Raw genomic sequence first — 70,486 nt, forward strand, 5'->3', positions numbered from 1 at the left:
CAGAGGGATAAAACCAGTGAGGGAGAGGAGATATTTAAGTTAAGACTGACACAAGAACAAATGGATATATTGGCCCTCAGCAAGTTTAGACTTCAAATTAGATGAAAGTTTCTAACCATCACAGGAGTGAAGTTCTGGAACAGCCTTCCAAAGGGAGGAGTGGGGGTAAAAAAATCTAACTGGTTTCAAGACTGAGCTTGTTAAGTTTATGGAGGAGATGGTATGATAAGGTTGCCTACAATGTCATCTGGCCCATCTGAGACTGCTAGCAGCAAATCTCTCTAATGGCCAGAGATGGGAAACTAGAGGGGGAGGGTTCTGAGTTAGTACAGAGAATTCTCTCTCAGGTGTCCGGCTGGTGGGCCTCATCTACATTCACAGGATCCAACTGATCTCCGTATCTGGGGTAGGGAAGGAATATTGGCAGAGTCCCTGGTGGTTTTTCACCTTCTTCTACAGCATGGGTCACTTGGGGTTATGAACTAGAGTAAATGGTGGCTTCCCTGTAACTTGAAGTCTTTGTCAAGATTTGAGGACTTCAGTAACTCAGCCAGAGATTAGGTGCCTATTACATGAGTGGTTGGGTGAGGTTCTGTGACGTGTGTTGGGCAGTAGGACAGACTAGCTGATAGTCTCTATTGGCCTTAGAGTCTATTCATCTAATTTGCCCCCCTTTAGTTTCATTCAGGGTCCCCGCGTTTATGTGTTATGAGACAAGGAGAATAGAGAATTTCCTGATCTATCTTCTTTATTCCTGTTATTTTATATGCTATTATCTTGCCTACTCTTATTCATCTCCTTGCTAAGGGAAACAACCCCCATCTTATCCATCTCTCTTCATAAGAGAGTTCTTCCAGGCCTTGATTATTCCCTTCATTATTCTCTGAACCTCCTCTAGTTATGCAATATCTTGTTTGCAACAGGGTGACCTAGTTCAGCACATAGGATCCAGATCAGGCTGCACCACTGATCCTCATGTTGCCCAGTGTCTCGATGCACATCTCAGTCTCCCCTCTAAGTGTCTGAGGTCTCCCCTCCCCCGTCGTCCCAATTTCTGCCTCTCTCCCATACTGTTCGACAAACTGAAACCCCCCAGGAGTCTGATAAACCATCATTATAGTGATTGGGAAGTCAGGACTGCAGATAACAAGAAACAAAAATGACAAAGGGCAAATGACACAGGATAGCTAATTAAGGGACATAATAATGCAGTTAGACCATGTCAGGTGACTAATAAGAATTAAGTATGTAGAGCAATAACCAATAATGAACACTATTCACTTAATTACAATGACTGTTCACACGATTCAACTAAAAAATACCAGCAATTCAGAAAAGCAGCAGACGAGGTAGGTCAGTCAATAAAAATAAAGGCCCTGATCTTGCTTGTGGAGAGCTCATTGCAGGATCAAGATTACATGCTCAAAATCTCAGAAGAAACAGCTAAAGCGATAGTTGTACTGATGGGCAGTTGAGCAGTCACACAGTATAGACACACACACACACAGCAGAGACAGAGCAGTAAATAAAGAGTTAACATGGCAATGAGCAGGGCAGGAGCAGCAAACTAATGAGGCAATGAACAAACACACACAATTAATTACATAGCAAACATAAATGCTTAGTTTGGGACAGGAAATAGCAGGAAGCTCCTCTCAGGAGATGGGATGATGCGGCAGACTTTGGGCATAGTTACAGAGTGACATTGGAGGGCTTGGAAAGTCTGGAGTGTGGAGAGGGTGGTTGTGCAGGCCACAGAGGCAGAGCTGGTTGACACAGATGTGGCACAGATCCCCCTGGATCCACAGTTCCCAGCAGTGCTGGGTCTGATGTCACCTCGTGAGTTTGACATAAGCAGCAGCCCTTGAGGAATTCTTTGGTTCTTTTTCCTCATAGAGCTGAGAGATCTTAGGCCTCCCAACCCCTGGGAGAAATCCCTTCCCTATCTCGAGTGACCTGCTCACAGCCTGGGCAAGTCCCTAGATTATAACAAACACACACACACACCACCCCACCCCAAAACAGTAGAAATACAGAGAGCCTGTAGTAGGCCTCAGACCAGCCCTTAGAGAAGCTACAGGGAAACCAGAGCAGATTAACTGATGTTCCTGTGGACACAAGAGACAGGCTGCTCAATTGCTAAGTAGAGTAGGTAAGGGAGCAGTCCCAGCTCAGGGGTTTCAGGAGTTGGGACTCCTCAGAGCATAAGGTGAAGCCACCCTCTGTTCTCATGGTTCTTAATCCACCTCATGCGGTCTGTGAGGGAGAGATGGAACTGGTACTGGGAGAAGGGGGCTGATTTCTCCCAGTTCCTGCACTAACTGTTTCCATTCCTCTACTTCACATTATTATACACACACAGCTGGAGTGGTGCTCTTGGCCAGCAGGTCTCACTTGTTTCTGGCTGCGGCTCTGGCGTGGATTCTCTGGTGACGAGCCAGAGAGGATTTGTTACTGAAGCTCTTCCCGCACTCAGGGCATGGGAAGGGCCGCTCACCCGTGTGGGAGCGCTCGTGCACGGTGAGATCAGCGAGGTACTTGAAGCTCTTCCCGCACTCGGTGCAGGGGTACGGTCTGTCCTCGGTGTGACTTCTTTGGTGCATTGTCAGATTTGATTGCTGGCTGAAGCGCTTCCCGCACTCGGCGCAGGGGTAGGGCCGCTCGCCCGTGTGGGAGCGCTGGTGCTTGTTGAGGTCCGAGGGGTTGGTGAAGGTTTTCCCGCACTCAGCACAGGAGTAGGGTCTCTCCCCTGTGTGCAGTCTCTGGTGCGTGGTCAGCGTGGAGAGGTGGCCGAAGCTTTTCCCACACTCCCCACAGGAGTAAGGTTTCACTCCCGTGTGGGTTCTCTGGTGGGTTCGGAGATGGGTCAGTCTGTTGAAGCTCTTCCCACATTCAGGACAGGGATAGGGTCTGTCCTTCTCATGGACTCTCCCATGGGCCATGAGGTCCTGCTTCTCCCAGAACCTTTCCCCACAGTCTCGACATCTGTGGGGTTTCTCCATCCTGTTAACGCTGCTCGCCTGGCTTTTAAGATCTCTTACGGCCCCGGGTGTCCCTTGAGCAGGGAGCTGTGGGAACACCCTTGGCGGAATTCGCTCGTTCCCAGCTGAGTTTCTCTTCTGCCTCTTGCAGGCTTCTTCCCGCTCAAGTCTGCGGGCGACACTCTCTCCTGATTCACCTTGCGATGTTCGGGCCAGATCTAAGTTTTCTTGCTCTCCCAAATTCTCCGCTCTGCTCAGGATCCTGGCACCTGCTGGGTGGAAAAGAGAATTTGTGTGAGATCCTGCTGTTGTCAGGAGGAATCACTTTTATCCTGGCAGCAGGTGTGACTGAGGCAGCTTCAGGTCCCACCCTAGAGGAGATACCCCCAGCAGAAGCCCCACAGTCAGCAATGCAGAAATAGGGGCCAGAGGCTCACTCGTGATTTCCATTTCTTTCTTTCCTGTCAGCTCCCCAATTTTCTTTCTGCAGCTCAATCCACACAGACAGCACTGGCCAAACTCTTTACTAGTCTGCTCCATTCTACAGAACCTTTCCCAGCTGTTAGGTGTCAGTAGGAGGCAATCAAGCTCCCTCTGCTTCCTACAAAAATCCGCATAAAGATACTAACCATACGCGAGCCCTTCTGCTGAACTATGCCAGGGAAACAAACTGGGTCTCCGTGTGTTACACTGCAGGCACCTGATACTGTGGGGAGGAATCAGAGAGGCTCCATGACCCAACATTACCGCTGCCTGGAGACAGTGTTCAGTCCAGGATGCCCCATCCCATCAGCCCAGTAATGCTTGTGCCATCCTGGATCACATGCTCTAGGCAATACTTCACTATTGTGTCGCTTACATCAGTGTCTCAGAGACATTTCCAATGTAGCACTAAGCCCAGAGAGGGGGTGAATTGCGGTTCCTGCACTCCCCCTGCCAAAACGTGGATAGCAAGGACTCAGCACTGGCCATGAGAAACAGCCATGCAGCCTGGACTCAGCCCTCTCTGCTAAGGCCCTGGAACCTAGCACTACCAGAGGTGATGGACTGATTGCCTCTGAGGACACCAGTACAGCAGCCATCTGTCCCAGGAAGCTGTGTCCGAAGGAAGCTACATGCAGGGGCTTGGGTCCCTGTTGACATCTCCTGGAGAGAGTCTGTGTGAGACAGATAGTAGACAGACGTGGCTGTAGAGATACTGAATGCAGCCAGGTGAATGGCACAAGGGAAAGGCTGGGGAGCCATCTGACTAGGACGATGGCTGCACATGCTGAGACCAGCAAAGGGCATCAGCCTCCCAGTGGACAAGAAGCAGTGAGGCTGGCAGAGAAGCATCAGATTGTTCCCCCAGCCCCTACGGGCCAGCCAGGGTGGGAATGGAAAAGCCTGGCACAGCAGGAATCACAGGGAGCACCCTTCTCTGTTATCCACCTGGCTGTTACCAGCCTTGCTGGATATGGCACTGCCCAAGGCATGATTAGACAGCTCTGCAGATCAACCCTTATAACAGTTAGTGCATCACAGGAGTTTACGCTGGGTGCATGAGAGCGAGCAGGACAGTCCTAGAGCTGCCTGAGAAGGGTCAGGGACAGCTGGGGGTGGGACCTCCCCTACTAATAGGGATCTCTTGGGTGGGACTTAGCACCTTTGCTAGATTGTGGAGGAACAGCTGAACACATCTGGTGAAGAAAACCTGGAAGGAGCCCAGAAAACTGCCCAATCATCATGCCCAGAAGGGGTAACTGCTCCCAGAGCAAACAGTGCTGTGATGGCTGCTTGATGAGACCAGTTGCCTGGTAGCACCTGCTAAGGGTCTATGGAAGAGAGGCCCAGTGATAACATAAAATAATGATGCCAGAGAGAACTAAACCCCAGCAATTTCTTCCCCTCCCTTCAGCAGGTTCCTCAAAGAAAGCGGCTCCTCAAAGGATGCCTTGAATAGGAGAGACACAGGTGGAGGGGAAGGTGAACAGAGAAGATGCCACCACCGGAGGAGGGAAACCTACCACCTGACTTGATGCACAGGAGGCAAGTCAGCAGTAGGGGCTATAAGAAAGGCTGGAAAAGGGTCCACAACTGTTATAAGCCAAGTCAGGGAGCACCCACCTGCTGGACAGAACATTTCTGTAAAGGTGAACAGTCCCACCCAACAGTGTCTGCACAGAGCCCCTGGGTCAGGTTAGACAGTGAGAAACATGCCTGAGCCCACAGGCGCCAACTTTTGTTGGTGCCGGTGGGGTTCGTGCCCCCCACCCCGGCCCCGCCCCAACTCCGGCCCCTCCCTGCCCCATTGGATCCCTCCCCAAATCCCCACCCTAGCTCCGCCTTTTCCCCCCAAGCATGACGCATTCCTCCTCCTCCTCCCCCCTCCCCCAGGCTTGCACGAAAGCTGTTTCGCGGCGCAAGCGCTGGGAAGGAGGGGGGAGAAGCAGGACGTGGCAACCCGCTCAGGGGAGGAGGCGGAGGCGGGGGGGAGCTGCTGGTGGGTACTCCGCACCCACCAATTTTTCCCTGTGGGTGCTCCAGCCCTGGAGCACCCACAGAGTCGGCACCTATGCCTGAGCCTTCTCTGTACTACGGCCCCACCCTTGCTACCCCCAGAGAGGCTGCTCCAGGGATGGACGCCAGGCTCCCTCTGGGATAACATCCCATGAGCTCACTATCTCAGGCCCTTCCTGCTGAGGATTCTCCTCATTCTCATTTATCTGCTGGAAGAGTAAGAAAATAACCATGGTGCCTCTGTTGAGGAGACCATCAGGGTCTGAATCCCCTCTACATTCTGGGGAGCAATTTAGGAGGTGCCAATTCTGCTCTCACTCCCCATATTAGCATCTAGAGGATGGGTGGGAGGAAGTGGCTCATTCCAGGAATGTGTCAGGATGCACAGGAAGGCCTGAGGGATGTGGGTCAGGAGGAGAAGGCACCTACTTGGTAGGATCCTGAACAGGAGACACAAGAGATGGCAGAAGAAGGCAGCCACGTGATTGGGGGCAGCCAGAGTGCAATCCACATTGTATCCATAACTCCATATGTTACACGAGACATCAGCCTCCATAGGCTCTTCCTCTGAAACACCGATCCCACCTGTGAGTGCCTCACATAGAGACCTTGGAAGGCGGGGAACTAAGGCTTGGTCTACACTACCCCCCCTAATTCGAACTAAGGTACGCAACTTCAGCTACGTGAATAACGTAGCTGAAGTTCGAAGTACCTTATTTCGAATTAGTTGAAACTTACCTTGGTCCACACTCGGCAGGCAGGCTCCCCCGTCGACTCCGCGGTACTCCTCTCGGCGAGCTGGAGTACCGCAGTCGACGGCGAGCACTTCCGGGTTCGACTTATCGCGTCCAGACTAGACGCGATAAGTCGAACCCAGAAGTTCGATTTCCAGCCGTCGAACTTGCCGGTAAGTGTAGCCAAGGCCTAAGGTTCCTGTTAGCTATGAAGCCCACAATCGCCACCAAGATTGACCTACCACGATTATGTGGCCTGTTCCGCAGGCACCAATCCTGCTGTGCATTAACCTACAGATTGATGGGTCCACACCTCACTATAAATCCTCTGAGCCATGCAGTTCCCCCAATTCTCCCCTCCAAGCTATCCCCTCCACACACCCTTTCCTCAGAAAGGCACCCCTAACCCCCTACATGGCTTATTACCAGTTTCCTGTAGAGCTTCCATCTCCTCTTCAGGGGCATGTGGCAACTTGTACTTGCTCCATCCTACCTCCTCCTGGGATCCCCACGTGGTATTGGGCTGTGGTGGCTCCAGCTGGGAGCTCGGAGATTCCCATAATGCTTCAGGGGTCTCCGACTCCTCTGGGGTCACTTCCTCGACCTTCACACGCACTGTGACCTGAGAAGGAACCACATGGGTCACCGTGGAACCAGGGCCTGAGAATTACGGGGGGGAAGAGTCATATCTAAAAGGCCCCATTAGCAAAGAGGTCCACCCCAGGGTGAAGGCTCCCCCAACCCCTACCAAGGTTAATAGGACTTGGAGGGTCTTCCACACCAAAGTACAGGCATACACGTGGGAAGGCTCACCCCCAAAGTGATGAGCCAATGAGGCTGACCAAGAGGAGTCCTGCCAGTCAGGGTCAGTACTGAACACTGCACAGTACTGTACATCCCTGCCACTGGGGACGTGACAGACACATGGCATTCCGCAGCCTGCGAGCCTAGTGGGCTTCCATATGGTTCTGATCTGCAGGGTGACAGACCCACAGCTGTCCTGAGGGACACCACGGTGTGCAGCAATTCTCAGCAGTGGAGAATTTCCCTCAGTGCTGGGCCCTGCGGACACCACCAGTGGCTTGGGGGAGGGCCCCAGAGGGAGGTACCACACCCCTTCCTCCAGGGGGTACAATGAGGGCAGAAGTTCTGGTGTCTGGTCCAAGTGGGAGCCCTGCACCCTCGCTCTCTCCATCAGAGTCTGTTTACAGCATGTTTGTATACCAATTGCAAATTGCCATGTACTAATGACAGCTAAATGCCAAGTGCATATGGTGCTGTATACTTAGTGGCCAAGTCCGCTCAGTCCTGAGCCCCCCATGCAACGTTCCTGGGCATTTGGTCAACTTGGGCACAGTCGACACCAACTTTGAAAATTCCCTGGGCACAAAATATCCATTGAACCTTTGCCTGGGCAAAGCTGAGTACCTGCCCTGGGGCTTCAGATGGGGTCCATTTATTGTGATTAGAAACTGCCCCTTCCCTGGCTCACATGCCAAGTGAGCAGCATCTAGCCCCAAGCAAGAAATGCTTCTCTAATAGCACATTTCAAACCAGTGACCAGTTCTGCTTGCAGTGTGCTACGGCGGCATCTCTACCAGGTCAAATGCTGAGGAGGTCGTCGTCCTGTCACAATCATCCCCAAGAAGGGCTGCTGAAGGGTACTGAGTGACCTTGCATACTAAAGAGGCAGTGCCACTTACAAACCAGAGAACACCAGGATCTGCAGAGCATTACAGAGCAGGGAGCTCTGGAAATCCCTGTAGCTGGGGACCCAGCTGAGCCCTAAGCCCCAGGCAGCCCAGACCCCAGTGCTGAGAGCAGGATTACACAGAACAAGCCCCACTCATGTCCTGCCTTGAGAATTCCTATGTTCACCCAGTGCTCAAACCTGCCCCGTCAAATTCCCTGCAGAGCCCAATGGACATTCCCCTGCACCTGCTCTCACCTGCTGCTCCCACACTCCAGCCTCTCGCTGTCCCAGCTGGAAATCCTCTGCCAGGGACACTGCCTGGGCGCAGGTTTCCGGGTGACGTACCCAGACCCAGCTCTGGATTTCCTCGGGCAGGATGGTCAGGAACTGCTCCAGGATCAGCAGCTCCATGATCTGCTCCTTGGTGCGGATCTCTGGCTTCAGCCATCGATGAGAGAGTTCCCGTAGGCGGCTGCAGACCTCTCGGGGCCCTTTGGCCTCCTGGTAGCGGAACTGCCTGAAGTGAAGGCGCTGCATCTCCGTGCTGATGTTGCAGCCTCGCAGGATGGCTGCCTTCACCTTCCCATAGTCTCGGGCGTCTCTGGCATCCAGGCTGCTAATGGCCTGTTGGGCTTTTCCAGTGAGGGATGGCAGGAGTCGGGTCACCCACTCTCTTCTGGGCCAATGGCAGGCTTCAGCCAGTCGCTCGAAGGAAGCCAGATACACCTCGATGTCATCCTCTGGCTCAAGCTGTGGCAGCTGAGGGTTTCCCAAGGCAGGGTCTGGAGCTGATACAATTTCAGGAGAGGTCTGTCGGGCCTGCAGCACCTGCCGTTGCTGGGACATCCCTTCTTGTGGCTCTGTCTTGACCTGGTGTAGTCTAATTCGGGACCATCTGGGAGTTACCGTTATGGGGGGTGCCACAACGGGATCTTTTGCAGCCCGCTCGGATTCCTTCCCCGGTCCTGGTTCCAGAGGATCTCGCTTTTCCATTTTCTCTTTAGTGGGCCCCACCTGCTGCAGCCGAGCCTAGACCTGGAGGTGCAGGGGAAGTTGGCCCGCCTGCTCTGCAACCGCTCTCTGTTTTGGGGTTCGGCCTTTTCCCGGCTAGGGTCTAGGCTCTAGTTCTCAAACCTGCTTCCCTCCTTCGGGCCCCTCTTGGAAACACTGGGTAACCTGCAACAAAACAGTTCATGTGGATTTTCCTGTGTGACGGGAGAGTGACCCACAATACACAAAAGGTAAAAGAGACCCTGCCTCAACTTCCCCAAACACCCACTGGGCTGTCCCCTCCGCTCCCACCCAGCTCCCACTCCCCTCCACTGACCCTCGCCTACCCCCGATTTCCGCAGGGGCTGGGAGTGTAGGGCTCCCGACACAAAGAAACGCAGCGGCTCCTTTCCCAGCAGGGACTGGGAGACAGGAACTCCCCCCGGCGAACGCAGGGTTAATCCCCCCTCTGCACGGCGAGGACTGGCCACCATCGCTGTCAGTCAGCTGGAGAGGCGGCTTAACCCTTCCCTGCGCTCCCTCCGCTGCTTCCCAGCCGGCCCCACGGCCGGAGCTGGCGTCTGCACCGCGCTGCGAGCAGGGAGGGCGGAGCCCGGCCGCGCAGCTCGGCCCGGGGGAATCCGGCCGGGAGAGCGGGGCGGTGCTTGGCTGGGGTCCGGCCCTCGGCGCCAGGTGCACAGGCGCTGCCAGCTGCTTCTGGATGGGATTTGCAATCCCCGTCCTGCTCTAGGGCTCATGTAAACGCTGCTGAAACAGGCTGCAGGGAGGAAACCAGGCGCTGGTTTGGGACCTGTCGCTAGAGCCTTGCTCGTTCTGCGCCCCTTGCAGCGGGCGTAACGGGAAAGAGGGAGTCATCACAGCCTAGAAACCTCAGGCTGCACGGGACCTCCAGAGGTCATCTAGTCCAACTCCCCTACCTCCGAGGCAGGACCCAGTGTCTCTCCATCTCCCGCTACAGGGCTTTGTCTAGTCGAGCTGCTGAGCACAAATGAATGAAGGACTAAGGCTTGGTCTACACTAAACCCCCAAATCGAACTAAGGTACGCAACTTCAGCTACGTGAATAACGTAGCTGAAGTCGACATACCTTAGTTCGAACTTACCGCCGTCCAGACGCGGCAGGCAGGCTCCCCCGTCGACTCCGCGTACTCCTCGCGGCGAGCAGGATTACCGGAGTCGACGGGGAGCACTTCTGAATTCGATTTATCGCGTCCAGACTAGACGCGATAAATCGAACCCAGAAGTTCGATTGCCTGCCGCCGAACCAGCGCGGTAAGTATAGACAAGCCCTCAGAGAAGAACGGCTTTCGTTGCCTAGCCACTAGTGCTAGGTGCCTGGGCAACACATAGGGGATTGGAATGGCTCATGTGTGAGCCTACGTTGTCTAGTTGATATTCCTGACACCTGGTGGGACGATTCCCGGGGCTGGAGTGCTGAATCCGTGGGTACAACCTATCTGGGAAGGATGGAGTGGACAGAGGGGGAGGGGTACTCTATGTCCAAAATGGGATTGCCTGTTTCTGAATCATTGGTAACACAGAAGAAAATGATCCGGAATGCTTATGGATCAATGTCCTAGCAGGTAATGCACACAATGTGTGTTAGCTGGTGTCTGCTACAGCCCCTCTAATCACACTAGGGTACTGGATGACTAACTCCTCGTGCTCTGTAACAGGACAGATTGCCCCTTTGAGGGCCTGGAGGTGGGGATGGAGGGAAGCTGATCCGGCAGGTGCTGGGAAACAACTAACCCAGCTGAACAGCACCTAGGGCTTGGGTCTGATTCCTAGCTTGAGGCTATAAATGAGGGTCCAGGTAGCTGAGGGAGGCAGGGCCCAGGAGAGAGCTGAGAGTACACTTTCTTGGGGCTGTATCCGAAGGCTCCGAGAGGGTGAACCCCCCTGAACTGAGGGAGGTCCTTCCCATTTAGCTACTGGAGGCTAGGTGGCCCCAGAGCCTCAGCCCAGAACACAACTATTTTTGCTTTTATTACTCCACGCTTGCTTTCTGTTTGTATGTTGGAGAATAAACAAAGCCCTGAGGAAAGGGCTACAAATGGAACTGAGTGGGGCTGAGTGCTACTCAAAGCCACCAGCTGCCATGCACCAATCTATAATGTGTAGTAGAGAGAAAAACTGTGTGATCATGGGGGACTTTAATCTGAGAAACGTACAGCTGGAAGTCTCATGCTGCCATTACTAAAACATTCCTGGAATTTCTGAACATTACAGCTAACAATTTCCTAAGTCAAAAAGTGTTGCATCCAACATGGCGGAATCATATATTGGACCTCATCTTGAGAGATAAAGAGGAACTGATCACAGAACTATTAGTTAATGGTAGCTTAGGTACAAGTGGTCATGGTATGATCACATTTATAATGTGCAAATAGAATACAGTCCAGACCAGTAATTATATATATAATGCTTTAAAAGAGCCAGTTTCACAAAGGTGCAAACAGTTACAAGCCAAATCAGCTGGGAGAAAGAATTTAATCGGAAAAACTTGAATGATAATTAGTATTTAAAAACACTTTACTAGATGCCTGGAAAGCCACAATCGAGGAAGAAGGCCATATTGTTTAAAAAAACGACATGGTTTACAGGGGAAGTGAAGGCAGCTATAAATAACAAAAAATGATAGATCACAAATGGAAGAAAGAGGAAGTTGATAATATAAATCAGAAGCTAGGAACTGTAGAAAACTGATAAGGGAGAAATCTGTCACTAGCAGAGTTAAGGAAAATAAGGAGGAGGTTTTTTTAAATTATAGTAGGAACAAAAAGAATCCTGACAGTGGTATCGGTCCCTTCCCAGATGGAAATGGTAGAAATATCAGTAACAATACAGAAAAGGCAAAAGTGTTCAATAAATATTTCTGTTCTGTATTTGGAAAAAACAGATGATATAGTCTCATCATAAGGTGATAACACTCTTTGGATTTGTACAAGATGGAACACCACCAACAGTGCTGCCTAGTGTGGCAGGTCACCTCTCAGTTGCAAATATCATCCTGTCCTTCAATGTACCTTCAAGGGTTTCCAGTCCTTCCCTTTAGCACGGGGACTTTGTGGGTCTGGGCCCTTGAACGGTCAGGGTCTTCCCCAGGTAGGTTCTTCCCCAAGGTGAAGCTCCTGTTGTTCTCATGTCTTCTTGGAATGGGTAGGGAAGCACTGCCCTCTCCACCGGGCTCCAGTCCAGGGCCCAATGGTGGGCAATTACGCGCTGCACCTTGGGGTGCTAATCAGCCCCCTCCCCCAACCACTTCCTACACAAGTCTCCTTTTCCCCACAGTAACAGAGAGTCCTGTGGCACCTTTAAGACTAACAGATGTATTGGAGCATAAGCTTTCGTGGGTGAATGCCCACTTCGTCAGATGCATGTGACATGGAAGTTTATGTTCCAATACATCTGTTAGTCTTAAAGGTGCCACAGGACTCTCTGTTGCTTTTTACAGATCCAGACTAACACGGCTACCCCTCTGATACTTTTCCCCACAGTGTAAATCAAAAAGTCTCAAGTAAAGTCTCTGACCTGCACAATCAGTCCTCTGCCTCTTTTTTGTAGGTTTGCTCAAGTCTCTGGCAATGAGCTCCTGGGCTGTATTTCTCCCAAGAATTTAGAGCAGCTATCTGCTCCCTTCCATTGCCTGCCTCCTTCTGAGCTCCTCTGCTTCTCCTTTCAAGCCCCTCCTCCAGCTTGTTCATGCTTTGCAGGTGTGGTTGTGGGGGGGCTGCCTGGGCCCGGAGCTTTTCCTTAACACCTTGCTCTTCAGTGTGCAGTTTGTACGCGTCATCATACCATTCCACTAGTATCTCACAAGGATGTTAAACAGCAGCTACTAAAGTTAGACATTTTAACATCAGCAGGTCCAGACAACTTCATCCAAAAGTTATAAAAGAGCTGGCTGAGGAGCTCACTGGACCATTAATATTGATTTTCAATAAGTCTTGGAACACTGGGGAAGTTCCAGAAGACACACAGAAAGCCAATATTGTGCCAATATCTAAAAAGGATAAATGGGATGACTCAGATGATTATAAGCCTGTCAGTCTGACATCGATCCCAGGCAAGATAATGGAACGGTTGATATGAGACTTGAGTAATAAACAGTTAACATAATTACAGTAATACCAATCAACATGGGTTTATAGAAAATAGATCCTGTCAAACTAATTTGATTTTTTTTATGAGATTACAAGTTTGGTTGATAAAGATAATAGTGTTGATGTAATATACTTAGACTCCTGGAAGCTATTTGACTTGGTACCACACAACATTTTGATTAAAATTCTAGAACAATATAAAATTTAGCCCACATTAAATTGATTAAAAGCTGTCTGATAGATCTCAAAATGTAATTATAGACATGGAATCATTATTGAATGTGTGACGTTGTGCAGTTTATATGGTTTTATAAAAACTTGATAATAAGTCAATATAATGTAACTGAGATAGTTTTAGAGAAAATACGGTAATAAGTGAATGTAAGTAACTGGGATATGCCTCACGCAAAAGGTCTCTTGTAAGGTATCATTACAAAGCTTATAATCTACTGAGTGTGATCATCTGATTTGTATAAATGTACCACTCTTGTATCTAAAACTAGAAATATAAAATGTAACTTTGAGGGCCTATTGTAATTGTGTAAAGTGTGGACCATTAATGATGGTTTGGAATCTTGATGACTCCCATTGTCTGCAGATGGCTGTATTTACCTGTGAGTCTTCCTGTATATGTGTGTGCTGGCAAGTGAGTAATGAAGTCTTGCAGTGACATGTGATCATGTCACCTGAACTGGAATCCATCTTTAACCTGGTGCTTTTCCAGTGAGGGGGGGTGGAAACCCAGAGAGACAAAGAGTTTCCGCCTTATGCAAAAGATATATAAAGGGGGGGAAGAGAACAGAGAAGGAAAGAAGCCATCATGAAGAATCCCCTAGCTACCACCTGAGCTGCAACAAGAGCTGTACCAGGGGAAAGAATTGTGCCCAGGCCTGGAAGGTGTTCAGTCTGAGAAAAACTTACTGAAACATCTTTGAGGGTGAGATTATCTGTATTTAGTTTGATTAGGCATAGATTTGCGCATTTTATTTTATTTTGCTTGGTGACTTACGTTGCTCTGTCTGTTACTACTTTGAACCACTTAAATCCTACTGTCTGTATTTAATAAAATCACTTTTTATTTAGTAATTTACTTAGAGTATGTATTAATACCTGGGGGAGCAAACAACTGTGCATATTTTTTATCAGTGTTATAGAGGGCAAACAATTTCTGGGTTTGCCCTGCATAAGCTTTATGCAGGGTAAAACGGATTTATTTGGGTTTAGACCCCATTGGGAGTTGGGCATCTGAGTGCTAAAAACAAGCGCACTACTGTGAGCTGTTTTCGGGTAAACTTGCAGCTTTGGGACAAGTGATTCAGACCCTGGGTCTGTGTCTGGAGCCAGACGGGAGTGTCTGGCTCAGCAAGACAGGGTGCTGGAGTCCTGAGCTGGCAGGGAAAGCAGAAGCAGGGGTAGTCTTTGCACATCGGGTGGCAGCTCCCAAGGGGGTTTCTGTGATCCAACCCGTCACAGTGGCGTAGTCGGCAACCATATAGACTGCACAACGTCACAGAATGGTTGTGTTTCTAGTGGGATCCTGCAGGGATTGGCTCTTGGCCCTACACTATTTAACATTTTTATTAATGACTTGGAAAAAACAAAATCATCACTGATGAAGTTTGCAGATGACACAAAAATTGAGGGAGTGGTAAATTATGAAGAGGACAGGTCACTGGTATAGCACAAGCTGCATCGCTTGGTAACCTGGGCACAATCAAACAACATGTGTTTTAATATGGCTAAATGTAAATGTATCCATCTTGGAAAAAAGAACACAGGCCAGACTTACGGGCAGGGTGAGGGGAACGGACTCTGTCCTTGGAAGCAGTGGTACTAAAAAATACCTGGGGGTTGTGGTAGATAGTCAGTTGAACATGAGCTCCCAATGTGACACTGTGGCAAAAAAGGCTAATGTGATCCTTGGATGCAGCTGCTGCTGGAATACTATGTCCAGTTCAGGTGTGTACAATTCAAGAAGGATGTACATAAATTGTAGACAATTCAGAAAAGATCCATAGGAATGGTTAAAGGATTAGAAAACCTGCCTTAGAGTGATAGACTCAAGGGGCTTAATCTATTTAGCTGAATCAAGAGAAGGTTAAGGGGGGACTTGATCACGGGCTATAAGTACCTACATGGGGAGCACAGATTTAACAAAGGGCTCTTCAAGCTAGCAGAGAAAGGTAGAACACAATCCAATGGCTGGAAGTTGAAGCTAGACAAATTCACACTGGAAATAAGATATACATTTTTAACAGCGAGGGGAATTAACCTTTAGAACAATTTACCAAGAGTTGTGGTGAATTCTGCATCCCCGACAATTTTTAAATCATGATTGGCTGTTTTACTACAATATCTGCTCCAGGAATTATTTTGGGGAATGTTCTCTGGCCTGTGCTATACAGGAGGTCATGCAGCCATAGGCCTTAAGGCCAGAATTGACCACCAGATCATCCAGTCTGACTTCCTCTATACTACAGGCCACCAGCACCACCCAGCACCCACACTCTAAACTCAATACCTAAAATTAGGCCAAAGTGTTACAGTCCTGAGGAGACTCAACTATTACGTTGCACAGGCAGATAATAGGAAGGATCAAGGTACACCAGTGCCTGAGGCTCCCACAATGGCAGAGAAATGATTACGTGCGATACATCCAAATAATCCTGGCATGTGACTCACTCAGAGGAAGGCAAAGGCCAAGGCAAAGGAAAAAACAAAAGCCCAAGGTCACTGCCAATCTGACCTGGAGAACAATTCCTTCCTGATCCTACATATGGTGATCAGTTAGACTCTGAGCATGTGGGCAAGAACCAGCCAGTCAAGCACCTGAGAGACAGAATACCTCAACCCAGCTCACCTAGTGTCCCATCTCCAGCCATGCTTTAGGATGCTTCAGATGAAGGGGATAGCAAAACCCTCCCATAATACATTGGGGAGTGGGGGAATCCCTTCTTTATCCCTACAAGTGGATTGCTTTATGAGCTGGATGCACGCAAACAATATGTGTTTTAATATAGCCAGCTGTACATCTAGGAGCAAAGAATGCGGGCCACACTTACAGGGTGGGGGACTCTATCCTGGGAAGCAGTGACTCTGAAAAAGATTTGGAGGTCATGATGGATAAGCAGCTGAACATGAGCTTCCAGGGGAATGCTGTGGCCAAAAGGGCTTAATCCTTGGCTATCAAGTAGGTGTAGAGTTTGTGTTACCTTTGTATTTGGCACTGGTATAACCACTGCTGGAATACTGTGTCCAGACCTCAATTCAAGAAGGATGCTGATAAACTAGAGAGGGTTCAGAGAAGAGCCATGAGAATGATTGAAGGGTTAGAAAACCTGCCTTACAGTCACAGACTTCAGAAGCTCAATTTATTTAGCTTAACAAAGAGAAGGTTAAGGGGTGACTTGATCACAGTTTATAGATTTCTACATAGGGACAGTGCATAAATCCTGTGGGCTGGCCTCTGTAGCTCCTGCACCAGCCATCACAAGGGCGTTAGTTGGCTTTGGAGTGAGCCTGTAACTCTCTGGCTTGGGCCTCAGTGAGGAAGAACTTCTGAGGCTCCTAGACTCTACTAGGGCAGAAATGGAGCCTTCTCCTCTGAGCCCCAGTCTTCATCCCCTTCTTCCTCCTTGCACTGATTTGTCAAAGTACCCCACTGTGATAGGAGATGGACTGCTCCTCTGCCTGCGGGTGGGTGGACTGCTTTGCCAGTGGTGCCTTGTAGATATGCCTCTCCCCTGTAATTCTCAGGCTCTGGCTCCATGGTGACATATCTGGCTTATGCCCAGGTCACAGGGTGTGTGTGATCGTGCAAGTGACTGTGTTTATGGAGGGTGCTCACACTGAGATTGAGAAGAGGTGGGGGTGTATCTCTCTGGGGAGCTCCCAGGTTGAATCAGATGTCTCATAGAAGGCCAATGCCCCACAAGGAAGACGGGCTGAGCATAGGAGGTGAATGATGGCTTGGCCACCTGCAGTAAGGCCGCCTCCTGTGTCTGCTGTTCACCCAGCATGTGTCATATCCTCATAGCCCATATCAGGGTAACAAGCCCTGTGGATAGAGGGGAAACGGTAGATGTGGTATATCTTGACTTTAGTAAGGCTTTTGATACTGTCTCACATGACCTTCTCATAAACAAACTAGGGAAATACAACCTAGATGGAGCTACTATAAAGTAGGTGCATAACTGGTTAGAAAATTGTTCCCAGAGAGTAGTTATCAGTGGTTCACAGTCATGCTGGAAGGGCATAATGAGTGGGGTCCCGCAGGGATTGGTTCTGGGTCTGGTTCTGTTCAATATCTTCAATGATTTAGATAATGGCATAGAGAGCACACTTATAAAATTTGTGGATGATACCGAGCTGGGAGGGGTTGTAAGTGCTTTGGAGGATAGGATTAAAATTCAAAATGATCTGGACAAACTGGAGAAATGGTCTGAAGTAAATAGGATGAAATGCAAAGTACTCCACTTAGGAAGGAACATTCAGTTGCACACATACAAAATGGGAAATAACTGTCTAGGAAGGAGTACTGCGGAAAGGGATCTGCGGAAAGGGATCTGGGGGTCATAGTGGATCACAAGCTAAATATGAGTCAACAGTGTAACGCTGTTGCAAAAAAAGCAAACATCATTCTCGGATGTATTAGCAGGAGTATTGTAAGCAAAACACGAGAAGTAATTCTTCCGCTCTACTCCACGCTGATTAGGCCTCAACTGGAGTATTGTGTCCAGTTCTGGGTGCCACATTTCAGGAAAGATGTGGACAAACTGGAGAAAGTCCAGAGAAGAGCACCAAAAATGATTAAAGGTCTAGAAAACATGACCTATGAGGGAAGATTGAAAAAACTGGGTTTGTTTAGTCTGGAGAAAAGAAGACTGAGAGGGGACATGTTTTCAAGTACATAAAAGGTTCTTACAAGGAGGAGGGAGAAAAATTATTCTTCTTAACAGCTGAGGATAGGACAAGAAGCAATGGGCTTAAATTGCAGCAAGGGCAGTTTAGGTTGGACATTAGGAAAAACTTCCTGTCAGGGTGGTTAAGCATTGGAATAAATTGCCTAGGGAGGTTGTGGAATCTCCATCATTGGGGATTTTTAAGAGCAGGTTGGACAAACACCTGTCAGGGATGGTCAAGATAATACTTAGTCCTGCCTTGAGTGCAGGGGACTGGACTTGATGACCTCTCAAGGTCCCTTCCAATTCTATGATTCTGTCACTCAGAGCTTCCCACCCACCCTGACCAAGGCCTGGTAGGAGCCCCTTTCATCCCTCATCCTTTTCTTCATGATCAGCCAGGAGGGTGAGACTGTTTCAGAGTTACCTTGCCCATTTTACCCCGAGTCTGGTGTTATTTGGTGTTTCCTCACACTCTTGTGATTTGTGGCATCTGCTGTGTGAGATTTACACTACACAGAATGGCCACTACCTCCCTCTACTTTCAACAGGGATGAAGACAAACTGCCTTCAGTCAATCTGGCCACACTTTTCCTACAGCCTTTGCATGCAGAAGTGGGGCTGCCCATAAGTCAAAATGGCCACCATCTCCCAGTGTTTTCAATGGGACTGAAGCCAGAGGTTAGGAGGGGGCCTGGGGAGTCCCCCTTGGAGATGCTGACCCAGAAGTTCATAGAGTCTTTGATTATAAGGCCAGAAGTCCCTGTGATCCTCTCGTCTGACCTCTCGCATAACACAGGCCATAGGACTTCCCTGAACTAATTCCTGTTTGAACTAGAGCATTATTGCTTGTGCACTTCCAGTTAAATGTTGATCCTGGTACATTCAGACTTACTCAGGGGTGGGAGACTCATAACCCAGAAGGAAAATTTGGATTTTTTTTTTAAATCTCATGATCGTTAAGCCACTCTCATGATTGTTGAATGTTTGGGATTGGCCCTACAGGCGATGACCTCTCTTCTGTCCAGTAGAGAAAGAAGTTGGGGCACTTGAGGCCTGATAATCTCACCAGCAGAGAGGTCATGGTATTAATAGTCTGTTGCAAACAGATGCCCTGTCTAACGAATTGTTCTGGGGTACAGCCAGTCTTTTCCCGTGAATCTTCCAGGCAGAGGGTGTTGTCTCCAGAATACACCGGTCATATCCACACAGCCCTGTCTTCTCCACCTTTTCTCCAGCTGCTGCCACTGCTGTTTGGATGGGGGATTCTGGGGCTGAGGCCTAGGGTCCCTGCTGTCCCCTGGAACCTCCCATTTGCCCAACAGACCACCTCTGGTTCTAACACAGGACCCTGCACATAATTTTTCTCCCTTTTCCTGATGGTGGCAGTTACAGGGTTTCCCTCCCATCCCATGTAACCTGCACCCAGGACCAGCAAAGCTTTAAGCCTTTATCAGTCTGAGTCAGGTCCCTTCTGATGTATAAGACCAGGGTCTACCTAGCCTCATCTAAAGTTTGGGCACTACAACTGCCAAAGCCCATAGTGACAATAATGCACCTGGTGCCTCTTGCCCTTGGTGTTCCAAGGTTTTCCCCAGACAGTTTTACAATCTTCCCAGAGCCCCTTGCTAGCTTTTGGTGTTACATTCCCACCCCTGCCAGGACCTGGGGGACCAGGTGAGCACCCTTGTGCTGCTCTGCCGAGCTTGCTGTTTCAACCTCTGATCTGTTTGCAAAGCTATTGTCCCAGTGAGATGGCTTCACACCCTCTTCCTTGCTCCTCAGATATGGCAGAACCCAGCATCTGACAGTCACTTCAGTTTATAGTTGGTCTCATGGAGGATAGGTCCATCAACAGCTATTAGCCAAGATGGACAGGGATGCAACCCCATGATCTGGGTGTCCCTAGCCTCTGACTGCCAGAAGCTGGGAGTGGACAACAGGGGATGGATCACTCAATGATTGCTTGTTCCGCTTATTCCCTCAGAAGCACCTGGCATTGGCTACTATGGAAAGGCAGGACTGGGCTAGATGGACCATTGGTCTGATCCAGTGTGGCCAGTCTTAGGTTCACATAGAGTCTCTCCAGGGAGTATCTGAGCACCTGCCTAGAGCTGTGCCAGGATGGCTTCTTAAGAGTCACTCATTTTTCTATGCAGTGTGAACTTTACGTGCCTTTCGAGGGGAGGGTGAGATCTATCTGCAAGCCTCTTCCTATCATGGCTAATCCCAAGGCTTTGCCCTGTGCTTTCTGCGTATTTTACAGTGGTGCCTTTTTTTTTTTTTTTTAAACAGTGAGATAACAATTTGGGATAATTATCGTGTTGTAAAATCCTAAGTGGAGACAAGCTGCTTATAGTGTTCACAAGGCAGCCGGGTGAGGTCAGAACTATGCCCCCCACCCATGGTTGACTTTGCCTGATTTACCTCACAGTAACTCCAGTGTGTGTGTACAGCAGGAGAGCTAATACACCTCAATTATCCCACGGTTAAAACCCCCTTTTTTGTCAGTGAAGACAGAGCCCCAGTGTCCTCTCCTTACGGGGCTTTGGGAGCTCCAGCGATGGGAGTGCAGGAGCTGGACCACGCACCTTTCCCATGTTTGATACCAAACCGTCGGGCTATCTTTGAGGCATCGCACGTGGATCGTCCTCTCCTCTCTCCATTTTCACTGGAGTTGTGGAGAAGGGACTGTGTTAACGTGAAATTGTGTGATAGGAGATGGTGTTATAACTGTTAAGTGAAACTCTGTGATGAGGTATGTTGTGGCACCAAGAACATGGGCTACCGGGTGCCCAGAGATGTAGAAGTTGGGACTTGTGTAGGGCCTCTCCACCTAGACAGCTCTTTTTGAGCTTTTGGGGGCTGAACATGAAGGTTGGTGGGTGGCTCTGAAAGAGACAGGGAGCAGGTGTGCAGAGGGGGTAGACTGTGATTAGGGAGAGCATGGCTGGGCTGTTATTGGATTAGACTTTCCCTCCTGCAGTGACATAGCAAGGTTACTGAACACTATTATATATATTGTATTTATTGGGGTTAGTAGCTTTTCAAACCCAGGAGACTGAGGTGTAGTCAATCAGGTTTTGAAGAGATCTGCAAGGCCCTTGAAATAGCTAAAACAGCCAGGATCAGTGCTGTTGACAGGGAAGTGTCCAGAGAGGAAGCATAGAGAGGTAGTGACCCAGAGAGAGCAGTGTTGAAGGTGTGTATCCAGGAAGGGGCAGGTCGTGGCTGAAGCCCTGAAATTTCTCAGCAGAAGCCTGCAAATCTTCCCTGATGCCTTCAGAGCCATTTCTTCCATCAGAGCTTCTTCAGTCGGTGTTTGGAAAGTGATAAGTTGGCCGACAGCTCACTTGCTGGTTAGGGGTTGATGACACAGTGGTAACAATGCCAAAGTCCTGTCTACACTACAGCTTCCACTGTTGCTTCTGCCAACAGGGCTACACTGATGAATTACAGGTCCTCATTTTCCAACTGTACATGAGGCCTGTGTGCTGTGCACTCCTTAGCTCCTCTGGAGCTGCAGGGAAGCAGACATCCAGTCACAAAACACAGGACTCACCATCCCCAGTGGAAGTTGAAGTCTAAACTCTGGTTTTGCTTTGCTGGCTCATGGAGCCCAAAACTACAGAATATCACATCATCTACATGGGAACAGCAGAACGGCTGCTCCCAAGTAAGAGTAACTCTCTCAGGCACTCAGTGTGGATGCAAAGATGCTGGGCCTTCATTCTTAGGTTCTGGCTACCCTGGTTCTTCCCCCTGCAACATCTTGGGCTGGGTTCCTCCGAATGTTGCCTCCCCAACAAGGAAATGAAGCACTTATGTGGAGATGGGCAAGTGTTCTTCACTTACCAATGTAAACGCTGTAACAGTAAAACTGCCCCTGTGAATCGCTGGGCCACTTATTCCCATGGTGTACTGCTGGCTGGGCTGCAGTGAGAAAAGCAAAGCAGCACCGGGCTGCAGCTGGAGATACAAGGGCTGTCCTTGGATCACGTGTGTTACCAAGTGTCCCTGTTCTCAGCCAGAAACTAAACCCATCCGGGGAGACTGATAAAACATCACTACAGTGAGCTGGGACTCGACAGGGCAAGGAGCCAGGGCGACAACAGTGAGAATGGCAATGGGCAGCTACACAAGGGCCAAATCAAGAGTGGGTTTAACTGAGTCAAAGGAACAGGGAGAGAGAGGTAATTAAGTGTGCAGAGCAGTGATTGATTGACAAGGAGTGCTCTTCAGTACATTACAATCAAATCAGCAGGAAATAAATAAAAAACACCAGCAATTCAGAAGGGCAACCAATGAGGTAGGGAAGATCAGAAGATTTAAAACTAAGGCCCCAATCTTGCATTGAGCTACGCATGGGGACCCCAGTAGCCAGGCAGCATTCCAGAGGAATCTGCCCATGTGGAGCTCAGTGCAGGATTGGGGTCGTCTGATCAAAATCTCACACCAACAAAACTGAATCAGCAGTTGTGCTGATGGGCAGCTGAGCCAAGGAGCAACTGTGTGGTCTGGACAACGCAACACACTAAAGAGAGTTAACAGGACAGGAGCAGAAAACCGGGGGGCGATGACTAAGTACAGAAGAGTACACAGAGAATGTAAATGCTTAGGCTGAGATAAGAGTCAGTTGGAAGAGCCAGTCGGGTGAGCGGGAGGCAGGGAGTCAATGCAGCAGACTTGGGCCCCGGTTACACGCAGCTGCTGGGAAGAGATGATAGAGGGCTCTGAAGCTCTGGTGAGGCTAGGTGCCACTGAATAGGGCAGAGTGTGGAAGAAGGTGGCTGTGCGGGGCCATAGAGGCAGAACTGGTTGGCAGTGGGGTAGGAGGTAGAGCTGGCCCAATGCCCTCCCCTGGTGGTGCTGTTCCTGGTACCACTGGGACTGGGGCCTGCCAGCCTCGCCGGGTCTGCCTTCACTACAGAGTTAACTTGAGTTATCTGCACTCCAGTGACTCCTCTCGAGTGAGCCAAGCTTGGCTGAGAACAGCCACGCTGCTGTGCCCACACAGGCTCTGCGCTCCCTCGAGTACAGCGCTATGGCTTCTGGGCACACGCATTTCCCAGTGAGTAGTGGGAGAACTTGTCTGTCCTTTCTGGGCACGCTAGGGGACTTGTGGGAAGGCCCTGGAGAACTAGTGATATGCAAGTGACAAGCCTGGAGCCACACTACAGAGGGGCTGTGTTAGCAGCTGATGAGTTGTGCTCCAGTTTTAGCCTATGCCCCCTCCTTGGGCTGGCCAACTTGGGGTCACAGCACCACTGCACCCCACTTAAAGGTACTGTATGTGGACGGGACTCGAGTGAGGGAGAACACTTGAGTTACAAGAAGTTAATTTGCGGTGAAGACAAACCCCTAGAGTGGCCCTCTCCTCACTAGTTCAAGCAGGAAGGAGCAAGTCACTGCTGGGGCAGTTCCGGAATTGGGACACCTCAGAGGACTACGGTGAAGCCCCAATTCATGCCCCCTGGTGTCCGTGAGGGGGATGGTTCTGTTCGTGGGCATGGGGCTAGCTTCTCTCAGGCCCTGCTTCACGTTATTATACACACACGACCGGAGCGGAGCCCTCTGTTGGGAGGGTCTCACTTGTCCATGGCTGCGGCTCTGGCATGGATTCTCAGGTGACGGGCCAAAGAGGATTTGTTACTGAAGCTCTTCCCGCACTCGGTGCAGGGGAAGGGCCGTTCCCCGGTGTGGGAGCGCTCGTGAATGGCGAGGTAAGCCAGGTACTTGAAGCTCTTCCCGCACTCGGCGCAGGGGTAGGGCTTCTCCTGTGTGTGAGTCCTCTGATGCATCGTCAGGTTGGAGAGTTGGCTGAAGCGCTTCCCGCACTCGGCGCAGGGGTAGGGACGCTCACCCGTGTGGGAGCGCTGGTGCTTGTTGAGGTCCGAGGGGTTGGTGAAAGTTTTCCCGCACTCGTCACAGGAGTAGGGTCTCTCCCCTGTGTGCAGCCTCTGGTGTGTAATGAGCGTGGAGAGGTGGCCGAAGTTCTTCCCACATTCGGCACAGAAATAGGGTTTCTCTCCCGTGTGGGTTCTCTGGTGGGTTTTGAGATGGGTCAGTCTGTTGAAACTCTTCCCACATTCAGGACAGGGATATGGTCTGTCCTTCTCATGAACTCTCCCGTGGGCCGTGAGCGCCTGCTTCTCCCAGAACCTTTCCCCACAATCTCGACATTTATGGGGCTTCTCTGTCCTGTGAACGCTGTTCTGATGGTGAAGGTCCCCTGTGGCCCGAGATCTCCCCGGTGCAGGAGGTTGGATTAGTCTCCTGAATCCACTCTCACGTTCCCCTAGGGGATCTGGCTCATTCCCCGCTGGGCTCCTCTTCTGCCTCTTGCAGGCTCCTTCCTGCTCAGGTCTGTGGTTAATGCTCTCTCCTGAATCCCGCAGAGAGATGCTGGGGGGCTGAAGGTTTTCAGGCCCTTCGTCATGAGGCTGCTCCTCAGTCCTGCTCAGGATCCTGGCATCTGCTGGATGAAGAGAGAATCCAGAGATTATTTCATCTCTCGTATTTCCAAGTGGAAGTGGCTGAGGCTCCTCACATCCTTCCACTGGACAGACCCCAAAGAAGAGCCAAACAGTCAGCCATGCAGAAATAGGGAGCTGTGGAAGGGCACAAGCAGGAAGCCCCACATCACTTTCTCCTTCCTCTTTACCCAGGGCCCACGATAGCTTTTCCTCAACTCCCAACATTTCCCTCTCCCTCTGCTCCAGCCCCTCAATTCCCCTCCAAGCTCCCCCTCTCTCTTCCCTCTTCTCCTGACCATAGACCAGGGTTGGGCAAACTATGGCCCGTGGGCCAGATCCGGCCCGTCAGGGCTTTGGATCCAGCCCACGGGACTGCTACCCCCATGGCACTGTGGGCCCCTGGCCACTCCCGGAAGCACCCGGCACCATGTCCCTGTGGCCCCAGGGCTGGGGGCAGAGGGCTCCGTGCGCTGCCCTCGCCTGCAGGCACCGCTCCCTGCAGCTCCCATTGGCCGGGAACGGGGAACCACGGCCAATGGGAGCTTCGGGGGAGGTACCCGCAGGTGAGGGCAACACACGGAATCCTCTGCCTCCCCTGCCCTCCCCCAGGGGTCACAGGGACGTGGTGCTGGCCGCTTCTGGGAGCGGCACGGGGCCAGGGAAGCCAGGGAGCCGACCTTAGCCCTGCTGGGTGCCACTGCCACCCCAGAGCTGCTGCAGGTAACTAGCGCCAGGCCAGAGCCCACACCCTGAACCACATCTGCACCCAAACCCCCTGCCCTGAGCCCCCTGCTGCACCCCAACCCCCTGTCCTGAGCCCCCTGCTGCAGCCCACACCCCTCCTGCACCCCAACCCGCTGCCCTGAGCCCCCACCTGCACCCCGCACTCCTCCTGTGCCCCAACCCCCTGGCCTGAGCCCCCTCCTGCACCCCGTACTCCTCCTGCACCCCAACCCCCTGCCCTAAGCCCCTTCCTGCACACCGCACCCCCCCCACACCCCACACTCCCTCCCGTACACCAACCCCCTGCCCTGAGCCTCCTCCTGCCCTGAGCCCCCTCCTGAATCTCACACCCCTCCTGCTTCCCAACCCCCTGCCCTGAGCTCCCTGCCACACTCTGCACCCCAACCCCCTGCCCTGAGCCCCTTCCTGCACATCGCACCCCCTCCCACACCCCAGGTCAGGGATAGTGGTCACAGGTGAGGGGGTATTTAACACCGGCTAAGAGGTCTCAGGCTGACAAGGGCTACCCAACCTGGATGAGGAGTTAGGCAACGGGGGACGCAACCCACTGTGCTCTTCCTGAAAACGCATTGCAGCTGCAGGCACTGCAATAGGGGCAAGGAGAATATTCTGCTCAGACAGCTTCTGCACAGAGCCCCGCAGCTGGGTCACATGGTGGGAAACACATCTGAGCCCTCCCTATGCTACAGCTCCCACCATTGCTACCCCGGGGGCAGGGCGGGCGGTGCCCCACTGACAGATTACAGCTGTGGGGGATTTCCAGTTTATTGCCAGGGTTGGGTCACGTTCCTTTTGGGCCTCCACGATAACATCCCTGGAGCTTCCTGCAGGCCCTTCCTGCGGAGATACCCCTCATTCTCACTCAGCCAGCCAGAACTGGGAGAAAATAAATCACACCCTCTCTGCTGAGAATCTGACCCCCACCACCCGCCTAACTCACTACCCAGAGGAGAGGAAGGGTCCATCCTGCCTCAGTCTCCCAGCTGAGCGCTCAGTCCATGGATGTGGTGAGGGAAGGGGCTTCCACCAGACCTGGCCAGGATGCATGGGAAGCCCTGAATGATATGGGCCTTGAGGAGACAGCTCCTGCTGGGTAACACCACAGAATAGGACCCACACAAGGAGGGTTCACAACCATGCTGGCTACAGGGCCACCCAGCTCCCACAGTCCCATCCCCACTGCCTGGGCCACTTGTCATCTAGGAGACACCCACTGGCCACCCTAACCCCACACACAGCCTCCCACGTTCTCCAATCCTGCTGGGGAGCCCCCCACGGCCTGAGCCAGCCACTCCCCTGTTTTTTCCACACACACTCAGCCTGAGGGACTCCCTTCCCCGTTGTCCCTGCAGTGCCCCCGGGAAGACCCGCCCCAGGCCCCTTCACGAGCTCGTTACCCATTTGTTGTCCAACTCGGGGCCCCTTTCCAGGGGCGCCTGGCAGCTCATACTTCCTCAGTGCTGCCTCCTCCGGAGATCCCCATGCGGGATGGGACTGTGGTGGCTCCAGCTGGGTGCTCTGAGATTCCCATAATGCTTCAGGGGCATCCATCTCCTCTGGGGTCACGTCCTCAACCTTCACACGCACTGTGACCTGGGAACCAACCACATGGGTCACCGGGCAGCCAGGGGCTGGGAGTCGGGGGGGGGAATCATACCTGAATTGTGCCCGTGGCAAAGGGCACCCTCTCCTCAGGAAGAAGCTGCTTTGGCCAGCAGGTCCTGTACCTAATGGGATAGGTAACAGGAATGGGAGGCTGAGGCTGTGAAGTATGAGCCTGGGAGGAGCTTGGACCTCAGGGAGAGGCAGGCTCCCCAGGACGCCATCTCTGGGAGGAGCTGAAGGAAAGGAGCCATGCCCTGTCACGCAGGACCCTTTGGTAATTTTACTAGTACCTGCAGCTACTACGCCACTCATGTCCTGCGAGGTGAGGCAGCTCAGGAGACACCCCTACCCCACGGACATGTCGGCTGCATGTGAAACACAGCGGATGCTCAGGGCTGGGTCCCTAGGATCAGGCCATGCTGCATTGCCTCCTAACAGCACACGCTGGATTCACACGGACCCCAGTCTGTTAATGAGGCTCCGTATCAATTCAGATGTTGGGGGAGGCCACTGCACTCTCCCAGCAGCTGCAGGTACTAGTGAAATTATTGCCCAAGGGTCCTGCATGACTCTGCATAAGGGAGGCAGTGACATTTATACCCAGAGAGAACAGCAGGGTGTGCAGAGCAGGGAGCTATGAAAATCCCTGTGGCTGGGGACCCAGCTGAGCCCTGAGTCCCAGACAGCCCCGACCCCAGTGCTGAGAGCAGGATTACACAGAACAAGCCCCACTCACATCCTGCCTTGAGAACTCCCTGTGTTCACCCAGCACCCAAACCTGCCCCGTCAAATTCCCTGCAGAGCCCAATGGAGCCCCCTGGACATTCCCCTGCACCTGCTCATACCTGCTGCTCTCATATCCCCGCCTGTTGCAGTCCTACCTGGAAATCCTCGGCCAGGGACACTGCCTGGGCACACGTCTCTGGGCAATGTTCAGAAACCCAGCTCTGGATTTCTTCTGGCAGGATGGTCAGGAACTGCTCCAGGATCAGCAGCTCCATGATCTGCTCCTTGGTGCGGATCTCCGGCTTCAGCCATCGATGGGAAAGTTCCCAGAGTCGGCAGAAAACTGCCCGGGGCCCCTCGGCCTCCTGGTAGCGGAACTGCCTGAAGCGCTGGCGCTGTGTCTCCATGCCAATGTCGCACCCTCGCAGGACAGCTGTCTTCACCTTCCCATAATCTCCAGCATCTCTGGCATCCAGGCTGCTAATGACCTGCCGAGCTTTTCCACTGAGGGCTGGCACAAGGCGGGTCACCCACTCTCCTCTGGGCCACTGGCAGGCTTTAGCCACTTGCTCGAAGGAAGCCAGATAGGCCTCAATATCCTCCTCTGGGGTCAAATCCAGCAGCGGAGGGTTTTTTGATGCAGGGACTGATGTCGGCACAACCTCAGCAGGTGTCCGTAAGCTCTGTAGCTCCTCCTGAAGTTGATCTTTCCAATACTGGGACATCCTGTCACACTGCTCAGTCCTCAGCTGTCGCCATCCGGTGCGGGACCATCGAGGATTTACTGAGATGGTTGATCCCAGGACTGGCTCCTTCCCGTCTCTCTCCAGCTCATTCCCTGCTTTGGGGCCCGTTGGCTCTGCCGTTTCCATATTCTCTCACGAAGCCTGGATGTGGAGACCCAGGAGCTGCTGATCTGTCTTCAGGGACCAGCTTATCCCTGCTGGGGTCTGTGCTCTAGTTCTCCAACTTGCGTCCCTCCCTCAGGCCTTCTGGACACGTCCAGGCTCCTGGGGGGGCTGCAGCAAAACAATTCATCAGGATGTTACTGTGTGATGGGAGAGTCAGAATCACAACAAACAGAAGGGAAAAGAGAGACCTAGTCATGATTCACCCAAACACCCACCAACCCATAACCCCAGCTCCCTGCCCCCCAGCACAGACAGGCCCTGCCCCCACTCCACTGCCCACCCCCCATAACCCAGCTCCCTGCCCCCCAGCACACAGACCCTGCCCCCACCCAACTGCCCACCCCCCATAACCCAGCTCCCTGCCCACAGCACACAGACCCTGCCCCCACCCAACTGCCCACCCCCCCCCCCGTCCCCCAGCACAGACAGGCCCTGTCCCCACCCCACTGCCCATCCCCCACTCATAACCTCAGCTCCCTCCCCCCGCACAGACAGGCCCTGCCTCTACCCCACTGCCCACCCCTCATAACCCAGCTCCCTACCCCCCAGCACAGACAGGCCCTGCCCCCACCCCACTGCCCATCCCCCACCCATAACCCCAAGTTCCTGCCCCACAGCACAGACAGGCCCATCGCCCACCCATCACCCCAGCTCCCGGTCGCCCCCCTCACCTCGCCGCCCCGCCTGGACGCAGGGGGAGGCCGGTTCCCCAGACAAAGAGCTTCCGCTCCGGCCAGCGCAGGGTTAATCCCTCCGCGCGGGGATTGGCGACGATCGCTGTCAGTCAGGTCTTGCCCCGCCCCCTGCCCAGCTGGGCCTGTCTCCGGGAGCGGGTTCAGCGGGAGCCCGGTGCGACCCCACTCCACGGGGTTAGGCACAGCCCGACGCGGGCAATTCCCAGCAGATCCTACCGGGGTGCAAGTGGGGGTTCCCCTGCTGAGGTGTGGGGGCCTCTGTACTGGAGTTACAGGGCTGTGGGGGGCTCGGGGGCCTGGGCAGGGAGCTGGGGTTACAAGTTGGGGGGTGCTGTGCAGTGGCTCAGAGAGGAGCCTGTGCTGGGGCAGGGCAGGGAGCTGGGGTCCCAGGGCTGGAGGGGCTCAGGGAGCGACCTGTATGGGCTGGGGGTGATGTGCAGGGGGTTACAGCCCTGCACAAACACGTGTATTAAAGCCTGTACCTTAACCGGGGAGGGAGTTTATTAAGAGTCCAGCCCATCCCCACCTGGGTCCTTATCATGGGGTGCCCTTTGCCACATCATATTGAAGTGGGAGCCAACTCTGCATGTTAAGAGCCTGTGTTTCAAAAGCGACAAGGAGTCCTGTGGCACCTTATAGACTAACAGACGTATTGGAGCATAAGCTTTCGTGGGTGAATACCCACTTTGTCAGATACATGTGTTTCAAAACTGTTCTGAAGTCCACACACAAGCACAAATTGCCATGAAAAATCATCAGGGCCCAGGGTAGGATTTTGGTGAAAATGGGGTCACTCACTCTGGGGGGTCCAGAGATACAGCACCTGGAGTAGAGGGTCCATACACTTTGCTTGTTCTCATAATGTTCTTGGCACACAGCTGTGGCTGAATCCATGCACCTGCGCCACACCCCACCAACTAGAGTTTACCCAATTGGGTTTGACCCCAGCTAGTGACCAATGCTCTGTGCCAGGCCAGGGAAGCAATATTTCAGCAGTTACTAGAGACTATGTGTGACTCTACAAATGGGCTCATGTGCCAGTGAAAGTGATTTATGCAGGCACTGTGAGACAGGCACACCAGGAGCCTGGGCGCTGACTCTGGTCGCTAGCTTTGTGGACAAACTCAACTCCTGTTATGGTCGGTGGGTGGCTTAGGAAGCTGGATGACAGCCCATGAACTAAGGCAATGCTGAGGAGCGTGAGCTCAAGTCTTCTGCTCAGCTGGTTTAGAGAATGGCTGATGGGCACATTGCCACCCTCTGCCTTTGTTCTTCTCCAGGGGGCTACTCTTGGAAGTAGTTCCCTGGGTGCAGGCTGTATTATAGAGGAGCACTAGGGCCCATTATCCAGAGTGCTCCAAAATCCATGTATGTAGGGAGACTGTCTAGAAAACATCCCCTCTGAGCAAGGCCCCAGCCTGTCCTCATCAGAGATAACAGGCCTGTATCCTTCCTGAGCGTTGGAGGACAGCAGGGAAAATGTCCAAGGGTAGCGTGGGGGAAACTCTAAGACCTTGTCTTCACTAGGAGAAAGGGTGAGTTGAAGCCAGACTTAGCAAACACGAGATAGCTCAGTGCAACCTGAACTTGAGAATTTCCCTAGTCAAAACAGCCCCCTGAGGACTCAGTAGTTGCTTACATCCATCCATCCTTATGGTAAGGAATCCTGGAACATCCCCTCCGTGAACCCGGATTGAACCTTGTACCAGACTGCTAGTACTGGCCAGAACCAGCATGCAGCAGAGTGGTGTGTGTAACCCAAGGCAGGGTGGGGCTCTGGTAGGCACTGAGAACATGCAGGGGGTGAAACACTCCTCTATTTCCCTGTCACCCCTGAGGAGACAGTGGCAGCTGTTCTAGTGGCCCTAAAACGCTACAGCCCATTACAAACATTATCATAGAGTGTGAGGCCTGGTCTACACTACAAGTTTAGGTCGACTTTAGCAGCGTTAAATCGAATTAAGCCTGGACACGTTCACACGACGAAGCCCTTTCTTTCGACTTAAAGGGCCCTTTAAACCGGTTTCTTTACTCCACCTCCGACGAGGGGATTAGCGATAAAATCGGCCTTAGCGGGTCGGAATTGGGGTAGTGTGGATGGAATTCGACGTTATTGGCCTCCGGGAGCTATCCCACAATGCTTCATTGTGACCGCTCTGGACAGCACTCTCAACTCAGATGCACTGACCAGGTAGACAGGAAAAGCCCCGCGAACGTTTGAATTTCATTTCCTGATTGCTCAGCGTGGAGAGCACAGGTGACCGTGATGGAGTCTCAGGATCGCAAAAGAGCTCCAGCATGGACAGAACGGGAGGTATGGGATCTGCTCGCCATATGGGGAGATGAATCAGTGCTAGCTGAACTCCGTAGCAGTAAACGAAATGGCAAAATATTAGAAAAGGCCTCCAAGGCCATGAAGGACAGAGGCCATAACAGGGATGCACAGCAGTGCCGCGTGAAAATTAAGGAGCTAAGGCAAGCCTACCACAAAGCCAGAGAAGCAAACGGAAGGTCCGGGGCAGAGCCACAAACTTGCCACTTCTACGCAGAGCTGCATGCCATTCTAGGGGGTGCAGCCACCACTACCCCAACAGTGTGCTATGGAGAAACACACAGGGAAGCGGGTTTGGGGTACGAGGAAGATGAGGATGGAGATAATGTAGATAGCTCACAGCAGCAAGGAAGCGGAGAAACCGGTTTCCCCAACAGCCAGGATATGTTTATCACCCTGGACCTGGAACCAGTAACCCCCGAACTCACCCAAGGCATGCTCCCATCCCCTGAGGGCACACAGGGGACCTCTGGTGAGTGTACCTTTGTAAATATTACACATGGTTTAAAAGCAAGCATGTTTAATGATTAATGATTAATTTGCCCTGGCAATCGCGGCCAGTACAGCTACTGGAAAAGTCTGTTAACGTGTATGGGGATGGAGTGGAAATCCTCCAGGGACATCTCCAGAAAACTCTCCTGGATATACTCCCAAAGCCTTTGCAAAAGGTTTCTGGGGAGGGCTGCCTTATCCCGTCCGCCATGGTGGAACACTTTACCACGCCAGGCCAGTAGCACGTAGTCTGGAATCATTGCATAACAAAGCATGGCAGCGTATGGTCCCAGTGTTTGCTGGCATGCAGACAACATCCATTCCTTATCACTCTTTGTTATCCTCAGGAGAGTGATATCATTCACGGTCACCTGGTTGAAATGGGGCAATTTTATTAAGGGGACATTCAGAGGTGCCCCTTCCTGCTCTGCTGAACAGAAATATTCCCCGCTATTAGCCACGCAGTGGGGGGGGGGAGGGGTGAAGTGATCATCCCAGAGAATTGGGGGGGGGGAGGGGAGTTAGTTGGGTTTGTGCTGCATGTTAACCCTGAAACCGCAGCCCCTCCTTTTACATTGCAAACCCATTTTAAATGGCCAACCCAACGGGTGCTTGGTATGGGAAATGAGAGCGCTACTGTTTAAAACCATTCCCACATGTTAAGAAGGTTAAAAAAGCCAAAAGACTGTCTTACCATGGCTGCCTGCAAGCCAAAATCTGTTGCCTGGCACTGCATGAGTGATCTCTCACACCAAACCAGCAGGCCCTCAATATAAGAGGAAAAATGCGACCTTGTAACGAAAGCACATGTGCTGTGTAATGTGAACAGCAAAATTTAACGTGAAAGAGTGTACCCATTGTTCTCTAAAATGTGACTTTTTTAACCACCTCTCCCTTCTCCTCCACCAGCTGCAAATGTTTCTCCTTCACAGAGGCTAGTGAAGATTAGAAAGAGAAAACGGAGGACGCGGGATGATATGTTCACGGAGCTCCAGATGTCCTCCCACGCTGCCAGAGCACAGCAGAATGCGTGGAGGCAGTCAATGTCAGACTACAGAAAAGCACAATATGAACGAGAGGAGAGGTGGCGGGCTGAATCGCAGGATGAACAGAGCAAGTGGCAGGCTGAAGATGATAGGTGGCATCAGCTTGCAGACAGAAGGCAAGAGTCGATGCTCCGGCTGCTGGAGCATCAAACTGATATGCTCCAGCGCATGGCTGAGCTGCAGGAAAGGCCGCAGGAGCAGAGACCGCCGCTACAGCCCCTGTGTAACCAACAGCCCTCCTCCCCAAGTTCCATAGCCTCCTCACCCAGACGCCCAAGAATATGATGGGGGGGCCTCCGGCCACCCAGTCACTCCACCCCAGATGATTGCCTGAGCATCAGAAGGCTGGCCTTCAATAAGAGTTAAAGTTTTAAACTGCATTGTGTCCTTTTCCTTCCCTCCTCCCCCACCCATCCCGGGCTACCTTGGCAATTATCCCCCTAGTTGTGTGATGAATTAATAAAGAATGCATGAATATGAAGTAACAATAACTTTATTGCCTCTCCAAGCGGTGCTCGAAGGGGGGAGGGGAGGGGGGAGTGGTTGGCTTACAGGGAAGTAGAGTGAACCGGGTGGGGAGGGGGGCGGAGGGTTCATCAAGGAGAAACAAACAGAAGTTTCACACCGTAGCCTGGCCAGTCACAAAACTCGTTTTCAAAGCTTCTCTAATGCGCACCGCGCCCTGCTGTGCTCCTCTAAGCGCCCTGGTGTCTGGCTGCACGTAATCAGCAGCCAGGCGATTTGCCTCAGCCTCCCACCCCGCCATAAAGGTCTCCCCCTTACTCTCACAGATATTGTGGAGCGCACAGCAAACAGCAATAACAATGGGGATATTCTTTTCGCTGAGATTTGAGCGAGTCAGTAAGCTGCGCCAGCGCGCTTTTAAATGTCCAAATGCACATTCCACCACCATTCGGCACTTGCTCAGCCTGTAGTTGAACAGGTCCTGACTCCTGTCCAGGCTGCCTGTGTACGGCTTCATGAGCCATGGCATTAAGGGGTAGGCTGGGCCCCAAGGATCACGATAGGCATTTCAACATCCCCAACGGTTACTTTCTGGTCCGGGAAGAAAGTCCCTTCCTCCAGCTTTCGAAACAGAGCAGAGTGCCTGAAGACGCGAGCATCATGTACCTTTCCCAGCCATCCCACGTTGATGTTGGTGAAACGTCCCTTGTGATCCACCAGGGCTTGCAGCAGCATTGAAAAGTACCCCTTGCGGTTTATGTACTCGGTGGCTTGGTGCTCCGGTGCCAAGATAGGGATATGGGTTCCATCTATGGCCCCACCACAGTTTGGGAATCCCATTGCAGCAAAGCCATCCACTATGACCTGCACGTTTCCCAGAGTCACTACCCTTGTGTGACGTTATTGACATAAACTGGGACCATATAGATCATTGTTGCAACCAAAGTCCTGTAGTGGCACCCAAATCTTGTATAAAGGGGGTCAAATGGGGTGTCTAGGACAAGGTTATGGTTTACTGGTTATGATTATGCTGTCTATATGTGTGTATCAGTTTTGTAGTCGAAGTTATGAATATTGGCTCTATACTGTCTGTATGGCAAACTTATGCTATGCTTCTGGGTGACATCCCAGACAAGCTGAGATTAGCTCTGCCTAGCCTGCTTGATGGCCCATTAAGGACCATCAGCTATACAATGGACCCATTGAGAGAAGGCAGATACGCCTTGTACCTCAGCAAAGTATGCAGGGACTGGCCCATGTGACTCCAGACTCCATGTTGCTGTAATTTAAGAACAAAGAGGTGTTCTTACACCTGGAAAAGACTATATAAGGCTGATGCCTGATCTCCATCTTGTCTTCAATCCTGCTTCTTACCTCTGGAGGAACTTTGCTACAAGCTGAAGCTGTGAACAAAGGACTGAGGACCCATCCCAGCTGGGGATGTATTCCAGAGACTTGATTTGAACCTGCAGTTTATTCCATCGCTGCTGCAAGCCTGAACCAAGAACTTTGCCATTACTGTATGTAATTGATTCCATTTAACCAATTCTAACTCTCATCTCTATCTTTTTCCTTTTATGAATAAACCTTTAGATTTTAGATTCTAAAGGATTGGCAATAGCGTGATTTGTGGGTAAGGTCTGACTTGTACATTGACCTGGGTCTGGGGCTTGGTCCTTTGGGATCAGGAGAACCTTTTTCTTTTACGGGGGTATTGGTTTTTATAACTATTTGTCCCCATAACGTGTGGCACTGGTGGTAATACTGGGAAACTGGAGTGTCTAAGGAGATTGCTTGTGAGACTTGCGGTTAGCCAGTGGGGGAGACCGAAGTCTTAGTCTGGCTGGTTTGGTTTGCCTTAGAGGTGGAAAAACCCCAGCCTTGGGTTGTAACTGCCCTATTTGAGCAATTTGTCCTGAGTTGGCACTCTCAGTTGGGTTCCGCCAGAACCGCATTGTCACAGTGGCGTAGTCGTGCTTGGATCCACAGAACCAGGTCAATTAAGCTTTGGGTCAGAACCCCACGCTATCCAAATTTGAATTTTGGGATTGAGAGTTTTGTTGGTTAAAGAGCTGCTGCAATGGCTGAGCAAAGAGCATATGAGGGACTTGGGAAAAAAGCCCTGGAAAATTTGTGTTCAGAAAAGAGGATAAGCTTTAGAAAGAAAGCTACAAAGGAAGAATTGAGAAATCTGCTAATAGCCAGTGATCAGGGGGCAAGAGCACAGCCCTTACCTGAGGCTGCAGAAGATGCAGAAAAAATTAGGATGCAAAGGGTGACAAGTAAACTGCAATTTGAGCATGAACAGAAGCTAGCAGATCTTCGATTGCTGGAGAAGCAAAAAATAGCAGAGTTAGAAAGTGAGAGAGAGAAAGAAGCTGATCAAAGAAAGAAGGAGGCTGATGAGAGAGAAGAGAGAGCTCGTAAGGGACGTCTAGAGCTGCTCGCTGCTGAGCAGGAGACTCACAGGATGGAACAGGAGACTCACAGGATGGAACAGGAGACGGCCAGACTTCAGCTCCAAGTAATGGAAGAGCGGAGAAAGTCATCCCCACCTGGTACTCCACTTCCCCCCCACCATGAGAAAAACTGGGAAAGGATGTGTCCCATTTACAATGATACTGAGGATATAGAGGAGTTTTTGTCTACCTTTGAACGCCTCTGCAATCTGTACCAGATCCCTGAGGGTCAGCGAATGCCTGTCCTGCTAACCAGACTGACTGGAAAAGCCAGGGAGGTGTTTAATGACTTGGGGGAACAAGAAGCATTAAATTATGAGCGGTTTAAGGATTCTGTGTTAAGGCGATTCAAGGTTACTCCTGAATCTTACAGAGTTAAGTTTAGAGAGTTTAAAATGCCTAAGGATTGTACTTTTGTAGAATGTGCTCATAAGTTGATGGGTTTTGTTAAAAAGTGGGTTATGGGAGCCAAGGTTCATGGGAGTTTTGAAAAACTGCTGGATTTAATAACTTTGGAACAGTTCTTAGACATTGTGCCTGACAATGTGAGAGCAGCTGTGTGTGACAGGGACCCTGAGTCAGTCCTACGGGCGGCAGAGATTGCGGATGCCCATACCCAAAACAGGGCTCGAGAAGGGTGTAAAACCCCGGGGAAAACTGATCACCATTCTCCCCAGTTCAAGAGGAGGGAAGGATTTAAAAATAAACCTGACTCTTCTAAAGGAGTTCAAGGGGGCCCGGAGGGTAGGAACTCACATCCCCAGCAGGTTACATGCTATCGCTGTGGTATGCTGGGCCACATGAGACCAGACTGCCCGACACTGAAGGGCAGCCCAAAACCAGCAACCCCAAATGCCACGGCCGATGCTAACCCTGTTGTTGTAAACTCACAGGCAAGCCACACAGAGCCCAGCATTGGTGCCCTGTGTGCAAATGCTGTTTCTGTTGTCTCTGAAGGATTTGACCTTAAAACTCACATTAAAGCTAAATATGGGGGAAATAATGCAGAGTTTATTAGCAGTGCAGAAGTGAATGGAGTGAGGTGTATGGCATGGAGGGACACCGCAGCAGATATTACTCTGGTTAAGGCAAGTCTTGTCAGGAAGGAAGATTATTTGCCAGGTGAAGATGTAACTGTTGTAGCCTTATCTAAGTATTTTGTCAGGGTGCCTTTGGCTAAAATCCACCTGAAATGGAAGGGATTGGAGGGCACCATGGTTGTGGGAGTAAAAGACATAATCCCTAAGGATATTATGATTGGAAATGATATTAAAGCTATGGTCAGTCAAGTTAATACAAACCAGGCACAAGAGAGGATTGATCCTAAGGTTGTGCCTATGGAGGGTTTCTCCAAAAGTTTGTCTTTGGAAAGTAGCTGTTCGGCTGTGAATGAAGTTTCTGAATGTCTATCTAATGTCTCAGAAGTAAATCTGGAATTAGATCAAGCGAAGGGAGAGGAGAACCAGGAGATTTTGGATGAGCCTAGGCAGTCTTGTGAGCTGATGGCTTTATCTAGTCAGCAGTTTGGGAAGGCAAGGAGAGTGGAAGATGAGTGTCCCTATACCTTATCTGTTTCCTGTGCGAAGAATAGTGACAGTGAAGGAAATGTGCCTGTGTCTGTCAGGGGTATTGACTTGCCTATGGAGGAAGCTACCCCAGTCTCCAAGCAGTTGTCTGTGAACAGCCCGGGGTGCTGGGACAAGGGAAATGAAATCCCAAACAGTATGTCTAGTAAAGGAAAATGCGTCTCCAACTCTTTTTTGTCTGTGGAGCAGACAGAAGGTGCCTTTCGGCCTGTGATGGTTGAGAGTAATTTAGTTGTCTCAGAGTTGGTTCTGGATTCAACTAAAGCCCAGGAAGGGAATGGTCCTAAGTTTGCATCTGCTGGGGAGAATGGCCCCGTAACTAGGTTGCATCCAGTTAGTGGCTTAGCAAAATCCCAGAGACCAAACAATTCTGGTGCTTGTATTTTGCCTGTTGCTCATGTGTGGTTGGAGAAGGGTGTAACAACTCTGTCTGATCAGGGTGATACCCTAGCCAGGGCACAAGGAGAGCAGAAAGGTAATTTGGTTGTGTTACCTACCGACAGTTTAACAACTTGTAGCAAAAAGGAAAAAATTCCTAAGCTTGTGTGTGGCAAAGAGAAGGGAAATATTTCTAACCTTTTATCTAGGAAGTCTATGGGTTCGCCTGAAAGGGGATTGTGTAGAGATCTGCCTGATGGGCCAAAGGTGATCCTGAATGTAAGTAAGACCCAGACAGAGTCTGTTGTTGCTCAGGAAAGTGTGCCTTTAGAGCAAGCCCTAGGTGAAGAGGGTAAGGGCAGAATTTCTGTGAGGGGTGAATTGCTGCTTAGAAAAGCTCCTGGAGAAAGGAATCCTCATGGTACTCGGTGCAAGCAGTTCCCTGCAATTGAAGGGTGTGAGAGTGATTTAATCAAGGAAGTTTCAGTTCCTAGCAGCCAAAAATTGTCTGTTGTGAAGGGATCCACTAACTTTCCTTGTAAAAGATCCAGTGTGGGTAGCTTTGAGAAGGTCTCAGAGGAAGTAAAAGTTGTTAAGGAATTGAGGCATCCCTATAACCAAGTGGCTGTGTGGGGCCAACTTGTTGGGGAGGCAATGGTGTTGGAACAGGAATGTCTCCTTTCTGATTCTTTAAATGAGCAGTTTGTGCTTCAGGGTTTGAGGACAGATTTGGTTACTGATGTGTCAGAGCAGAGCAGTTTTATGGCTAAATGCTTGAGGATGCGGGGGAGAGGAAGCAAACTCTCACCCGCAGACTCTTTGGATTTGTGTGGTATCTCTTTAAGACAGAGTCCAGCCTTGGAGATGATAGCAGTTACGAATATGAAAACTGGTGGACTGGCTCTGGTCTGGGGTAGTGCAAATTACTTGCCTGGCTGGGAAAGGAAGGACTTGCTAATAGCTGTTAGCAAAGAGGGCCCACCCCATCAGCCAGTGAATTCTGTTAAGCAAGAGAAATCAGGGTTTGATCCTGCAGGACAAGGAGGAAAGAGAAAACTGAATTTTGCAAAGGGAAGCCGCAGGTTAACCCTAAAATGCCCAAACTCCAATGGTATTGAGCCAAAGGGGTGGCATGACAAACATGACTGTAGATGGACACTTGCAATGAACTTGTTGTTATTGCTAGATTTTGTAATTAATGTGTTGCTATTGCCACAAACTGTAAAAATATACAATGTGCCTAATCTTTTGGAGAATTCCTTGAACATGTTAAAAGGAATACATGAAAACACACGTTATGTTAAAAGGCCTTGTTACACTGGGGTTTCACAGGCAATGCATATAAACAATATGGGAACTTTTCACAGGGGAAAGGACAGTCCAGACCTAATGTGCTGTATGAAAAGGAAGACTGAGGCACACTACCATATTGCTTTCATGGCTAAATGCCAAGATTCCTGGACTATGAAGAACATTAATATCTGCATTTATTCGATGTTAATTGGGTTCCAAACATTGGCCCGAGCTTGTATGGATAAAGTAGCAGTTTTCTTTAGCTCTTGGCAAGATCACATGACACATACAGGAACCATGCTGCCAGAGCAGATCCAATTCACTATTGTTCTAACTAAGTGTTACCTTGAGTTTGTAAAGAGGTTCAATCATGTGGTTGAACATGATTTTGATAAACCATTTCTGTTATGCACTGGTATGGCTTCTAACCCAATACTAGCTGTAGTGGGACAGAACCCAGGATGGGGAGCTCTTGGGATGCAGTCAGTGATGTTTGTGTCATCCCTTCCTGCATCAATTTTGCGTTGGGGGTGTGACGTTATTGACATAAACTGGGACCATATAGATCATTGTTGCAACCAAAGTCCTGTAGTGGCACCCAAATCTTGTATAAAGGGGGTCAAATGGGGTGTCTAGGACAAGGTTATGGTTTACTGGTTATGATTATGCTGTCTATATGTGTGTATCAGTTTTGTAGTCGAAGTTATGAATATTGGCTCTATACTGTCTGTATGGCAAACTTATGCTATGCTTCTGGGTGACATCCCAGACAAGCTGAGATTAGCTCTGCCTAGCCTGCTTGATGGCCCATTAAGGACCATCAGCTATACAATGGACCCATTGAGAGAAGGCAGATACGCCTTGTACCTCAGCAAAGTATGCAGGGACTGGCCCATGTGACTCCAGACTCCATGTTGCTGTAATTTAAGAACAAAGAGGTGTTCTTACACCTGGAAAAGACTATATAAGGCTGATGCCTGATCTCCATCTTGTCTTCAATCCTGCTTCTTACCTCTGGAGGAACTTTGCTACAAGCTGAAGCTGTGAACAAAGGACTGAGGACCCATCCCAGCTGGGGATGTATTCCAGAGACTTGATTTGAACCTGCAGTTTATTCCATCGCTGCTGCAAGCCTGAACCAAGAACTTTGCCATTACTGTATGTAATTGATTCCATTTAACCAATTCTAACTCTCATCTCTATCTTTTTCCTTTTATGAATAAACCTTTAGATTTTAGATTCTAAAGGATTGGCAATAGCGTGATTTGTGGGTAAGGTCTGACTTGTACATTGACCTGGGTCTGGGGCTTGGTCCTTTGGGATCAGGAGAACCTTTTTCTTTTACGGGGGTATTGGTTTTTATAACTATTTGTCCCCATAACGTGTGGCACTGGTGGTAATACTGGGAAACTGGAGTGTCTAAGGAGATTGCTTGTGAGACTTGCGGTTAGCCAGTGGGGGAGACCGAAGTCTTAGTCTGGCTGGTTTGGTTTGCCTTAGAGGTGGAAAAACCCCAGCCTTGGGTTGTAACTGCCCTATTTGAGCAATTTGTCCTGAGTTGGCACTCTCAGTTGGGTTCCGCCAGAACCGCATTGTCACACCTTGATATCACCAGGTCTTTCATTGCCCTGGCAACTTGGATCACAGCTAGGGTGACCAGACAGCAAGTATGAAAAATCGGGACAGGGCTGGGGGGGAATAGGAGCCTATATAAGAAGAAGATCCCCAAATCGGGACTGTCCCTATAAAATCGGGACATCTGGTCACCCTAATCACAGCAGCCCCCACAGTAGATTTGCTAACTCCAAATTGATTCCTGACTGACCGGTAGCTGTCTGGCGTTGCAAGCTTCCACAGGGCTATCGCCACTTGCTTCTCAACTGTGAGGGCTGCTCTCATCCTGGTATTCTGGCGCTTCAGGGCAGGGGAAAGCAAGTCACAAAGTTCCATGAAAGTGCCCTTACGCATGCGAAAGTTTCGCAGCCACTGGGAATCGTCCCACACCTGCAGCACGATGCGGTCCCACCAGTCTGTGCTTGTTTCCCGGGCCCAGAATCGGCGTTCCACGGCATGAACCTGCCCCAGTAACACCATGATTTCCACATTGCTGGGGCCTGTGCCTTGTGAGAGGTCTATGTCCATGTCAATTTCCTCATCACTCTCGTCGCCGCGCTGCAATCGCCTCCTCAGCTGGTCCTGGTTTTGCTTTGGCATGTCCTGGCTCTGCATATACTCCAGGACAATGCGCGTGGTGTTCATAGTGCTCATAATTGCCGCGGTGATCTGAGCGGGCTCCATGATCCCAGTGCTAGCTATGGCGTCTGGTCTGAAAAAAGGCGCGAAACTAGTATCTGACGGACCAGGGGAAGGAGGGAGGGAGGGAGGGGCGAGTGACGACATGGCGTATAGGTACAGGGAATTAAAATCAACAAAGGTGGCTGTGCATCAGGGAGAAACACAAACAACTGTCACACAGAATGCCCCCCCCCAAAGATTTAACTCAAAACCCTGGGTTTAGCAGGCCGTTTATTTCACGGAGGGAGGGGGAAGCAAATGAATACAGAACAAATTATTTTTTACATCTTAAGCTGGCAGACGATGGTGCAGCATGACTGATAGCCCTCGGCATCTTCTGGGTGCTTGGCAGAAAATACTGGGCGCTTGGCAGTTAGCCATCATCGTCAAGATGGTTCAATAGGACTGAGCATGTCTGCCCAGGTGCCTCTGATCGAACCGCAATATGACGACGATGGATACCAGTCGTAATATACCCTCTTCTACCAAAAGGCAAGGGGCTGCTGCTGTGTAGTAATGCAGCCCCATGTCTGCCAGCCCCACATCTGCCAGCACCCAGATCGCCCTCGGCCTCTTCTGGGTGCTTAGCAGAAAATACTGGGCGCTTGGCAGAAAATGGCATACTACGACTGATAGCCATCATCATCAAGACAGTTTGATAGGACTGAGCATGTCTGCCCAGGTGCCCATGATCGACAGCCACTGCAGTACGATGACGACAGATACCAGTCATAATATACAATCTTCTACCCAAAGGCAAGGGGCTGGTGCAATGCAGCCCCACGGCTGCCAGCACCCAGATCGCCGATGAAGGCTACCAGTCATGCTGCACCATCTACCGCCAAAAGGCAGTTAGCTGCTGCTGCTGTGTAGCAATGCAGTACCACGTCTGCTGGCACCTAGATGACATATGGTGACGGTGAGCTGAGCTGAGCGGGCTCCATGCTTGCCGTGGTATGTTGTCTGCACAGGTAACCCAGGTAAAAAGGTGCGAATCTATTGTCTGCCGTTGCTCTGACGGAGGGGGAGGGGCCTGACGACATGTACCCAGAACCCCCCGCGACACTGTTTTGCATCATTCAGGCATTGGGATCTCAACCCAGAATTCCAATGGGCGGCAGAGACTGTGGGAACTGTGGGATAGCTACCCATAGTGCAATGCTCAGGAAGTCTACGCTAGCCTCGGTACTGTGGACGCGGTCCGCCGACTAGAGCACTTAGAGCATTTTATGTGGGGACACACACAATCGGCTGTATGCAACCGATTTCTATAAAACCGGCTTCTATAAATTCGACCTAATTTCGTAGTGTAGACATATCCTCAAGATTTCGAGTCGAGGGACCACTGGGATAATCTACACAACTCTCTGCATGACCCAGCCAGGAAACGGGGGATCTCCTGCCCTCTAGCTGCAGCTGCACCTCCTCAGCTGGCAGGGCGAGCGCTGACAACCAGCTGCAACTGTGTCCTGGATTGGCCACTGCACCTAGCCCAGCAAGGGGATGAAGAGGAATGATGATACAGGATTGTGTTAGACACAGTGTAGAAAACAGCAACCACTGTTAGGGGTAGGGCAGGTTTAGTGTGGTCCTCATACCAATTGCGAGCCCCAGGGGGGCAGAGGAAAGATTGTGTGGGGCTGCAGTATGGGAGACGTTTCCTTAACTCTGTAGTTGCTGGTTTTCAGAGCTGTAGGTTTGGTGACACTCAACATGCTGGGAGGGCACTAGGCAACCCAACCTGGGTTTCTGGCAGTGAATTTGGCTCTCTTTCTGTCTCTCTCTGTCTGAAACCTGTCAGAAGCCCCTCCCACTACCCAGGGACCAAACAGTTGCTTTGTCTAAAAACTTGCCCCCTCTGCACTGTTACTACCTGTTCTCACACTGCCCAACCCAGCCTAGATGGTGGGTTGTGACCTGTTGTGGAAAGCGAGATTTAAACACTAGACACTCAGGTGTGAGCCTAGAGACTGGTTATTTCCAGCAGGAACAGGAGTGAAATATGGAAGTTTGAAACCTAGGGCTTGGATAAGGCTGGGGCCCCCAGACAGAGACTGGCTGCAAAGCAGGGTAGCTGTCAACTCCTCGGTCTCCAGGTTCAGGCTCCAGGAGAGCAGTCAACTAAAGTGAAAATTGAAACCCATGGTCCAGTGGACCCCGACGCATGGAAGGAACCAAAGGGAGCAGAGAAAATCCACGTAGCCACCTTTGGGCAGCTGCTGAGATGGCACAAGCGATCAGGAGTGAGGGACAGGAGGGGTTGCTCCAGCGTTGAGGAGTCCAAGTTCAGGAGGCGCTGCAGGCCCTATATAGACCCTGTGTGAAGTTGTGTCAGCTTTAGCCCTAATGGGGAAACACAAAGCGGTCAGAGATGAGGCCTTGGCTTCCTTTGAGTGAAATGCTGAAGCCTGCCAGTGGCTGGGAGGAGAGTGGGTGACCCAAATCGGGGAATCCCAACAGGCCTACAAGAGCCTGGATGCATGAGGTGCTGGAGCCTATGGGAAGGTGAAAGGAGCCACCCTGCAAGGGTATGACATCAGCATGGACATGCAGCACCTGTGCTTCATGCAATTCCATTGCCAGGGAGCCCGGAGAGGTTTACAGCCTTTTGATGGCTGAAGCCAGAGATCTGCACCAAGGAGCAGATCACGCAGCTGCTCACACTGCAGCACTTTCTGACAATTATGCTTCTGTAAATCCACAGCTGGGGCTGGGTATGTCACCCCCAGGGACCTGCAGAGGATCCGTAGCCAGGACAGCGAGACACTGGGACATAGGATCAGCAGGCCAGAGCAGATGCACAGGCCTCCTTTCGGATATGCAGATCATGTGACCTGCCAGCTCTGGCATGGGTACAAGAAGGGGAATTCTCCAAGCAAAAAAGAGGTGGGGCTTGTTCCACATAACCAGCTCTCAGCACTCTCTGGGCTTGAGGCCAGACTCACAGATTAGAAATGTCTCGGAGATGTTGGAGTTTGTAGTGGCTGATTTATATCCTCCTTTTCTTCCTCCACTTTCACTGGGGGCCCATTCCTCATCTGAAATTTCTAATCCCTTGTATTCCTTACGCAGAGCATCTTCCCTCTTCTTCTGGCAACTCACGGACTGTTTGGAAAGGGACACCCAGCCATCCTGCCCTGACATCTCAGAGCTGTTTTCCTGGGGCATCCTGGTTTTCAGCACCAACCCTTGACCAAAGCTATGAGATCTTCTTGGGACAATCTGCTGAACATCTCACCCTAACTGGCAGAGGAGATGACACAGTGATAACAGCACTACAATCCTGCATCTTCATCACAGCTTGCACTGCTGCTACCACTAGAGGAGGAGCTGGACTAAAGGTGAATTACAGGTCCTTGTTTTCCTGCTGTACCCAAGGCCTGGGTGGAGAGGGGTCCTTAGCCCCCCAGGACTGCAGAAAAAGCAGTATCCAGTCACAGCACACACGACTTGCTAACTGCGGTGGCAGTTGAAGTTGCAAGTCTGGCTTTGCTGGCTCTGGGGGCCCAGTGCTACAGGGTGCATGACGTCTGCATGGGAACAGCGGGACACGTGCTCCAGAGCGTGAACTGCTCTTCTGGGCACTCAGTGAGGATGCAAACACACTGGCCCAATGGCTTGGGCCTGCAACAATTCTGGCTACCCTGGTTCTTACTCTTGTAACATCTTGGGTGAGTTCCTCCACGTGTTGCCTCCCCAAACAATCAAATGAATAGCTGTGCACAGGGGCAAGTGCTCTTCCATTATCCATGGAAATTCTGCAATAGTGTTACTGTCTCCGGAGCACCAGGCCCCTTTCTCCCGCCAGGTACTGCTAACTGGGCCGCAAGCAAGGAGCCAGAGTATTATTGTGGTGTAATCTGTTTATTGAGAAACTGTACACAAGTCCTGTTTCCCTGGAGAGTGGTAGGAACAAAGCAGTGGAGGCAGCTCCCTTACACAGAAACTTCAGATAAGGTAGCCCAGCCCTGTTCCACAAAGCAGCTATTCTGCATCTCTGCCGCTGTCTAGAGCTCACAACCAGCTCTCTGCAAAGTGCTCAACACAGCATCTTGTCCCACCCAGCTCCTGTGGGCTTCTCCGGGGAAAACCCTTCAGCACCATGACCCCTAGGAGCAGAGGGTTTGTCAGATGGCCCTGCAAGTCAGCCCTCCACCCCATCCCCACCCTTGTACATCCAGGTGCTTTGCATCACAAGTCTCAGCTTCCCCTCCTGTTAGACTGAAGGAGGGTGCTGTAGCCTGTCCATTCACTCTAACTCAATCTGCCATCATCTCTGCATCCATGACCCCCTCAGCTCCTTTCAACAGGGAAGGTAGTTCTACACTGCCGGCTTAGCCTGCGTTCTTACATGGGTTTTAGCCTAGCATCCCCACACAACCCTTAAAAATGTGCTTGCTTGCTTGCCTAGCTAGGGTCATTATTTATATTATGGTAGAGTTCAGGAGACCCAGTGGTGGATCAAGCCCCCATCATGCTAGGTGCTGTACAAAAGACAGTCACTTCCCCAGAGAGTTTACATGGGGTTAAAGTTGTGCTCTAACCCCCTCACTATCCAACACATATGTAGCTGAGCTGGTGTTTAGATAATCCCTGCCGGTTTATGTACACCCTTCATTCCATGCAGCCTGCCCCATGTTCTGGGCAGCTCAGCGCAGCTCTGCTGAGCAGTCAGAGAAGTTGCCCACCAGCATGATGCTAGCTGGGTTGACCTCTGGTGTGCGTATAGCAGGGAACCTGAGTTTGGGAGAAGCACCCAAAACATTCCCTTGTATGAGAAGATCTTGCAGAGGCAGGTGGGGTGGGGATCCAGCAGATAGCTGTGCAGAGCAAAGGTGCACATTACAAATCTAATGACCATCTACCACAAGGCAAAGGCAGGCACCTGACAACTACCTGCCCTTACTACAGGGCTGTTGACCGAGCACCCATCCCCACCTCAAGCGCAGAGCCCACAGTCCTGCATCACAGGCTTTTGAGTGGGGACCAAATGGGTTTTAGCCTGGGGGAACTGGAGATCCCAGCGGAAGGGGGGATGGAGTCACAGGTACAGACTGGCCTGGCATGGCAAGCTCTTCACACAGCTCCAGGAAGGTCTGCTTCCTCATGCAGGAGTTCTGGAGCCATTGCTGGTCACCCCAGGCCTGCAAGATGATGTGACCCCACCACACTCTGCTAGCCATCCTGCATCAGAAGCCCTGGTCTACATATAGGCAATCCATGGTAACTACAGCATGCAAAAGGTGTCATCAATCTGCCATGAATTAACTCCTCTCCAAGACCCACTGCTGCCATCCGTGGGTCAGCAACTTGTGCTAAAATGCTGTCTGCTGTCATTAGCCCCTCCATCCATACTCTGCAATAACAGTGAAGCCACAAGCAGGAACAGCAATTCCAACTGTGCTGGATCCATGGCATGGCACCAGCTGGAGTGGGCAGAAGCAAGAAGTGTGCAGGGCCTGAAGTGCCTTAGCTACAGGTGTTGCTGGGCTAAGAACACTTCCACCACAAAGGGGTCTGGGAAAGACAGACAAGCTCTCCCACAATACACCACAAACCAATTCCTAGAGTGGCTCCGGGACCCTGGCATACACCCCCAGAAATCCTAGCACCAAACCCCTGTCATTGCCGTGTGACTGTGAACACGGCTCCATTGGTCTGGGTCGTGTGGGGACATTCACAGACAGGCCTGGCAAGCATGAGTTCATAGGCACGGGAATCCAGACACGCCAACACTCTGCCATGTGGACACACCCAAAGTGATCAGGCACTGCTGGGGGGTTCAGGCCCTGAGACCCCTCAGGAGAAGAAAGCAAAGGTCGGCCTTCCTCATTGCCATTGGGGTAAGTTTTAATACAGTGAACTCAGGTGATTGGCACTTGGGTCTGGGCACCCTGGTTAGCCTAGCCCAGGTGCGACGTCCCTACTGCAAGTCCTACCTGCATTACCATGTTTACACTTCCCCATGTGTGTCTGGTCTGGGGGCAGACCTGTGGTTCTTTGTTTTGAGATGCTGTACGATTCCTTCCCAGTCAATGATGGAAGAACCTGTCTATTATTCGGGATGCATTGTGGGAAAGCACTCGAGGACTATGAGCACTGAGGGGACTTTTCCTGTGTCCTCACTGCAATGTGGGTGAGTTTTAGCCTGAGTTTAATGACAGCCTGAGCTCTAATCTATATCCCCAACTTTGTAAACTAGTCTGGGATTAAAGCTCCCTGAATCATGGGTCAGAAGGCTTTCTATGTGGGTAGTAGTAGGTTGGGCTAAAAGTCGGGATTAACTGTGCCGCGAAGACAGACCCATACTGTGTGTGACAGGATAACAGGAGTTGGATTTTGAGGCCTGATTTCCCTCGGACTCTGTAGAACCATTTTCAGTTCCTCCACTTCAAATATTCCTGGTGAATGCCTGGAGCAGAGCTCGCAGCCGGGATGGCTTCACTTGTCCACATCTGCAGCTCTGGTGTGGATTCTCTGGTGCCGGGTGAGAGCTGACTTGTTGGTGAAGCTCTTCCCGCACTCGGCGCAGGGGAAGGGCCGTTCCCCGGTGTGGGAGCGCTTGTGAATGGCGAGGTAAGCCAGGTACTTGAAGCTCTTCCCGCACTCGGTGCAGGGGTAGGGCTTCTCCTGTGTATGAGTCCTGTGGTGCATCGTCAGGTTGGAGAGCTGGCTGAAGCACTTCCCGCACTCGGCGCAGGGGTAGGGCCGCTCACCCATGTGGGAGCGCTGGTGCTTGGTCAGGTCTGCAGGGCTGGTGAAGGTTTTCCCACATTCAGCACAGGAGAAGGGTCTCTCCCCCGTGTGCAGCCGCTGGTGTGTGGTCAGAGCGCAGAGGTAGCCGAAGCGTTTTCCACACTCCCCACAGGGGTAGGGCCGCTCGCCTGTGTGGATTCTCTGGTGCTTGTTCAGCCCTGTCCTGGTGGTGAAGGTCTTGCCACACTCAGCACAGGGGAAGGGTCTCTGCCCTGTGTGGGCTCTCCGGTGCCTCACGAGCGTGGAGAGGTGGCCAAAGCATCTCCCGCACTCGACACAGGGATAGGGCCTCTCCTGCGTGTGAGTCCTGTGGTGCATCTTCAGGTTGGAGAGCCGATTGAAGCGCTTCCCGCACTTGGCGCAGGGGTAGGGCCGCTCGCCCGTGTGGGAGCGCTGGTGCTTGTTGAGGTCCGAGGGGCTGGTGAAGGTTTTCCCGCACTCGTCGCAGGGGAACAAGCCCTCCCCCGTGTGAGTTCTCTGGTGCGTAGTCAGCGTGTAGAGATAGCCAAAGAGTTTGCCACACTCTCCACACGAGTAGGGCTTCTCGCGTGTGTGCCTTCTCTGGTGGGTTTTGAGATGTGCTGGACAGCTGAATCTCTTTCCACATTCAGCGCAGGGATAGCATCTCTCTCTCTCATGGACTTTGCCATGATCCATGAGCTCCTGCTTTTCCCTGAAGCTTTCCCCACAGTGTCGACATCTATGATGTTGCTCATGGTGAAGATCCCCTGTGGTCTGAGGTCTCCCCTGCGCAAAGAGCTGGGTTAGTTTCCTGAATCTGCTGTCATGTTCCTCTGCGGTGCCTGGCTCCTTCCCTGCTGGGATCTTCTTCTGCCTCTTGCAGGCTCCTCCCTGCTCAGGTCTATGGGTAATGCTCTCTCCTGAGCCACTCTGTGATACGCTGGGGGGCAGCACCATTTCAGGCCCTTCTTTGCAAGGCTGCTCTTCAGCCCGGCTCAGGATTCCAGCACCTGGTGGATGGAAAAGAATCCAGAGATTATTTCGTCTCTCGTATGTCCAACAGTGGGAGTGACTGCACATCCCTCCACTGGAGAGACCCCCAGCAGGAACCCCTCTGTCAGCTGTGCAGAAATAGGGGGCTATGGAGGGGCACAACCAGAAAGCCCTGCATCCCCGTCTCCTTCCTCTTTCCCCAGTGCCCACAATAGCTTTTCTCCTCCAGTCCCATCACTTCCCCTCCAAACTCCCTCTGCCCCCTCTCTGTCCCATCTCTTTAGTTCTTCTCCCACCCACAGACTCCTTATCCCTGACCCTCTCCTTTTCTTGGCTCCTGGTTACATGAAGGATCACCTCTCCCAGTGCTACGCTGCCACAGCTGAGATCAGCAGAGATGCTTGAGTTGAATCCTCCACGGGAGAAAGTAGCTGGCAGGAGGTTCTCTGGGAGGAATCCTAATGTTGGCTCTCGCTCCTCCACTTGGTCCCTCAGAGCCCAGATGTGTTAGCATGCCAGCATCTTTCTCTCTGCTCACTAAGGCTGTGAGGAGGGGGTGGGCGGAGATGGATCTATTTACTACTGGTGTTTTTAAGGTGTAGGATACACACCCAGAGCACTGGAAGAGCACCCTGAGTTGGGTTTTAAAATGTGAAACTACTACTAATAAATCCTGCTGTCCGTTCAGGCCCCAATTCATTCATTCTTCCGCAGACCAATCTCCTTGTAAATTGCACTAACCAATCTCTTTGGAGCCCCTGCCCCACTAGACAGAGCTGCTGTCCAGGCTATTTTTAGGCAGCGATCGTGCTCCCCACCCATATCCACGTCCACGTTAGAGATGACTGAAAAACAGAGATATCTTCCCCTGGGGTCAAAATGGACCACTTGGGGGGGTTACATAAGAACGGCCATACTGGGTCAGACCAATGGTTCCTCTAACCCAGTATCCTGTCTTCCAACAGTGGCCAATGCCAGGTGCTTCAGAGGGAACGAACAGAACAGGAAATCATCGAATGATCCATCCCATGTCGTCCACTCCCAGCTTCTGGCAAACAGAGGTTGAGGGATACCCAGAGCATGGAGTTGCATCCCTGACCATCTTGGCTAATAGTCATTGGTGGACCTATCCTCCGGAAACTTATCTAATCCTTTTTTGAACCTTGTTATAGTTTTGGCTTGAGTTGGGTTTCTGACTATAAACATATTTTAGGAAAATCATAACTGAAATATTTCCTCTCAAGTCCCAGGCCGGGGGCACCCCAATAATGTCCCGTAAGCATCTACTGCCTCAGGCCTTTCTGCAGAGGATTCTAGGGCCCTTCTGCAGTGGAGACTGTCATGGTCTGAATAGGCTTCATCCCTCCCCAGCCGAGAGGGACCCGCCCCCCAGACCTCAGGGAATGGATGGGGGTGGGGAAGGGCACCTGCTGGGTAATGCCACTAAGCACCACAAGGGCAGTTCACTACTGCTGGCTACGGGGCCACCCAGCTCCCACAGTCCCATCCCCACTGCCTGGGCCACTTTGTCATCTCGGAGACACCCACTGGCCATCCCAACCCCCCACACCGCCTCCCACATTCCCCAGGCAGCAATCCTGCTGGGGAGACCCCCACAGCCTGAACTAGTCACTCCCCTGTTTTTCCCACACACACTCAGCCCGAGGGACTCCCTTCCCCATTGTCCCCTCAGTGCCCCCGGGGAGACCCACCCCAGGCTCCTTCACAAGCTCTTTACCCATTTCTCTTCCAACTCTGGGCTCCTTTCCAGGGGCGCCTGGCAGCTCGTACTTCCTCAGTACCGCCTCCTCCAAGGATCCCCATGCGGGATGGGGCTGCGGTGGCTCCAGCTGGGTGCTCTGAGATTCCCATAATGCTTCAGAGACATCCATCTCCTCTGGGGTCGTGTCCTCATCAGTCACATGCACTGTGACCTGGGAACCAACCACATGGGTCACCAGGCAGCTAGGGGTTGGGGGGACGTTGGGACGGGGGAAAGAGTTAGCCCCGGCCATTCCAGAGCCAAATACAGGGGGAAGAGCAGGAGACAGAGGCCACAATGGAGCACAGCCAGGCCCCTCCATGCCCCCCAGCTCATCCCCACACCTGTAACCCCAGCTCCCTGCCCCCCAACACAGCCAGGCCCATCCCTGCCCCCCTGCTCATCCCCCCACCTCTCTACCCCCCAGCACAGCCAGGCCCATCCCTGCCCCCTGCTCATTCCCCCACCTGTAACCCCAGCTCCCTGCCCCCCAGCACAGCCAGGCCCATCCCTGCCCCCCTGCTCATCCCCACCACCACAACCAGGCCCATCCCTGCTCATCCCCCCACCTGTAACCGCAGCTCACTACCCTCCAGCACAGCTAGGCCCCAGCTCATCCCGCCCCGAACCCCAGCTCCCTGCCCCCCAGCTCCCAGACGCCCCCCGCCTCACCTCGCCGCCCCGCCCGGCCGCAGGGGGATTTGGGAGGCCGGTTCCCCAGACAAAGGTTCCGCCCCGGCCAGCACAGGGTTAATCTCTGCGCGCGGGGATTGGGGGCGATCGCTGTCAGTCAGATCCGGCCCGCCCTCTATCCAGCTGGGGCTGTCTCCTGGGCGGGAGAGCTCAGCGGCTTCATCCCCTACGGGCTCAGTCCGGCCCTGGGCGGAGGCACCCCCTGGCGTCCTTCACCCCCCTCCCCCGGGGTCGCGTGTTCGTGGGGCTGCCCCTCTGCAGCCTTGGGCTGGGGGCTGCGTGAGGAGAGCAGGGCGCGGAGGTGGGAGGAACCGGGCTGCGGGGGATCAGTGCAGGGAGTTGGGGTTAGGGGGCAGGGAGGGGCCTGTCTGGGCTGATTGGGGGCCGGGAAGCTCCCCCCCCCCCCCGCATCCCCATTGTGAGAAGCTGTTTGGGTTGTTGCTGGAGGGGACCCAGCTTGGTTGGGTTGGGTTGGGTTGGGAGGGGAGGGGGTGATTGTTCTGTTTTCTTGCCAGGGACATTGGCCGTGTGGACTCTTGTAGGAGTCAGGAGCCCTGGCAGTGCTGCTGGAACAATTTGTATAGTGGGGGTGCTGAGAGCCATTGAACCAAACTGTAAACCCTGTATATGATGGAAATTGCTTCAAGCTGGGGGGGCAACAGCACCCCTAGTTCCAGCACTTCTGTGCTCTGGACCCCAAGGCCTGCTTTGCACTAAGATGTGTAGCCTCCTAGCAGCTAGTCAGGGAAGGGAACCATGTTACAATAAGCTCCTGTCCTGTTGAAAGGAAGCGATCTGGCCACTACTCTCCACGTGCTCCGTAATCACAGGACACCAGGGCCTGGGGCTTTGAGAAAAAAACACCAAGCAACCCAAGACTCCCAAGAAAATTGTGAGAGTTGGCAACATTGAGAAGTGCCCCGGGACAATTATCCTCAGCATTTCTACAGCACAGGGCATTTACTAATTGAGATGGGTAGGGAGTCACTGAGAGCCTGGGGTGTCCCTAACTGAGTCATTATTGTCCTGGCTTTAATTTCTGACCCTCCTGAATCTTGCCAAGTAATCAACAGTTGCCACCTGTTCAATGTCTCATGTGGTCAGGTTAATACTGCACTGCTGTAGTCTGGAGGCTCTTTGGGCAATGGCAATGGAGTGAGTTTTGTCCCAATTAATAACCTGCCCAATGCTCGCTGCTGTTGCCTGAGCAGGTTGGTGAATCACTGCAGCTGATGTTGGCCAAAGTGAGCTAACAAGACCATGTCATTGGTATAGTCAAGTTCTCAAAGCAGCATGGAGTTCAGCTCCACACCACGGACAGCTGCCTCCTCAAGCGTATCCCTCAGCCAGTCAATGCTGATACTCCTGTGGCATGTGTTGTGTCTGTGTGGCTGGTTGGGGGCTAGCAGTGGTTATTGCTATGAGGAGTGGGGGTGGAGGCAGTGACTCTGTTATCCACACCCCATTCCCCTGTCTCACCCCTTTCCCTTCTATGAATTTACCCTCCCCAGGGGTAAATCATGGCCCTGTGCTCCCTGCACCCACTCTCTGCAATGTCCTAGAGGAGGCACCAAGCATAGAGAACCTAGGGCCCATCGGATGGAAGGTGGGACTCTGACCCCAAAGCAGAGGCACATCAGGGCAATTTCTGCCCCTGTGCACTTAATGTCATCCAACCAGATGGGGTCAGATCCTTCAGCAAACTGAGTCCCACCCGGTGCTGATAATGCCGTCCCACAGTCCAACTGCCTGCTTTCTTCTTCTGCATCATTTAAGTCACAGCTGTCATTCCACAGGCTATGTCACTCCAAACCCGGCTTAGCTTGTGCACAGGGCCCAGCCAAACTGATCTAGCCAATTGAAACCAACAGAAGTGTCCACATGGTTTTGCACCAGTTTAACTAAAGTGGTTTTTAAGCTGATTTAATTTAAATCAGGGCAAATTTTGTGTGTGGACAATGTCCATCCTGGCTCTTACACTGGTTCCCATCACCCTAGTGTCTGATCTTCCAAGGAGAGAGCTCAGATGTTCTCTCAGACAATCTGGGAATGTGTGTGTGCTGCAAACCAGGGGAAATGCAAACTTCAGAGCTCTTGTAGCAAAGCTGGGTGAGGCTGCAGCACACGTCACAAGAGCTGTTCTGTCTTGCACTGCAGCACCGGGGAGGCTGCTGTAACACAGAGCAGCCCCGTGGCCTTCCTATGTTATGCCAGGCCCCATTTCAGCCCCACTGGCAGACTGGAATCAGAAGGGCACAGAGATGGCTGTGTTCCCCCTCATTTGCTTTGGGTTGTTCTTCCTGGAGATGCAGCATGAGAATTCACCCCGGATTCCTCTCTGTTCTTCAGGACCAGGGGAGAATCACTTCCATCACAGAGCGGGGTGGAAAGGAAGGCTAGCCCAAGGGTTAAGATGTGAGCCTGGAATGTGGGAGACCTGGCTCTGCCACAGACTATCTGTGTGACCTTGGTCAAATCGCTTCAACTTTCCTGGTCTCAGCTCCCCACCTCTGAGCTGGAGATGATAATAACCCTCCCCTTCCTTCCAGGGGTGCTTTGGGGACAGATTGTGAGGGACTCAGATACTATGGGAGCTGTAAAAGTGCCTGAGACAGAAACTCCAGTGTCCGTAATAGGGCGAGCTGGGTTGAGCCCCCTGATGGGGAAGTGAGGTTCATTGGGCAGGTGAAAAATGACATGAATCCTAAGGGGTTGGGAAGCTTGAGCCCAGCCCCCACTGTGCTTCCTGCCCTTTGGAAACCTGACTCTGGCTGAACCAGTTTCTGATGCGCTTTGGCTGAGTGCAGCAACTTTAAGGATTTTAAGACAAGCCTCATGATATTTGGTGGGTTTCTTAAAGCCCCAGCTCCAGGGACCACGTGAATCTCAGAAACAAATGATAAGTCACTTTCCAGCCCTTGCAGTTGAAGAGGAAAAGATTGAAAAGGTGAGTGGAGGGCACCCTAACGGCTCAGGCACCAGGAGCCTTGGGAAAGGAAGCCCAAATGTATTCCTTCAAAACGCACCCCAGGGCAAAACACACCCCAGAGTTTTGAATCCGATCTGGTGATTACTGGATGCTTGAGTTTGTTAATACTGAGCAGGGATGGGCCCAGGCTAGACCTGAGGCTGGCTGGGAACTCAGTGCATCCCTTGATTGGTGGGTTGAATGTTGGTCTCCAGCCTCTGTTTTCTATTTGATCCAGCCCCAAGACTCCCGTGCTGCATTTCAGTGTCTGGGGGAGAGGGATGGTGTTGTAGCATCAGAAGGGTTTCTTTAGATCTAGCCCCCTGGCAGCATTTGTCTCTAATTTCTCTGCTCAGGATATGGGGGGTTGAGCTTCCTGGGTTAGACACTGCTGCTGCTGGCTCCATTGTGAATGTGATCCCAGAGCCCTGGGGTCTGTGCCGGGGACAGACCTTCATTAAAGTCCCCCCTGTGCCCAGCTGAGATATGACCTTCTCCAGTGGGAACCAGCCTCCTAGGGCAGCCCCGACATTAACACCTGAGCCGGAGGGTCCCGGTAACAGAGAGAAATGGGGGGAAGGGCTGAGGATGGGCAGGACAGTGACTCTGCACAAACAGCCCCAGGAGCTCTTGGGAATCTGCTGCCTTGTTGAGGTGCCTGCAGGAGGGAGCTGGGATGCGGTACCAGGGGCAGAGGGGACCCTGAACAGGCCCTGGGAGGGTTTCCCTTTGTGTCTCTGGGGATGGAGTCAGGAAGAGAAGGGAGGGGGAATAAGGCAGAGCGGGAGAGACAGTGCAAGGTGGTAGATTTAACCAGCTCTGCCCAGTGAAGGAGGTTACAGGGAGAGGAGAGGCAGCACAGAGGAGACAGAAGAATGGGGGCTGTGTGTTAATTCTCCATATTAAACTCTTCTACCATTACTGCCCCCCCAACAGAAATTAGCCATGGGGTCCTCTCAGTGGATAAATCTCCCCCATAGCTAAGTGCTGACAGGGACCTGTTTGCTCCATCAGACGCATCAGAGCTAAAAGGACTTTGGCTGGGTGTGTCTTCCATGCAACCTCCCTTCAAAGAATGCAGGCCACACTTACAGGTTGGGAGGCTCTAGCCTGGGAAGCAGTGATGCTGACAAAGATTTGGGGGTTGAGGGGGATAATCAGCTGAACACGAGCTCCCATTACAGCTGTCATAACTATAAAGGGAAGGGTAACAGCCCTCCTGTGTACAATACTATAAAATCCCTCCTGGCCAGAGACTCCAAAATCCTTTTACCTGTACAGGGTTAAGAAGCTCAGCTACCTGGCTGACACCTGACCCAAAGGACCAATAAGGGGACAAAATACTTTCAAATCTTGGTGGGGGGAAGGCTTTTGTTTGTGCTCTTTGTTTTGGTGAGAGTTCGCTCTTGGGACTAAGAGGGACCAGACATCAATCCATGCTCTCCAAATCTTTCTGAACAAGTCTCTCATATTTCAAACTTGTAAGTACAGCCAGGCAAGGCGTGTTAGTTTTATCTTTGTTTTCTCAACTTGTAAATGTACCTTTTACTAGGGTCTTTACCTCTGTTTGCCGTAACTTTAAACCTAAGGCTAGAGGGGGGTCCTCTGGCCTCTTTAAGTTTGATTACTCTGTAAAGTTATTTTCGATCCTGATTTTACAGAGATGATTTTTACCTTTTTCTTTAATTAAAAGCCTTCTTTTTAAGAACCTGATTGATTTTTCCTTGGTTTTAGATCCAAGGAGGTTGGATCTTGATCCACCAGGAGTTGGTGGGAGAGAGGAGGGGGGATGGTTAATTTCTCCTTGTTTTAAGATCCAAGGGGTTTGGATCTGTATTCACCAGGGAATTGGTGAAGAGTCTCTCAAGGCTACCCAGGGAAGGGAATTAGCACATTGGGAGTGGTGGCAGTGGACCAGATCTAAGCTGATAGTTAAGCTTAGAAGTTTTCATGCAGGCCTCCACATCTGCACCCTAAAGTTCAGAGTGGGGAAGGAGCCTTAACAACAGCTAATGCAATTCTGGGCTGTATAAACAGGAGAATCTTGAGTATCAGTAGAGAGATTATTTTACCTCTATATTTGATCCTGGTGTGACCACTGCTGGAATCTGTGCCCAGTTTTGGTGCTCACAATTCAAGAAGGATGGTGATAAATTGGAGAGGGGTCAGAGAAGAGCCACAAGAATGATTAAAGGATTAGAAAACCTGCCTGAGAGTGACAGACTCAAGGATCTCAGTCTATTTAGCTTAACAAAGGGAATGTTAAGGGGTGACTTGATTACAGTGTATAAATACCTACCAGGGCCAGCTCTAGCGTTTTTGCTGCCCCAAGTAGCAACTAAATAAATAAATAAATCATGATTGGTGGCAATTCGGCGGCAGCTCTACCGCCGCTTCATTGTACGGCGGCAATTCTGCGGCGGGTCCCTCACGCCTCTCAGAGCTTGCTACGCTGGTGCTGGAGCCGGCCCTAATACCTACATGGGGAATAAATATTTGATAATGGGCTCTTCAGTCTAGCAGAAAAATATATGGCATGAACCAATGGCCAGAAGTTGAAGCTAGACAAATTCGGCCAGTAAATAAGGTGTAAATTTTGATGGTGTAAGTAATTAACTATTGGAACAATTTACCAAGGGTCATGGTGGATTCCCCATCCCTTACAATTTTTAAATCAAGACTGGATGTTTTTGTAAATGATCTGCTTTAGGAATTATTTTGAGGGTTTTCTCTGGCCTGGTTTGTTATAAGGGGGTCAGACGAGATGATCACAGTGATCCCTTCTGCCCTTGGAATCTATGAATCCTTGTAAATTCTTTGAGGCTTCCTGTAAGTGATTCCAGAGATCCTGTGAAGGGATCTGGACCCTCAGAGTTTGTGCCTGTCTGAATGTAAATGACTATTCCTTACCAAAAGCTATAGCCATATGCAGAGGGGGATTCTTAATGTTCAGCTGTTTGTCTTTTAAAATAATAAATCTCTGAACATTCCCAGGACTTCAAAGCAGTCATTTAAAATAAGTGATGTTTTGCTGGGGAGAAAATGCCCATCAAATGTAATCCAAAATGGGGTAGATTGGATTGTCCATCAGTGGAAGGGTTTAAATCAGGAATGGAATCTTCCCAAAAGATTTGCTGTAGCTCAATGAGACGTTACAGGCTTCATGCAGGGATATTTTCTGGTCTGTTTTATGCAGGAATTCAGATTAGATGATCACATTTGCCCTCAATCTATTAAATTTCATAGAGTCAGAGAACATCAGGGTTGGAAGGGACCTCAGGAGGTCATCTAGTCCAACCCCCTGCTCAAAGGAGGACCAATACCCAGACAGATTTTTGCCCCAGATCCCTAAATGGCCCCCGCAAGGATTGAACTTACAATGCTGGGTTTAGCAGGCCAATGCTCAAACCACTGAGCTATACCTCCCCCCTTGTGTGAGCACTTTGCCCATCCCATCAGCATTGTCTTCATTAGTGTGATTAACTAGTGGTAGAAAGGTGTGATTTATGGATGAAGAGGTGAGATGATGTATCCAGAATTTTTAAAGGTGACCTGAAAAAGATCAGATCATTGGTTTTGTGACCATTTTTGCTCCTTTGTGCTCAGTCAAGGCCTGGGAGGTATTTTATTCCTTTTAAAATGATAAAATATGGCTTTAGCCCTAATTTTCCCAAAAGAATCTGTGGGGAACTGGAGAACTAGTAGCTTTGTTACATCCAAGGAATCTAGCACATGAAATCAGGAGGTTTTTTTTATGCCAGTGACTATAGAATATAAGTGGCTGACTGAGAGAGGAATGTGCTTTTTGTTCAGTCAGTTTAAGCATATTTTCAAAACTGGTTTGTTTTTGTAACATAGCTTAACTCCAGATGCTTGGTGGAAAAGATCTGTTAGTTCAAGAATCAGCAGCTCCTGGGCAGATTGACTTTCCTGGGAACGACATGAGGAGCAGAGAGAGGAAAAGCCAGCTTCTTCCTCTGCCTCGTTGCTGTGCTGCTGGGGGAAATGTGCTGCCCTCGGGGGCAGAGTCAGGGGGATTCTCCCAAAGCGGCTCCTTTGGTTTTGCTCTTTTCCAGCGTTAGGTTCAGAGACTCTGTTTATGGGGGGTGCAAACCTGTCTCGGTGGGTTTAGTCCTGGTGGCAGGAGCTGGGTCTGTTCTGGAATGAAGCGACCGAGGGCTTGGCTACACTTGCGAGTTACAGCGCAATAAGGAGCCCCGGGTGCCTGGCTCACTCCCCACACTGGCAAGGCACATAGAGCGCTCTGACTCCGCAGCTACAGCGCGGCTGGTACTCCACCTCGGCGAGTGGAATAACGTTTGCTGCGCCCCCGCTGGAGCGCTGCGGCGCCAGTATGAACGAGGTGTTGCTTTACTGTGCTCTGATCAGCCTCCGGAAATGTCCCATAATCCTTAAGTCAAGTGGCCACTCATGTCATTGTTTGGTATCGGCTGTAGAAATGCGGAAATGCCCGTTGAAAGCTCCGTTTCTGACAGCTGGCTGCTTATCAAAGCAACCATTACTGTGGAATGATGTGTGTGAGGGAGAAAGGCGGTGGGGGGGGGGGGTGTCTGCTGCTGTCTGAACTTACAAGACAGCATGCTGACATACTCTCAGCCTCCCAAAAACCCACTCTCTCTCCCCCCACATACACACAACACACTCCCTGTCACACTCCACCCCCACACACACACACTTGAAAAGCACGTTGTAGCCACTTGCATGCTGGGATAGCTGCCCATAATGCACCGCTCCCAATGCTGCTGCAAGTACCGCAAATGTGGCCATGCCAGTGCGCTTGAAGCTGTCAGTGTGGACAGACTGCTGCGCTTTCCCTACTGCGCTCTATGAAGGCTGGTTTAACTCAAAGCGCTCTACATCTGCAAGTGTAGCCATGCCCTGAGTGTTTTCAGCATCACGGTGTCTAGAACATCTGTATGCAGGGAAAGCGCCTGCTGCAAATTGGGGAATGAAATGTCCTAAAGCCCCCCCAACCCTTCTCCCTCCCTGACAGGCTGCAGAATAATGTCTATGATTCACTGCAGCTCGGTGGCTCCCAGACTTGAGTGGTTCACATCCCCCCTCAAACACATGTGGATAGAACGTCAAGCTCTCTCTGTGCCTGGGAGTCACATACCATAGTTTGGGAACCTCTGCTCCAGATCATCCTGTCCTCCCAGTCGATGGGGAAGGGAGACGGCTGTTGGGGAGCTGTGGGGCAGGGGGTTCATCTGGATGTGGGAGAGGGACATTAATACAGGAGGAGAAGAGAAGGGGAAAGGAAAAACCTTTTGGGTCTTTTGCTTTTTACCCAACAAACACAATATGGAGAAATCACAGCTGGGTTCCAAATAACTAACGATACCCAAACACACAAGGCCAAGCTACAAAGGCACCGCTGCCTGGACTGGTTTCTGTAAGCTCAGTGTCTGCCTGCATTGCAGCTGGAGGTGTAATTTCCAGCTTGGGTAGGCATATCCTGCAATGGAGAACAGGGTGAGCACTACTAGAGGGCTCACAATTTTTTAAAGAGATACTACCCTACTCTTAGACATTTCTCCTTCTTCAGTGTGGGGCCTGAACCTCAGGGTGAGACCAAGCAGGAGGGGGTTGGAAATTCCCCTGTGTGGGGACACAACCCCCTCAGTGGGCTGGTATCCGAGGCCTAGTGCCAGTCCGCAGCACTCAAAGCCACAAATCCCTCCGGAAGGTCAGGAGATGGGCTTGAAAACCACAAGTTCTTAAAACCCTCCAGCATTTGTGGCAATTTTATTTCCCTTCTGACTTTTGGGGGGAAGCTGCTTAGAGTGTGTGTGTGCGTGCACCTGCTCCCAGTGTGTGCGTGTGTGAACCTGTTCCCAGTGTGCGTGTGCACCACATCACAGTGACAAAACTCAGCTGTAGCAGTGCACATGCAAAAATGTAGCCTCTCAGTCCCCCTGCTGTCAGAGGGACTCTGCCCACTGACCCCCCTTCCCCTGTCCACTCTCCTGCCCCACACTCCCCACAGTCTCCTCTGGCCACCTGTTCCTTTAGGCCTTTCCCTTTACAGTCTCCTACATCCCGTATCTGCCACCCTATATTGGCCCTGCACTCCCTATTCACCTGTCCCCCGCAGCCTCCTGCCCCCCACCTCCCTCTGCCCTCCATTCTGCTCCCCACAGGCCCCTGACCCTCCACAGCCTCCATCCTGCCCCCACCTCCCCATCCCCTCTGCTTACCTTCTCCCCCATTCCTCTGCCCCTCAACCTCATTCCTGCCCCATATTCCATTGCACCCCTCAGCCTCCCCGCCACCTCCTCAACCTCCCTCCTGCCCCCCCATGTCCTCCTGCCTCCTTCAGTCTGCTTCTGCCACATTTCCGTTGTTCCTCAGAGTTTCCCATCCAGTCGAAACCCGCAGCCATATTCCCTGGGGAAAACGTGGCTTCAGTCTCACTGAAAACAATGGGAGTGGGTGGCCATCTTTACTAGTGCAGGGGCAGCTGTGCCACCACACACCAGAGCTGCAGGGAGACGGTAGCTGTTTGGAATAAGGGCAGTTTGACTCCGTCCCCCCAGTGAGAATAACAGGAAACGGAAAAGGGAAAACAGGCGAGCTCTGTGCCGGGAATCGCGAGATGGTGGGAAACATTGAGCTAAAGATTGGGAGCCTTGTGAGAAAATTGTCAGAGCTAGCAGCTCGGGGTGTCCTGGTTTCCCTGCAGATGCAGATTGTTTTAAGTTAAAGCTTTTGGGAATCGCCCCAGGAAAGTTCTCTGCTCTCGGTGGGCCAGGCGACTCCCAGCCTTGCCCCTGATGGTGCTGCTGTGATTGTGGCTGCGGCAGCAGTTTCTGAGTGGGGGAATGTCTCTGTTCCAGGGGCCGGTTGTGCATTTCACTGAGGGGTAGTGGGCTGTGCTGGACCCCGGCCAGAGACCCTCGACAGGGACATCATGCAGGAGAATTGTGAGGCCGTGACCTTGCTGGTTAAGGATTCCTGTCCCCTCTGTCACACCCAGGGCAGCTTCTGCTCCGGGTTCTTTCTGGGTCCTTAGATTTCAGGGGGATCAGCTCCATAGCCCCCGTGTGAGCGACTGTCCCCTCCACATCCCCACCCATGGGAGAGGAGATTTGGAGATATAGTGGAGAGGCTACTGGCTTCATCTCCATCCCTAGAGCTTCCAAGGGAGAGGGTGGAGGTACCTCGCTGCATCTTTACATGTGGGCATGCACTGACACACAGAGAGATTTTGTGTGTCCCTCCCTTGCCAGGACTGTCCCTGATCTCAGAGAGGGCTCTGGTCTCAGCAGGGCTAGAAAGGGGGAAGAAGTTGTGCTACTATGCTGGCCCGAGTCATAAAATTCCCCAGGGCATGAAACCCCCTGAATCTCCTGCAGGGGGCACCACACGTCTCCCAGGAACCACCTGACCTCCCCAGAGGGCCTTCAGGAACATTTCCTCCTCCATTTGGCTTATATGAAGGCACCCACCCCGCATCAACTCTGTCTCAGAATGACTAAATTGTTAGCTCTTTGGGGTAGGAGTCAACTACTGCTCTGTGTTTGAGGCCCCACTCTTGTCTGGCCCTTTGGCAGAAAGGTAACAAACATGAATAATGATAATAATAAACCCTTTGGCTCACCTATTTTACTTCCTCTGAGCAGGTCTTCCAGTTTTCATCCTGACGTGATCTCCCAGCTGGAACAAGAGGAAGAGCCGTTGGGTCCTGGATCTCCCAAGGCTCTGAGGAAAGAGGGACCCTGAGAAACGTTCATACAGGTGAGGAATTGGCTACATGGGCATGGAAACCATCCGCCATCGACATAAACAGCTGGGATTGCCGCTGAGGCCCTGTGAGATCCCCCAGCTCTGCTGCATCTCACCCAGGTCACGACTGTGCCCAGCCGGAGTTGTATCCTCATGGGAGATGTCACTCATGGCTCTCGCCTCTCGGCAATTGCTCCCTTCTCCTGAATGTTCGGATGGGGCGTGGCAGCAGAATTGGTCCCCTTTCTGGGGAAGGGCTGGTGGGGGTTTGGGCTCCTGAGTATTCAATCTCCCCAGTAATTATTTTATAAAATAAATAAATTATTTTGATTTCTCCCCCCTCCTTTCCCAGTCCCCTTTCTGAGGTTGCCTCTCCCTGGCACAGGGGACGATTCCTGTCTGGATACTCCCTCTATCCCGGCAGGTGATGGGATGGTGAGTGAAAACGAGGAGACGAATCTAAGCAGGAAATCCCTGAGCAAGTGGAACCACATGGGACAGCACTGGGACCATCCAAAGGGAACATTTCCTGGAGGGGTGAGCAGGAAGCAGCCTGCGAGGGTCGGTGCGGGCTGGAGAGGCAGCAGGGAACCCCCAGTGAAGAGACGAGGTAACTCCACTCAGAGAGGTTTGAAGGACCGCAGTGAAACCATGCTCCAGCTTAGAACCCGCACTAAAGAGAAACCGTATGAATGTCCTGAGTGCGGGAGGAGCTTCACTCGCAACTCACACCTTATTGTGCATCACAGGATCCACACAGGAGAGAGGCCCTATGACTGCCTGGACTGTGAGAAGGGGTTCACTCAGGGTGCCGACCTGACGAAGCACCAGAGAACCCACACAGGAGAGAGACCCTATCGCTGCCCTGAGTGCGGGAAACAGTTTGCCACTTTCTCCTCCCTTATTTCACACCGGAGACTGCACACGGGAGAGAGACCCTACAAATGCCCCGAGTGTGGGAAAAGCTTCAGTGCCAGCTCCAACCTTATTGTGCACCAGAGAACCCACACTGGGCAGAGGCCCTGGACATGCCCCGACTGTGAGAAAAGCTTCAGCGTGAGCTCCAACCTTATCACCCACCAGAGGATCCACACGGGAGAGAGACCCTATAAATGCCCCGAGTGCGGGAAAGGGTTCACTCAGAGCTCCCACCTCGTTTCCCACCAAAGAATTCACACGGGAGAGAGACCCTACGAATGCCTCAATTGTGGGAAGAGCGTCAGCGAGGGCTCAGACCTTACTAAGCACCAGAGGATTCACACGGGAGAAAGACCCTATAAATGTCCTGAGTGTGGAGAAAGCTTCAGCCAGAGCTCCAGCCTGATTAAACACCAGAGAGTCCACACCAGGAAAAAACCCCTATAACTACCCTGAGTGCGGGATAAGTTTCCAGCTGAGCTCCACCCTTATTGCTCATCAGAGAATCCACACAAGAGAGACTCTATAAATGTCCATTCTGTGGGGAAGGCTGCAAGTGGAAGATCTCTCTAATGTCCCACTAGACACGCCACAGAGAAGGTGGCAGGAGCTCTCCCTGAATGTAATGATTCTATGCCCTGCTGACGCAACGTACAAACGTGCTTCATTTCAGGATGGTCTAGGTAGAGGGGGGCCAGGTGGATGTTTTGGGTTTCAGTGTGGCCAGAGGAGGGAGCACTGGGTACTGGGGAGACGGGTTATTTCAAGGTCTGGGGGGAGCAGGTGTTGAAATTAGTGAGGAGACATTTCTGCAGGGGTCACACACACTTGCCAGGTCAGAGAAGAGGTGAAGATGCCCCATTGCACTTTGCGTCCATGTTGTCTCTGCAGCTCCCAAAGCCTCTCAGGGTGGGGGTGAGGGCAGGGGATGCTGTTGTTATAATTATTGGTGTCATGGCCCAGGACCCCTCTGCACCAGGCACTGTGCAAACATGGAATGAAAAGCCAGTCCCTGCCCCAAAGAGTTTACAATCTAAGTGGAGAAACGGGACAACAGATGGAGACGGACAGATGGGGGGCGGGGATCCAAGAAAGAAGACAGTATTGGTAGCATGACGGGTAGCATGCTCAGCATACCAGCACCCTAACCACTGTCAGGTTTTTTTGCAGGCCTCACAGCAAAGGAGAGTTTTAAGTTTTTCAGGGAAAGAGTGGGGGGCCCTGTGGGTCCATAGTATAAAGCAACAAGAGCTGCTGATCCGAAGTGAGAGGATGGACTCTGTAAATGCAGGGGCTGGAGACTGGGGAATTGAAGGGGGAGATTCCCAGAGAGATGGGAGATTGCCCTGTTCCTGAGAGTGCAGTATGGTGTAGTAGTGAGAGCAGGGGGAATTGGGCCTCAGGAGTCCTGGGTTTAGTTCCTAGCTCCAAGCGGGAGTGTGATCTAGTAGTTAGAGCAGGGTGGGGGTGACTGCTGAGCTCAATAACCAGCTCTGCTAGTGTCACTTCATCCCAATCACTTCCCCTCCTTTCTCTGCGTGTGCCTCTTCCATCTGTGCAATGGGGATAAGTCACACACCATCCCAGGGATTCATCACTAATTACTGTGTGTTCAGAGGCTCAGGAGGACAGAGGTGCCAAGGGAGGGGAAGTGTCATTGTTACTGTGTTTCATTATTATCTGATCCTCTCCCATCCCACCCCAGCTGTCTCATTAGTGGAAGGGATTTACTGAGCTGAAGGGGAGGGTTTCATCTGTTTCTAGGGAGGGGCTCAGCTCACATTGTCACATACTGGGCTTATTCCTGAACTAACTGCCCTGGGAGAGCTTTTCTTTTTGTTTCTGGATGGGGCAGGGGAGAGGTGGGGTCCTGTTTTTTTGGTTTTCTGCAATAGCAGAGACTGGATCGAATGACACAGAAGCCCCCTTCCAGTTCTATGTTCCTGCTTCTGGAAACGCAAGTTTCAGAGGAATGTTTATGTCTTGCTAAAGTTTTTACCTAATTGGATTTTGATTTTCCCAGATAAATTCCTAATAAAATGTTTATTGTGAATCCCTCGTCTCCCTGAGAATTTCCTGTTCTCGAGCTCTAGATGTGGGGAGCGAAGTGCCAGACAGGGACATTCCCCAGCCCCCCTGTTATTTTCTCCCCATCAGCAGGAATTACTGGCTCCCCCATATCCAGCCATTCACTGATGTCTCTGCTCCCCTGATGTTCGAAGTGGGGTCCGGGTGCCTCCACGTCTTTCTTCTTGCAGCCCTTTGTGCCTCAGGGCTCAGTCTCTGTGTCCTCCCTTCCCCTCTCCTGGGGGTTAATTGCTGCAGGGGTTAACAAGCCACCCAGGCAGAATCCAGGTGCTCCAGCTGGGTGTGAGCCCCCAAGGCCAGTTCCCAGTGGGCTGGAGCCAGGCACATGGCCAGACTGGGAGCAGCCCAGTTCCTTGTCCGCAGCACCGTCTCCAGCATCTGTCCCCACTCAGCTCTGTGCCCAACGGGTCTGAACAGTGACCTTTTCCTGTGGACACAGAGCAGTGCAGGGCTGTTTACGTCCTGACCACACTTTATCCCAGCATCCCTGTTCCTGGGGCTCAGACCCTGATGGACACTGAGTCAGAGACCCATAGATCAGCCAAGGTTGGGAGTTCGTTTCCCCAGGAATTGAAACTAAAATAGCTAAAAGAGATTATTGTTAATCACCTAGGCAAGAATCTCTCATAATTTGCCTATGATTAAAACCTCTCTGTCCCTCCCAACCTAGCTAAAAAGAACTAGTTACCAAGGCCTGGTCTACACTACGGGGTTAGGTCGAATTTAGCTGTGTTAGGTTGATTTAAAAATTAATGCGTCCACACAACCAACCCCGTTCCGTCAACCTAAAGGGCTTTTAAAATTGACTTCTGTACTCCTCCCCGACGAGGGGAGTAGCGCTAAAATCGACCTTGCTGGGTCAAATTTGGGGTAGTGCAGATGCAAATCGATGGTATTGGCCTCCGGGAGCTATCCCAGAGTGCTCCATTGTGACCGCTCTGGACAGCATTTTGAACTCCGATGCACTAGCTAGGTACACAGGAAAAGCCCCGGGAACTTTTGAATTTCATTTCCTGTTTGGTCAGCATGGCGAACTCAGCAGCACAGGTGACCATGCAGTCCCCCCCAGAGTCATAGAGCATAGAATGTTTCTACGCTCCCCTATCATCTCCGTCCCTGAGGTTATCGCAGATTAGAAGGCGAAAAAACCTCACTCGCGAGGACACATTTTCCAAATTCATGCAGTCCTCCCGCACTGATAGGACACAGCTTAATGCCTGGAGGCATTCAGTGGCAGAGGCCAGGAAAGAATTAAGTGAAAGTGAAGAGTGGAGGCAGGATGCGATGCTGAGGCTAATGGGGGAGCAAACAGACATGATGAAGTGTCTATTGGGGGAGCAAACGGACATGATGAAGCGTCTGTTGGAGTTGCAAGAAAGCCAACAAGAGCACAGACCCCCGCTGCATCCACTGTATAACCACCTACCCTCCTCCCCATGTTCCATAGCCTCCTCACCGAGACGCCCAAGAACGTGGGGGGAGGCTCTGGGCACCCAGCTACTCCACTCCAAAGGATGGCCCAAGCAACAGAAGGCTGTCATTCAAACAGTTTGATATGTAGTGTGGCTACAATAAGCAATGTGGCCTTCTCCTTCCCTCCTCCCCAGGGTCGGCTCCAGGCACCAGCTTAACAAACAGGTGCTTGGCGCGGCCAACCCAGAGGGGCAGCACGTGTGGCAATTCGGCGGCGGTGGGTCCCTCACTCCCTCTGGGAGCGAAGGACCTGCCGCCAAATTGCCACCGCTGATCGCAATCGCGGCTTCCCCCCCCCGAATTGCTGCCGCCGATGCATGGTTTCAAAACAATAGTTACTTTATTTCGAAGGGGGGAGGGTGATTGGCTTACAGGGAATTAAAATCAACAAAGTGGGTGGGTTTGCTTCAAGGAGAAACACACACAACTGTCACACCAAAGCCTGGCCAGTCATGAAACTGGTTTTCAAAGCCTTTCTGATGCGCAGGACGCCTTGCTGTGCTCTTCTAATTGCCCTGGTGTCTGGCTGCTCAAAATCGGACGCCAGGCAATTTGTCTCAACCTCCCACCCCGCCATAAATGTCTCCCCCTTACTCTTACAGCTATTATGGAGCACACAGCAAGCAGCAATAACAATGGGAATGTTGGTTGTGCTGAGGTCTGATCTAGTCAGCAAACAGCGCCAGCGAGCTTTTAAATGTCCAAAGGCACATTCTACCACCATTCTGCACTTGTTCAGCCTATAGTTGAACTGCTCCTTACTACTATCCAGGCTTCATGAGCCATGGGAGCAAGGGGTACGCTGGGGTAGGTGCGACTGTGTGGTGCTGCCAGCTGGGAGAGCAGCCTGAGGCAGAAGCTTCCAGCTCGCATGATATTCCAGGCAGGACTGAAATGAGACGAAACTTAAAGAGGAGAATGACCTGGAGTCTCTGGCTCCCATTCAGTGCTCTAAGAGGAGGATAGCCATATCTGTCCAGGCGCCCCTGATCGACCTCACGGAGGTCTGCCAGGAGCACCCAGGAGACGTACAACAGCTATCAGTCCTACTGCACCATCTGCTGCGAAGGCAAGGAGCTGCTGCTATGTAGCAATGCAGTACCATGTCTGCCAGCAGCACCCAGGAGACGTACAGTGACGGTGAGCTGAGCGGGTTCCATGCTTGCTGTGGTATGGCATCTGCACGCGTAACCCAGGAAAAAAGGCATGAAACAATTGTCTGCCGTTGCTTTCATGGAGGGAGGGAGGCCTGATGACATTTACTCAAAACCACCTGCGACAATGTTTTTGCCCCATCAGGCATTGGGAGCTTAACCCAGAATTCCAATGGGCAGTGGAGACTTCGTGTGGACATACGCAATCGACTGTATAAAATTGGTTTCTAAAAATCAACTTCTATAAAATCGACCTAATTTTGTAATGTATACATACCCCAAGCAAGGGTGACACCCTGTTTTTCTATGCAAAGGAGCCCACTGCACAGTGTGTGTGGATCAAGAGATGGGTGGGGGAGCTGCAAGCTAAGCAAACTAGAAATGACCGGTTGTAAGACTGAAGGTCAAATTGGGCAAACTGTCTGTTACCCCAAGAAATCCAAGCAGCATGTTTCCACCCCAAATTATAAACTATACATTGTTTTCCTTGCAAAGCAAATATACCATGGATAACCTGTCTGTGATTTTATATGATTTTATAAAAATATGCTAATGAGTGTGAATATAATGTAGCTGGAATATGCTTCATGCAAAAGGTCTCTTGTAAGGTATCATTATAAAGCTTATAATCTACTGAGTGTGGTCATCCTATTTGTATAAATATATCACTCTTGTATCTGAAACTAGAAATACGAAATATTACTCTGAGGTCCTATTCTAGTTATGCAGAGTGTGGGCCAATTACCTGTAGATGGCTCAGTTTTACTTACTCAGTAAGTCTCCCTGTATACCTGTGGGCTGGCAAGTGGGTAATGAAGTCTTACAGTGACATGTGATCATGTCACCTGAACTGGAATCCATCTTTAACCTGGTGCTTTTCCATTGAGAAGGCGGGGTGGGAACCCAGAGGGACAAAGAATTCCCGCCTTATGCAAAAGATATATAAGTGGGTGGAACAGAACAAAGGGGGCAGCCATCATGAGAAATCCCCTAGCTACCACCTGAGCTGGAACAAGGGCTGTACCAGGGAAAAGGATTGTGCCCAGACTAGGAAGGTGTCCAGTCTGTGAAAGAAACATATTGAAACATCTCTGAGGGTGAGATTTTACCTATATTCAGTTCTATTACTGTATTAGGCTTAGACCTGCGTGTTTTATTTTATTTTACTTGGTAACTCACTTTGTTCTGTCTGTTACTACTTGGAACCACTTAAATGCTGCTTTCTGAATTTAATAAAATAACTTTTTACTTATTAATTAACGCAGAGTATGTATTAATACCGGAGGGGGGGGCAAACAGCTGCGCATATCTCTCTATCAGTGTTATAGAGGGCGAACAATTTATAAGTTTACCCTGTATAAGCTTTATACAGGGTAAAATGGATTTATTTGGGATTTGGACCCCACTGGGAGTTGAGCATCTGAGTGTTAAAGACAGGAACACTTCTTAAGTGCATCCGAAAGAAGTGGGCTGTAGTCCATGAAAGCTTATGCTCTAATAAATTTGTTAGTCTCTAAGGTGCCACAAGTACTCCTGTTCTTCTTTTTGCGGATACAGACTAACACGGCTGCTACTCTGAAACTTCTTAAGTGCGCAGCTTTGGGACATGTGGTTCAGACCCGGGTCTGTGTTGGATCAGACTGGTGTGTCTGGCTCAACAAGACAGGGTGCTGGAGTCCCAAGCTGGCAGGGAAAGCAGTGGCTGGAGTAGTCTTGGCATATCAGTTGGCAGCCCCAAGAGGGTTTCTGTGATCCAACCCGTCACACTGTCTTTCACCCCAAATTAGTATGGGGAACATTTTTGTCTTGTGAGTCAGATCCTTCCATATGGGAATAATGTGTTTTGTTCTATTGTAAACCCTAAATAATGTGACATGTTTATATACAACCAAAGAATGCATGGAGTATGTCCTCCAAATGTAGAAAATTATAAGGGATTTATAGGAGGGACCTTAGAAGTAATTGGATTTGCCTGGCACAAGGAAGAAGGAATGCTGAAAGACATAAATCATGATATAACTTTGGAATATTAAGAGATATTCCTTTAAAGGCTGGGGGAGGATTCTAGGTGATAGTAAGGGCTAATAATGAAATACAATTCTTGAACTGAATCAGATAAGAAAAGGATTGAAGACATTTTTTATACACCAGCACCATCTACTGGATATTTGCGGGAGCAGCAGAGAAAATGAGAACTGAAATCTGAGAACTGACTTGGCCCATGTCCAATAGAAATCAGAGCGTAGCCCCCTCCATCGAGCTCTGAAATTAGGGTACGTAAAGCTGAGGTCATCGTGTGCAGCTAGACAGTTGACTGAACCCAGCAAGAAGCTGCAGAATCCTAAGGGCAACAGATGCCTGGACAGGGGCAGTGAAGCCTTCCCAAAAGTGCCCCTTTCATGACCCCACCCTACCCCTTCAACCTGAGGCCCTGCCCCCAGCCTAGCCAGAAGCTGGAGCGGGCTGGGAGCCATGGATTCTCCACCTGCCCAGGTGGAGGGGCTGAGAGCAGCCCCCGGTCCATGTCCCCGCCCCATGGGCCCA

At 51.3% G+C, this 70,486-nt stretch overlaps 2 protein-coding genes and 1 pseudogene across 2 annotated transcripts; 1 reads left to right on the forward strand and 2 right to left on the reverse strand.

The window, feature by feature from the left end:
• Positions 1-1,172: 1,172 nt before the first annotated feature.
• LOC101936151 (uncharacterized) lies at positions 1,173-29,182 on the reverse strand. The gene is made up of 7 exons (XM_065571871.1): positions 29,058-29,182; positions 27,631-28,494; positions 26,542-26,737; positions 23,516-24,402; positions 8,163-8,936; positions 6,641-6,836; positions 1,173-3,253 (listed from the first exon to the last, which is right to left on the reverse strand). Exons 2-7 carry the CDS (start codon positions 28,345-28,347, stop codon positions 2,391-2,393), a joined length of 3,633 nt encoding a protein of 1,210 aa, XP_065427943.1. The 5' UTR covers positions 28,348-28,494; positions 29,058-29,182; the 3' UTR covers positions 1,173-2,390.
• Positions 29,183-45,275: 16,093 nt separating this feature from the next.
• LOC101937520 (zinc finger protein OZF-like) lies at positions 45,276-51,516 on the reverse strand. Its single transcript, XM_065571161.1, has 3 exons — positions 51,469-51,516; positions 50,876-51,071; positions 45,276-49,154 (listed from the first exon to the last, which is right to left on the reverse strand). The coding sequence occupies exons 1-3, from the start codon at positions 51,514-51,516 to the stop codon at positions 47,869-47,871; spliced, it is 1,530 nt and encodes a 509-aa protein (XP_065427233.1). The 3' UTR covers positions 45,276-47,868.
• A 10,688-nt stretch (positions 51,517-62,204) lies between these two features.
• LOC101936703 (zinc finger protein 239-like) lies at positions 62,205-63,895 on the forward strand (annotated as a pseudogene).
• Positions 63,896-70,486: the final 6,591 nt, after the last annotated feature.

Source organism: Chrysemys picta, chromosome 17 (assembly GCF_011386835.1).
Source record: "Chrysemys picta bellii isolate R12L10 chromosome 17, ASM1138683v2, whole genome shotgun sequence".
In the NCBI taxonomy this organism is placed as follows: domain Eukaryota; kingdom Metazoa; phylum Chordata; order Testudines; family Emydidae; genus Chrysemys; species Chrysemys picta.

Coding starts and splice junctions, on each gene's coding strand:
- LOC101936151 (XM_065571871.1), bottom strand. CDS start 28,347: ATGGAAACGGCAGAGCCAACGGGCCCCAAAGCAGGGAATGAGCTGGAG. Junction 26,738..27,630: donor CCCTGGCCGAGGATTTCCAG/GTAGGACTGCAA, acceptor GTTGGTTCCCAG/GTCACAGTGCGTGTGAAGGT. Junction 6,837..8,162: donor CTGGAGTGTGGGAGCAGCAG/GTGAGAGCAGGT, acceptor GTTCCTTCTCAG/GTCACAGTGCGTGTGAAGGT.
- LOC101937520 (XM_065571161.1), bottom strand. CDS start 51,516: ATGAGCTGGGGCCTAGCTGTGCTGGAGGGTAGTGAGCTGCGGTTACAG. Junction 51,072..51,468: donor GTAGTGAGCTGCGGTTACAG/GTGGGGGGATGA, acceptor GTTGGTTCCCAG/GTCACAGTGCATGTGACTGA. Junction 49,155..50,875: donor CAGAGTTGGAAGAGAAATGG/GTAAAGAGCTTG, acceptor TCCATCCACCAG/GTGCTGGAATCCTGAGCCGG.